We start from the raw sequence: 72089 nt of genomic DNA, 5'->3' as shown, positions 1-72089 counted from the left end.
TAACAGATATGCATATAAGACACTCCCTGTGACAAACAAACCATTTACATCCCCATGGCACGGTTGTGCGGCCTGAAGGCTGGACTAAGCCTGGGTGATCAGTCCAAACAAAGTAAAAAACAACATCCTCTGCAAAAACATCTGTAGGCATCCACAGCAAAGTTGCAAGTCCGACGCCCTTACTTCAACCTCACGCAGGCAGTCGACTGTACCCCCTACACTTCTATCCAGACAGTGTGGGTGCACATGGTCTAACTAGCAATGGTACCGTGCTCACAGTACACTGGTCCCCAGGGTTCCTAAAACATATCATGCAATTTAGATAATAGAAATCACCATTTAAAAAATTAATTCATATATATTTCCTGTTATTCCAAACACCTAGCCCTCGACCACAAAATATAACCCGTCATATAGCCATCATTTAAAACTCGGCTCTCGGCCATCAAATAATAATCTTGGCCCTTGGCCAATCAAATAACACCTTGTCATTGGCCGTTAGTTCAAACTCCTGCATTTTATAAACAGTTCCAGTATTTTCACAAGCATTTCCAGTTTTTCTCAACCAATTCAGTACTTCACAAACAATTCAGTATTTCAAAATCCCAAATCTAGATATACAATAATCCATACAAATTAAATCATTTGCCACACGATTTTCCACATTTTAACAAATCCATATAAACAAACAAGCTTACCACCGTTCATTTTATTCAAAAATACCATACCATATATCCTAGGTTTGTAAAATCCATTTTGAACGGTTGGTTTCCAAAATAGCCATTAAATTCCCAAATGAATAAATAAATAAATAAATTTATATAAACATAACAATTTAATGGATTCAATTTTCATAAAATTACTGACTTAACTTAATCCCCTTACCTGATTCCTGAAAAAACTCAATAACACCCTGGCCTGCGCCCCTGGTGTTCAAAAACCCCTGAATCCTGAAATTCAAATTTCACTATATTATTCGTCATAATTCTTAGAGTAACTTTCCCTAAAATTTCCCTAAGTTTTGAATACCCTAAATAACCTAATAAAAGCCTAAGTTTGAAACTTACCCCCGATTTAGGATTGGTACCCTAAAACTCCAATTCGAAAACTCGCTCCGGCTAGATTGTAGAGAATCCCCCCACGAGTCTCCTGACAATTTCCGTTCGTTAATGGAGCTTATAGTTTGAGAGAAATTGAGGTAAATTTGAGATTTGACCTTACCCTAGGAGATATGCCTATGCTTCTCCTACGATAGATTCGCTCTAGAAGAAATGTAGGTTGCGACAAGCAGAGCCCAACGGTATTTTCGGATTTTTGATCGACCGTATAATGAAGACGAGATGGAGGAAAGTGGGAGAGAGGGGACTAGGGGGACAGAGGCAGCGCCTCTGTCTGCGTTGCTTCTTCCTGAAGGATGAGAATCCTTTAGGATATACTTTATATATATATATATATATATATAATTATATTATATTATTTATTTATTTAATTTTATTATTATTTTATTTTTTTAAAATTTTAATTTAATTAATTTTTTTAATAATATTTTTAAAATTTTTTTTGTAAGAATAATTTTTATTTTTATTTTTGGGATCACTACACTTTAACTCATTCTAACAAGAGATGGAGGATTAAAAAATTTGAATGCAAACAAACTTTGTAAACTTAGTTGATTTTAAATGCTTAGGTGTCTAATTCAAGCATACGAGGTCCAAACCATGTGGGGTCAGTCACGACACGTCCGTCACATTGACCTGGACATGCTGGAGTTGATGGTACCCAAACACTCCTGCCTTATTGAAAATTATGTGCTTAGATGTGAACTTAGTAAACTTAGTTAATTTTAAGCGCTCAGGTGTCCAATTTGGGCATACGGTCCAAATTGAGTGGAGTTAGTCCCGACACATCCATCACATTGAGCTGGACGCACCGGAGTTTACGGTGCCCAAAAACTCCTCTTGGGGAACTTTTTGCGCACTTAGAAGCAAAGTTAGAATACAAACAAACTTAGCAAACTTAGTGGATTTTAGCACTCAGGTGTCCAACTTGAGCATACGAAGTTCAAACCAAGTGGGGTTAGTCCCAACACGTTCGTCACATTGAGTTGGAGATGTCCGACCTGACGGTGCTCAAAAACTTCCTTATTGAAAATTATGCGCTTATAGGCAAACTTAGTAAACTTAGTTGATTTTAAGCACTCAGGTGTCTAATACGGTCATACAAGGTCCAAACTGAGTGGAGTCAGTTTCGACACGTCTGTCACATTGAGCTAAATGTGCTGAAGCTGATGGTATCTAAAAACTTCTCCTTGGGAGCTTTTTGCGCACTTAGAAATAAAGTAAAAATACAAACAAACTTGGCAAACTTAGTAGATTTTAGCACTTAGGTATCCAACTCGGGCATATGAGGTCCAAAATGAGTTAGGTCAGTCCTGACACGTCCGTCGCATCGAACTGGACATGTCAGACCTGACGATGCCCAAAAACTCCTTCCCAAGAGCTTTTTGCCCCATTAGAAGTAAAGTTCGAATGCAAACAAACTTAGCAAACATAGTGGATTTTAGTACTCAAGTGTCCAATTCGGACATACGAGGTCCAAACCAAGTGGGGTCAACTCTAACTGATCAAATTTAGCTATTTAAAATTATATCATTTTTCCTAACTATGTCCGAATGTCCAATCATTTTGTTGTTAAATCATTTTTACTTATAGTATGTACATATATGTTCAAAAATTGTATATTAATTTGTTGTATAATTATTACTTTATAGGGTTTGCGGCTGTTGTAGACACCCTATTTTTGCCCTAGCCAAATAAAACACGGGGTCCCCTCTTATTATTTTCATTATTATTATTATTATTATTATTATTATTATTATTATTTTTCATTAGTATTATTATTATTACTTATTTTTACTTCTATTTTATTATTATTATTATTTATTTTTTTTTCATTATTATTTTTAATTTTTATTATCATTATTATTAGTATTTTTTATTACTATTATTACTATTATTACTATTATTTTATTTATTTATTATTATTATTATTATTATTATTTTTCATTAGTATTATTATTATTACTTTTATTTTTATTTATATTGTTTATTATTATTATTATCATTATTTATTATTTTCATTATTATTGACATTATTTTTAATATTAGTATTTTTACTATTATTATTATTATTTATTTATTACTATTATTTTATTATTATTATTATTTTTACCTTATTATTATTATTATTATTATTATTATTACCATATTAGTAGTTATACTCATCTATATTATTTCCAAAAGAAAAATAAAAAAAATGTGTAATAAAATGCAATAAACCAAAAAGGAAATAGGAAATTAGGGTTTCTAAAATTTTTTTTAAAAAGGGGGTCTCTTTTGGCTTCTGGGGAGGAGGCAGCACAGAAGCCAAGAGGCTAAGGAAATTTTTTCCTTCTTCTCCTCCCCCGGGCAGCACAACAACAGCGCTGCACAAGAGGCAAAAACAGAAAATAAAAAAGCTGACCTTGGTTCTTTGGGCTCCGGCAGATCCTCATTCTCCGGCTCCATAATCCAGAGCCCCGTGAACCACCACCAAAAGCCAGCAACTCCGACCATCCCTCTTTCCATTCTCCCTCTCTCTGTTCTTTCACTCACGGCCTCCATCTCGCCCACCATCGTCTTGCACTGCTCCCCGATCCCCCGACCATCTGCTCCTCTGTTTCCATCTCAATCCCCTCTCTCCCCGCACTCCACGACTCCAGGCCAGCCCCAGCGGCTCTCTAGCAGTAGCAGTTGCAGCTCTGCTCTACGCTCAAGCCTCGAAGAGTTCCCCTGCTCCATGAACCAGCCACCACCAACAGCACTCCAAGCCCTCTCCAGCCGAGGCAGCCATCACTACAGCCGCGGTCCGCCACCATCTCCGCCGACCACACCCGCACGGCAACCCAGCAGCCATCCTCTCTGAGCCCAGCTGCATCTGCTCTGTTCTCCGGCAGCCCCCTTGGCAGTACCTTCCCTGGTAAGTCCCCCTGTGCACACTGTAACACTGTTCGGCCACACACTCACATGCACTCACGCATACACAGCACACACATGTTTATTTTATTTTATTTTATTGTGCATCTTTGTTTATTATATTCTGAAACACTAAAAGGGTTCTTTATTTTTGCAGGCACATATGTACATATATGTATATATAGATATCAATATATGTTTTCTGATTTCTTTTAAATATTAATATCTAAGGATAGGTTTTATGCTTGGGTGGTGTGTGATTTTATGTATGGTTATTTTTAGTACTATGATATGTGTTTCTCAATATTATGCTCATGATATGTTCATTATAGAATTTTCAGTTTTATGATATATTTATATTATCAAAAGGTGTATAAGCAGGTTCTAATATTTAAAGCTTGAATTTTTATCGCATGTGTAAATGAATTTTGATTGTTGTATATTATTGTTAAAGCTATTGTTATCGTCATTTGTATGTATATGGAGTTTTTATGTTTTATTGCCGTTATTAATTTCCATGTATACATGTCCATATTAGGGGTTTATATTGTTTATATTGTTACGAATAATTGTTTATATATATATATATATATATATATATATTTAACTATACGTGTTTCATGATTTAACATTGTTATTACCTGTTGCATATCCTTGTCGTGGTAGTCGTTTAAATTTCTTTTGCGGTACACTAATTTGTTTATCTTCATTATTGTAGGATTTGTCTTTTCATTGCCAAGGTAAGGTTTCAATTGTAATATTTAAATGTGATAATTTATGTTGTCATTTTTTAGTGCGTAATATTTAAGTTGTATGTGTAATATGTATTCTTAGGTTTCGGTTTTTTTATCTTGTTGTGGTTCTTATGTGTAAGATTTTTTTTAATATTATTTTATTCATGCATATATTGTAGGTTAACTTTATAGTATATTATTAGCATTTTAGAATTTTGGTCGAGTTATATATCATGTTAGGAGTTTTAGTAGATTAGTTGTAGTGATATTTTAAAACTATAGTTGTATGTGCATTCTAGAATGTTAGTCATATTAGGTATTTAATAACCTAGGATTTATAAGTAACATCATGTATATAATTTAGCATTTTAGGTAACTTTTAATATAGCATCTTGAGTAATACTATATATTTACTATTATTATAACACTTTTAGTATGTTAACTATTATGGTATGTTTAGTATATATAGTATTATAGTAATCTATTACGTATTATATTATTTGTGGATATTTATTATTATTATCGTAATTATGTGTATTATGGTATGTTTAAGTATTTTTGTTTATAACGTACATGTAGTATTTTAATATTATGATATGCTCATTATCTTAGTCTATATTATATGTTTATATTCTACTATTATTGGTATGTTAGATATTTTAGCTTCTATTATATATGTTAATTAGTACGTATTTTGGTATCCTAATATTCTAGTTTATTACTATTTTATTTATTTATTTAAATTATCATATCTATTATTAAAACCTCCCATACTAATATTTTCCTATAAAACTTTTACGTACAATTTTAAAATGTGGGAGTGTATTTTCTTAAATAATTTTGATTTTAATCCCTATGATTTTATTGCGGGGGTATGAGCCTTCGGGCTTCACGTACCTTAAGCTCTGAGGGAATATATGTATATATTTATTTATTTATTTATTTTTCATGTGTGTTTATTAATTCATAAAAGGAGTATTTTAAAGAATTATTAGATTAACTTAGGGATAATTTCAAATTAATTAGGTACCGTTCGTAAGAACGGGCGCGTAGGGGGTGCTCGTACCTTCCCCTCGCGTAACCGAACTCCCGACCCCAACTCTGGTAATGTAGACCGATTCTACCCCTAACGGGGTAGTAATCATGTGTTCTAACCGCACTAAAGGTTAGTGGCGACTCCGACATTCCAATATTTTTCCATGAAAATTTTAAAATGATTTTTAATTTCGCCGCCCGGGGCACTCGCGCTCTCGGGACGCCGCGACAGCTGTTACAACATCAGGACGATGTCAAGCACTACAATCGGATGCAACTTTTGACTTTTTCTATATCTGCTGTTATCTGAAGAGAATGAATTTTTGTATTTTACTTTGAATTTGTATTTTAATTTTGAATGGTTTATGAATTTTTTAGTAATTCTAGTTTAATATTATGTATGCTAAAATATAATTATAGGTTTTTACAGGTATTAATGAATGAATTTAAAAAATTATTTATTTTAAACTATCAGTGACGGTTTGAAAATGGTCACTAAAAAACTCATTACAAAGTATTACGAAGTATTAGTGACGGTTTTGAAACCATCACTAATTGTAGCACTAGTAAGCATTAGTGACGGTTTGAAAACTGTCACTAGTAGTACCACTTTCAGTGACGATTTTAGAACAGTCACTAATAATTGGTCTTTAGTGACGATTTTTAGTTGAGAAAATATAGAATTTATAGTGATGGTCTTAGGCTTTTAGTGACAGAATAAAACCGCCACTAATATTCCATTATTAGTGACGGTATTAGAATTCATCACTAGTGTAAAAATCTCAAAAATAGATATAAAAGATTAGTCAAATGATTCCCAAAAAAAAATTTTAAAAAAATTAATTAATGAAAAAAATTAAAAAATTAATTAATTAAACAGATTTAAAAAAAATAATTAAAATTAATTTTTATTTTATTAATAAAATTTATTATTAATATTAATTAATTATTATTATTATTATTATTATTATTATTATTATTATTATTATATCCACCCACCTGAAGCTTCATGAAGCTTCAGGTGCTTTCACCCCCCCCTGTTTTTTTTCTTTCTTCTTCTTTCTTTCTTTTCTTTTCTTTTTCTGCTGCAGCGCAGCTCTCTCTCTCTCTCTCTCTCTCTCTCTCTCTCTCTCTCTCTCTCTCTCTCTCTCTCTCATTCTCCCTCCCTCTCTCCTCGATTTCGTGACGGATTTTCACCTGATCGAAAATTCGAAGATACCACTGGACTCCATTCGTCGTTGCCGTCATTTCTATCGGAGTGGATCGGTGGTAGGAGCGGCATAAGCATATTCCTTGAGGTAACCCATTTTCCCCTTTTTCTTTAATTTCTTACAAAATATAAGCTCAATTGACGAACGGACACCACCACAAGAATCTAGGAATGATTCTTTACAAGTCTAGTAAGACGGAATTCTCGTGGGGGTGTCGGGCCAAAATCCCAAATTTAGGGTGCGGGGGTTATTAAGGGGCTTATTTTTAATTAATTAACATTAATTTAGAAATGCTAAAATATTGAGTATTTTGGGTTGAAGTAGGATTTCTGGAATTTAGGGTTCGGGTGAGCGCCGCGGGTGTAATTTTGGGACCCGCAGGCAAAATTTAGAAAATTAAGTGGGCGTTTTAAATAATAGTTTAAATATTAATTTGAGGTATATGGGGCCTAAGGAAGGCTAGATGGGTATAATTTTGGAGAAATAGATTAATTAATTTGGAAAAAATGCAAATTGCAGGAGTTAAATTTCGGGCGCCAAGGGCGTGAAATTTTGGATTATAGCGAGACTCTCAGTAAGTCAAGTAAGGGGAATAAATTATAGCAGTGTTTTAAGAATTATTATTTGAATTAATTTATGAAAATGAGCATATGATATTTTGTCTGAAAATTATTATGATATAAATATCAGATAAACTGTGTGGCATTTGAATGATGTTAAATTGTGGTATTTTGGAGTGTAAAATATAACGATAAGTAATTTCTAAGAAAATATTGAGATGAGAATTACTGATGTGATTAGTGAAAAATAATGTAATATGGTATTATTATATGAGTAGAAATGTTTTGCCTGAAAAATGGGATTTTGTGAATTATTGATATTGGAAAATAATGAAATGTGATATTTATTTGTGAGTGAAAATTATTTGCATGAGAAATGAGTATTTTAGGAAAATGTGAAAAATATATGAAATATGATATATGATATTACGAGATGATAAAATGTGCACAGAAAATGATGAGAATATTTATATTGAACTGAATTGTGATATATTGGAATATAATTTATGAAATGCCAATACCGCATAATGATTGCGGGTATGTGGTGGTAAACCCTGTTGGATGGTTATGATATTCAGCACGGTACTGTTGCGAGTGGTGTTAGTGCAACCACACGGACTCTTGGAGCGAATGGCGTGACAGTCGACTGTGCCATTGTGTAGGGTTGTTGGGCCCCCTGAGTCCGGATCAGGGTATTAGGCCGAACAGTCGTACTACAGACGCGATATGTGATATGATATTTGATCTAACCGGGTCAGCTAACCGCGGTTAGATCCAGCCTTCGGGCCGCACAACCTTGACCATTGGGGGAAGCATGACGTGTATAGAAAGATCCTCAGAGTGGCCATGAGTTACAAACGCGATGTTGGTATTTGATATCGATGATACTCATGAGCTGGAAAGTAAAGTGGAAATGAAAAGTGAAAGAATGATAAAATTGGCTAAAATGAGAAATGAAAGAAAGAATAGAAAATGAGAAATAAAGAATGATAAAATTGAGAAATGGAACAGTGTGAGTTAATAATATAAATAATTAAGGCGAAATGAAACTCTCCGCCTGAGGGCTTATTGAGTAAGGTGAGTGCCCTGATGGGTATCAGATGTAGGCATACCCGGTTGCATAATGTGTTAGGGCAGAGGGAAGCTACCTGTATGGGCGGGTAATCTTCCCTATTCTCAGGAATTTCGGGTGTAAATATGTATTGGAAATCATTGAATTTGATAAATGATTTTAAAGCTTATAAAAACTCGTGTTGTATATCTATATGATTATGTGTATGTGAATATCAGTGTATTTTCTTAGATGAAATGGTGATTTGAAAAGTAAAGTGTATTATAATTGTACTCATTTGGCCACACACTGTAAATAATCTATTCCTTCTTATTGAGATGTGTCTCACCCAAATTATCTAAATTTTTCAGGGGACAGAGATAGGCCAGGTGGTAGAACTCCGTGATCATAGGGAGTTGGGACCCTGAGATACAGGGTGAGTTTTGACTAGGGAGGTGTGGTTCCCTAGGGTTGTATTATTTTTGGGTATGAGATAGTGTTGTATATTTATGTACGTTGATACTCTAGGTATTGTATTTTGATTGATGTGTATATACTGTCTTCCGCTGTTAGGTTGTTTAATAAAATACTTTTTATCCGGTACCCAATGCGGGTCAGGTCGTATGAATGATAGTAGGATTATTGATGTGGCCGATTAATGGATTTATGACATGATTATTTATTTATTATTTAAAAAAAAATTATATGAAAATCGGGGCGTCACAACTAGTACTTATTAGTCACCGCCGTTTTAGCGGCTAATTTGAAAACGTCACTAATAACTTTATTTTTGGTAGTGATTGGTCATCTAGTTCTCGGGTTGAGCAGTCTAATTTACCTAAATGGTTCAAATGAATCAATTGACATAAGTAGATGACATAATTAAATTATTATTTCAAAATTTTTTAAAATATTTGAAAATTAAATAAATAATAGTAATAATTTAGGAAAAATATTAGATAATTATATTGTTCCAAATTCTTTATTACATTTATTTTTTTTATGTGAATTAAATGACTAAATATTTTTTTTTAAAAATAAAATAGAGTTAAAAAATCAACTTGAATCGGTTGGTTGGTCAAACTATGGTTTGTTTTTCTGGGTTTGGTTAAATCTCATATTTAATAACATAGCAAGTTGAATAAATTAGGAAAAAAAAATTGATTAATTGACTCGATGAAAGGTCAACAAAATAATATAAATTTGAGTTTTCTTTATCCATTTAACATTCATATTTTACACATAGAAGAAGTAACATTCAACCTTATAATTTTAACTTATGAAGTATGAATTTTGAAATTTCAATTTATATTTTTATCACTATATTTAATAGGTCTCTTGAATTTGAAAATATTAAACAATGTTTATATGTTTTATATGTGTTTAGAAATTAATTTTTAATAAAAATTAAGTCTAACAAATATTTTGTAAGATTATAATTATTCAGTAACTTTTATGCTTATTTTTTCACATATATATATTTTAAAATTTTTAAAATGATAATATAATTATTTTGTAATGTTTATGTCAATTGGTCGAACCAAGATGGTTGTACTAGTAGACCCCTCAATTAGAGAATGTCTCTTATTTGTTTATTCAGTTTTCAAAACATTATATTGGGCAATTTTCTTAAATTAATTCATTAAATTATTTTATTTTAAAATATCATTTTTCTAAGAGTAAAATTTTCATCTTTTCACTTGAAACTTAATCGTTGACTAATGGTCAACTAGCAAAAAAAGGTTCATTTTGTCAATTGATTTAAATCTTAGATTTTTTTTTTGGTAATTTTCAAATCCTAGGGGGGGGGGGGGGGGGAGGCATCAGAAAAGTCACAAGGTGTTGGTGGATTTTACCCAACTTATTATAGTTAACAAGATTCTTGTCAAAATGTTGAGGAACTAATTTGTTGCTAATTAAATCTCTTTTCCATAATAGCCAATTGGATCCTATGGATGCTAAGCTCTTAGATAAGTGGACTCCCATGATTTTATGACCATTTGCCATAATTGAGTAATGACTTCTAGTTGGTTCCATGACATGTAGTGATCAAAAATGACTTCCGTTCAAAGGAGAGTAATTAAAACTCATAAGAGGGAGATTGTTCAAAATTCCCCTAATGGGTTTTAAGTGGATGATCAATGCTTATATGCATGGATAGTCTCAAGGCCTAAAGCCTTTAAACTTTTGGTTGAGTTAGTGCCCAATCATGTATGTCAAGCATGTGCGAAGCTCTTACAGTTTGTTAGATGTTGCTATTTATGGATAATTTGGTCAATCACCACATTGATATTTAGGGAATTTAGCAGATTCTACCTTATTGTCTTTCCTTATTTATACGAATTCTATTTGCAAAATTTCTCTCTCCTTCATTGTTGATTCTATCACAATTAGTCAATTGGCCCTATCCTTATTAGGCCATTAATATACCTACACTTCAATTTTAAAATCATTTTGTACACGAAAAAAATAATTATCGTTTAAAAATGAAAAATATATTCTAAGAAAAAAAAATTCAACCAAAAATTGATAAAACTATATTTTACAAGTTTATTTTAAATATAAAATGGAGAAACTCAACTTGGTTAAAAAAATAAAATAAAATGAGAGAACATATATAAATATCATATTATTTGAGGTGATGGTGTTGGATTATATTTATATGACTATATTGTATATTTATATAAACTTGCAGTAACACTATCCCTTCAAATAATACGTAAGCAGTATCTTAGCACTACTCCAAATGAGTAAACTATATATGTATTATCCATTTATAAATTCATTTCATATAAATCAAGTCGTAAATCTACGTAGACCTATTTATGCATTGATAGATCATTTAATGATACCCATTTACAAAAAGAAAAGAATATTTATTCATAATTACACAAATCCATAATTTCAATACCTAGACTATATGTTATCTATTCTTAACTAGCGTATAATTTAAGTACATCAATTATTGAAATAGGAAAAAACGAAAAAGACATTCATTTAATTTACAATGAAATTTAATTGTGGAGCTACATATGGACACTAAATATTGAAATGCCCCGTGTACATATTTTATATTTATGGCTGTGTAATTAATATAGCTTCTCTACCTGAGCTGCCTCTGCCACCTTTCCTTAATAACCTTAATTTAGTTTCCTACCAACTTTAGTTCTAATTACAATGGCACTCCTAAAATGTGCAAAGAGATAATCTTCTATCACTATAATGCAATCAAGATGCAAGAAGACTACTCAAAAATGGTGGTGAATGATTCCAAAAAACATCGCATTAATGTTGAAAAAAATAGTTTCTTAGTTTATTCGGTACACAATAACAAATTGGGACAGAAATAATTTTTACAATTAATTTTACACATTACACATGTAATATGTATTTTATTTTGGTATACATCCTTACTGTTGCTGTGATAACCCAAAGAATAATAGTATTTAAATAATGATTAAGAGGATGGAAAATGGAGACAGCAACAGAAGGAGGAAGTCGACTTCGCATTCGTCGACGACATTGCATTTTGGAAAGGATAAATCCCGATTAATTTTTCAGCTCCTCGTCAACGAATACAGGGGACTCGTCGATAAGGGTATAACAGGAGTTCGTCGACGAGGGTTGGAGTTCATCGATGAACTTTCTACAGCACTCGTCGACGAGGTGACGTGGCTCGTCAACAAGGAAATATCGAGAGAGGTTTTGAGCAGTCTGAATTTTGTCGACGAGGAGTGGGTTTCGTCGACGAAATTATTGAAGGACTCATCGACGAGATGACGTGACTCGTCGACGAATCTAGTCCTCTAAATATCCAAAACCCGGATTAAACGTCAAAATTAAGGAAAAATTTCACTCCCTCTAACTCCCTACTGTTTCTCTCTCTTCCCTCTTCGATTCCGGCTTCGTCGCTCGTCGGATCAACGATCTAAAGCCACCACGACGCTCATAGAGAAGTTCTCTGCATATCTACCGGAGCGGATCGTTAGTAGAATTCCGTTGAAATTCATCATTGAATTGAGGTAAGGTTTTTTAAGCTAAATTTAGTCTTACGGTAGTGATAGGAAATGATATACACATGAAAATACTAAAGTTTAGTATTGAGAGTTTTCATTTTCAGGGTATTGATCAGGAAACCCTACGGGTGTTAGACCAGGATATTTTAGGGGCTTTCTCAGTAGTCAAGTAAGGGAATAAACTAAAGCAGTTATTTTTCAACTATTATTTATGAGCAAATTGATTTTCTGAAAAATATGTACGATATTTGAATATTATGGAATAAATGCATATTTTGGAAAATATTGTTGTTTATAGTAATTACGATTTTAGAATGGAATGTATGATTTAATTTAGCATTGTGTGGCATGAGTATTATTTTTCATGAAATGTATTACGTTACGACAATTTTACGAGTAAGCATGTTTTCAAGAATTATGTAATAATGCAGTATATGATGATTTTAAAATATATGATAATTGATTTATTTTCAAAATGATATGTATGAAATGTTCGGCACAAGGCCGTATTTATGAAATGTTCGGCACGAGGCCGTACTTATGAAATGTTCGGCGCGAGGCCGTATATATGGAAGGATTTCGGCGTGAGGCCGTATTTATGAGATGATGAAAAATGTTATATTATCATGTATTATATGTTATCAGAACCCGGATGTTAGTTTAGTTCAGTTTCAAGAGCTCGGTACCGTAGCTATATAGATCAGATATCTATGTTCAAACTTGTGCTAACCACCCCACGAGGGGGTGGGAGATGGATAGTCGATGTGGCTTTTAGTGTAGAGTTGTAGATGTCCACGTGGCAGTCCAGACCAGCGTGTGGCGGGCCCATCGTACTTACAGACATTTTTGACTTTGCAGTGGTCGGCCAACCATTGTCGGGTCCCGCCTTCAGGCTGCACAACCCGTCATGGGGGGTAATTCATGACATCAGCTAGCTATTTATCCTGGGTATGTTTTCAGTATTATTAGATATAACAGACAATTTATGAATGATATAAGTTACTAGAAAAATATGAAAGTATTTGATGATTCAGTATGTTATGACGAATGTTTACAGATATATGAAATATATTGTATATGTATAACTGCATTATATATTCATGTTGCCATGCAACTGTATTTAATTTATTTTCCCTTACTGAGAAGTGTCTCACCCCCGAAACTAATTAATTTTTCAAGAGATCCTGAGAGACCGGCGGGTCGTGGCCGCCCTTGAGCTTCTTGAGTTACCCCACTAGGAGGGTAAGATTTTGTACTAGGATCAGGATTATTTTTTTGTATGATCCTAGGGTTATTTTGATGTTTTGGAGGTTGTATATAAATACTATATTTTGGAAATGTAGTAGACTTTGGTATTATGTAATTAATGGTTTGATGGATGTAATTTATTTTTACTGCTGCTTAGGTTTCCTGTAACGACTCGAATTTAAAATGGAAATTTAAGTAATAAGAGAGAGTGAAATCGAAACAGAAACAGAAGGAGGTCGTAGACTTCATTGACGAACGCTCCGCGTTCGACGACATTGCATTTTTGGAAGGAAAAGAAAAGGGAATGGAAACAAAATAAAATAAAGAAGGAAGCTGCCAAGCTTCGTCGACGAACACAGGGCTTCGTTGACGAGAAAATGCCGAGAGGGGTTTCGGAGCTGACTGAATTTCGTCGACGAGGAGTGGATTTCGTCAACGAAATTTGTGAATAACTCGTCAACGAAGGTCGGGCTCGTCAACGAATTCCACCGCCTATAAATATGAAAAATCTGATTTTTATTTCATATGCAAGCTTCCTCTCCACTCTCTCTCTCTCTCCTCTTCGGCCCTCTCACTCTCTCTCTCTCTCTTCGATTTTGGGCTAGTTTTACGTCGGATCGAAGATTTAAGGCTACCACGATGCTCCTGGTGAAGTTCCCTACAAGTTTGCCGGAGCGGATCGTTGGGGAAATGAAGTTGGAAATCATCTCAAAGTTGAGGTAAGGCTTTTTAAGTCAAATTAGACTTTGTGATAGTTATAAGAATTGATGTACGCATGAAAATACTGATGATTAATACTGGGAGTTTTGAATTTCAGGGTATTGAGTAGGAAATCCTACGGGGATCAGGCTAGGATTTTAGGGGGCTTTCTCAGTAGTCAGGTAAAGGAATAAACTAAAGCAGTAATTTTCCATGAATATTATTATTAATTATGAGCACATTTATTTTCAGAAAAGCCTACGCTATCTTTGTATATTACATATGAAATGTATGATTGGAAAATATTGCTATTGTGATGAAAATGTATATGTATGTATAAGATGCCAGAAATGATGATTTTAAAATATGAAGTAAGACTTAACAGCACATGTGTGGCATGAACATTATTTTTATGTGAAGCGAATCAGGATATGAATGATTTTACGAGCAAAGCATATTTTCAGGTATTTTGAAAAGATGAATTATGCTATATTGAGTTTGATGAATATATGATAAATGAGTTGTTTTCAGAATATAAATACCTGAAACGATTTTGGCACGAGGCCACATGTATGTTATCGGCACGAGGCCGTATTTATGTTTCGGCGCGAGGCCGTATTTACTATGATTTTGGCACGAGGTCATACGTATGATTTCGGCACGAGGCCGTATCTATGTTTCCAGCACGAGGTCATGATGATATTATATATGTTTATGTATTATATGTTATTACATTCAGGATGTTAGTTTAGTTCAGTTCAGGACTCGGTACCGTAGCTATATGTGTAGATCAGATATCTACTTTTCAGATTAGTGCTAATCGTCCCATGAGGGGATGAGAGATGGATAGTCGATGTGGCTTTCAGTAGAGTGTGGACGTCCACCTGACAGTCCGGACCAGGGTGTGACGAGCCCATCATACTTACAGACATATTTGATCTGGCAGTGGTCGGCCAGCCATTGTCGGGTCCCGCCTTCGGGCTGCACAACTCGTCATGGGGGGTAATACGTCACATTAGTTAGCTATTCATTCTGAGTATATTTTCAGTACTACAGTTACAACATATGTTTTTATGTGTGTTATTACGAGTTATAACAGATGTTTATGTATGTTATGATTTATTAACAAATATGAAAGTACATGATCATCCAGTATGATATTATGATTATTTTCAGAGTTATGAAATGTACTGTATATGTATAAGCACTTTAAATGTTCATGTTGCCACACAGCTATATTTAGTTTATTTTCCCTTACTGAAAAGTGTCTCACCCCCAACATTAATTAGCTTTTCAGGAAACCCAGAGAGACCGGCGGGTCAGGGCCGCCGTTGAGTGATTGGTGCTTCCCTACTAGAAGGGTAAGCGTCGAACTAGGACTAGGAGATTTTTGTTGTATGGTCCTAGTGATGTTTTTGACTTTTTGGAGATTGTACATATAAACAGTATATTGATGTTAATAAAAAGCTCCGGTATTATGTTTTATGATTGGATGTTGAGATTTATGTTTACTGTTGCTAGGTTTTCCGCTGTGTTTGATAGATGCCCCCACTACTCATGGGTTCAGGTTGACCATTTCATTTATTATGTGATATTTTATATTAAGAAATTTACGGACGTTACATTTCCGCTGTTTATGTAAGGCTATCCCCGCTACCTACGGGTTCAGGTTGATGTTATGATTATTTATGTTTATTATGAGATAAGTTAAGCAGGTTGTTACAGTTTGGTATCAAAGCCTAGGATACTAGGTTCTGTAGACTCTAGAATGCAGCAGTAATAATACCAGAGTATAGGATAAGGGAATTTGAGGTCTGGTTTTATAGTCTAGATGCTGGATTTCCATGGTGATTTGTGTGATTTTCCTGGAGTGACGATTTCAGGAAAGTCATTGTAAAATATCGTCGAGTTGGGTTTCTAGATTATAGGATTGAACCTTGAATTAAGATCAGGAGTGACTAATTAATTAGGAGAATATATTATATGAGTTGGATGATATGTATAGAGAAGGGGGTTCTGAGTTAAGTTATTTGCTTTTCAGGATGGACCCTGGTGGCAGTAGTGCCCACGCTAGTGGGAGTGAGGGTGTTGGACCCTCAGGTGCTGCAGGTAGTGATTCTGATGCAGTCTTACGCAGCGTAGCACAGCAAGTCATGGACGAGATTGCTAGAAGTTCGAGGGAGTAAGGTGGTCCATCTGTAGGCCACGGTAGCTCGATTAAGAAGTTTATTAAGATGAGTCCTCCAGCTTTTTTAGGAGGAACAGATCCTGCAGTCGCTGAAAACTGGGTGCAGGAGATAGAGAAAATATTTGCAGTGTTGTAGTGTACTAAGGAGCAGAGGGTGCTGTTTGCCACCTACAGACTGACTGGAGAGGCTGAGAGATGCTGGGCGGCAGTGAGATTATTAGAGCAGCAGAGGACTTTACCTGTGGAGATGACGTGGGAGCAGTTTAAAGAAATATTCTTTGACAGGTATTTTCCAGCCTCGTCCAGGGAGGCTAAGATTGAGGAGTTCTTGAATCTGAAGCAGGGACAACTGTCAGTGCAGCAGTACGCGGCGAGGTTCATCGAGCTATCTTGCTTCACCCCGTACATCATTCCAGATGAGGTGAAGAAGGTACGACAGTTTGAAAGAGGCCTGAGAAGAGAAATATACAAGCAAGTATCGATATTGAAGTTACAAAACTTTGCCGAGCTGGTTGATAGGGCCACTATAGCAGAGATTGGAGAGCGGTTGGAGGCTGAGGAGTAGAGACAAAAGAAGAGATCCATACCTTCTGGTTCCCAGCAGGGGATTGGACATGGTCCGTGGAAGAGAGGTGGCTACTATAGAGATCGGAGGCAGGAGACCAAGAATCGCGGTTTTCAGGGTGTACAGCTACCTCCAGTTTGCCCGACTTGTGGGAAGAGGCACCTAGGAGAGTGTCGTGCTGGGCGAGGTGTTTGCTATTGATGTGGGGAGTTAGGGCATGTGATGAGGGATTGTCAGGCTCAGATTGGTGCTGCTTCTGCTCCTAGACCTGCTCGAGGAGGTTACCAAGCGCCACGTGGAGGCCAGTAGAGGAATATGGCCCCATCTAGGGTTTGCTTTGATGCCGAGCAATGTTAAGGCAGTCGGCGACGTGGTGACAGGTACGGTTAGTATGTTTTCATTTAAAGTTATTGCACTTTTTGATTTTGGTGTCACACACTCGTTTGTGTCCTTGGGGTGTGTTAAACTATGTGGAGTTGAAATTCAACCACTAGATGTCGAGTTATTAATGGCTACACCGACCGGGTCAGCGGTGAGATGTAGTAGGGTACTCCGTGGTTGTCCAATTGATGTTTAAGGGAAGATTCTATCCGTTGAGTTGGTGGTGTTGGATATGCACAGGTTTGATATCATCTTCGGTATGGATTGGCTAGTAGCTAATTCTGCTATTATAAACTGTCGTGCTAGAGAAGTGATATTCAGACCTCCAGGGAAACCAGAATTCAGATTTACAAGGTCACAAGTGCAATCCTTACCTCAGATGGTCTCAGTTGTTTAGGCGAGAAGACTGCTCCAGAGTGACTGTTTGGGATTGGTGGCCTTTGTGAAGGAAATGCCATAAAATGAATTGAAACTTATCAATATGCCTGTGGTAAAAGAATTTACAGATGTGTTCCCAGATGAATTAACAGGTTTGCCGCCTGATCGTGAGGTAGATTTCCCTATTGATCTACTTCCAGGTACAACGCCGATCTCTAAAGCACCGTACTGAATGACGCCAGTAGAGTTAGCAGAACTGAAAGATCAGTTGCATGATTTGCTTGATAAGGGCTTCATACGACCTAGTGTATCTCTGTGGAGAGCTCCAACGCTGTTTGTGAAGAAGAATGACGGGTCTATGAGGATGTGTATAAATTACAGAGAGATTAATAAAGTGACTATCAAGAACAAGTATCCGCTACCCCGTATCGATGATTTGTTTAACCAGCTCCAGGGTACATGGGTGTATTCCAAGATCGATCTCAGGTCACGCTACCATCAGGTAAAGGTGAGAGCAGAGGATGTATCGAATACGGTTTTCAGGACCAGATATGGGCATTATGAGTTTCTTGTTATGTCATTTGGTTTGACGAATGCTCCTACGATATTCAGTAAATGTGAATTTTGGCTCGAGAAAAATAGAGAGTACCTATTATAGTTAGAAGTATGAATTAATAGATAACTCAAAAATTCTGTGTTTTAAATGACATAGGTGTGGGTTATTATACAGATACTTTTACATGATATCTTATTTATAATTTTAATTACAGGATATGTTGCGAATAAACTCATATGCCACACACTGGTAATAACATGTTTCTCCTTACTGAGAGGTGTCTCGCCCCGGCATTATAAACATTTTAAGTAACCTAGAGAGACGTGTAGGGCCAGCTCAGAGATAGAGGAGGCGGCTGAGTCGGCATAGTTTTGGGGTGAGTCTCAAGCTGAGTAGTAAAGCCCTTAGTATCTTGAGATTTTTGGGAAATGATGTACATGTGTGTGTGTATATTCATAGGTGGATCAGTAGTACTCTGGTATTGTATATTTTGGGATATGGTTTGGATATATATGTTTTTTGCTACATAGATATTATACAGAGAATGCACAAGATACCACGACACCCATTCTGGGCCGTGATGATGACAGATATCTATATACATGATATCAGAGTTACGATATATAGTTTGACAGCATTTATAAAATAAAATAAAAATGGTTAAAAATTTTGGGTCGTTACACTATATCTGTCACTAATACTCAATTATTAGTGAAGATTCCAAAATCATCACTAATACTGAGTTGAGACAATAGTTATAGTAACTAATTTGTAATCGTCAGTAGGTCATCACTAATAAGCAATAGTGATGGTTTTCTATTATTAGTGATGGTTTCTAGCCATCACTAAAAGTCTTTTTTTTTCGTAGTGGATGTATATGTACATATGTATATGTATTTATGTGGATATGTATGTATATGTATATATGTACGTGTATATTATATATGTGTGTGTATATATTATTAACAGATATATATTATTATGTACATGAATATATATGTATTTATGTCAATATGCATATATTGTATATTTTTAATATGTATGCATTTATATATACTAGTAGGTATGTATTTATATATGGACATATTTGTATATCTATATGAGAGTGTATTTGTACATGTCTAAGTATGTGTGTATGTATGTTTATGTATATGCTTGTGTGTGTTTTAATGTATGTGTTACTATGTAATAACCCTAAAAAGGGTTATAGAAGATTAGTGAAGTGATTTCAAAAAAAAAAAAATTAAAAAAAATTAAAAAAATTAAAAAATAATAATAAATTAATTAACTAATTAATCAATCAGATTTAAAAGAAAAAGAAAAAAAATTAAATTAATTAAAATTTATTTTTTTTATTAATAAAATATATTATTATTAATATTAATTAAATATATTATTATTATTATTATTATTAATAGTTATCCTGAAGCTGAAAGCTTCAGGATTCTTCTTCTTCTTCTTTTTCTTCTTCTTTCTTTCTTTTCTTTTCTTCTCCTACTGCAGCGCAGCTCTGAACTCTCTCTCTCTCTCTCTCTCTCTCTCTCTCTCTCTCTCTCTCCTCTCGTTCTCTCTCCCTCTCTCCTCGATTTCGTGGCAGATTTTTGCCCGATCGAAAATTCGAAGATACCACTGGACTCCATTCGCTGCTACCGTCATTTCTACCGGAGCGGATCGGTGGTAGAAGCAGCATAGGCATATTCCCTGAGGTAAGCTATTTTTCCCTTTTTCTTTAATTTCTTGCAAAATATAAGCCCAATTGACGAATGGACACCACCACGAGAATCTAGGGATGATTTTCTACAAGTCTAGTGGGACGGAATTCTCGTGGGGGTGTCAGCCCAAAACCCCAAATTTGGGGTGCAGGGGTTATTAAGGGGCTTATTTTTAATTAATTAGCATCAATTTAGAAATGCTAAATTGACCGGGGAGGCAAAGTACTGGTGGAGGTCAGTGGGAGTACTGGAGGAGTAGATGTAACGTCCCTCAATTTCTTAACATAAAATATCACATACTAAATAAAATGGTCAACCCGAACCCGTGGGTAGCGGGGACACCTGTCATACACAGCGGAAAACCTAGCAGCAGTACACATAAAATCTCAAACATCCAGTCATAAAATATAATACCAGAGCATTCTATACATCCTCACATACATCAAAATATCTCTAGGGTCAAACACAAAATAATTCTAACCCTAGTACAAAATCTTACCCTCCTCACGGGATAATCTCACTAATCTCAACGGCGGCCTTGACCCGCCGGTCTCTCAGGGACTCCTGAAAAATGTAATAATATTGGGGGTGAGACACTTCTCAGTAAGGGAAAATAAACTAAATACAGCTGTGTGGCAACATGAATATTTAATGCATTTATACGTATATAGTACATTTCATAATTCCATAAACATCATTATATCGTACTGGTTAAACATATATTTTCACATCTGTTAATAATTCATATCATACATAAAATCATTTGTTATAACTGTAGTACTAAAAATAAACACAGGATGAATAGCTAGCTAGTGTCATGTATTACCCCCCATGACGGGTTGTGCAGCCCGAAGGCGGGACCCGACAATGGCTGGCCGACCACTGCCGAATCAAATATGTCTGTAAGTACGATGAGCCCGCCACACCCTGGTCCGGACTGCCAGGTGGACGTCCACACTCTACTGAAAGCCACATCGACTATCCATCTCCCATCCCCTCGTGGGACGGTAGCACTAATAAGGCCTCGTGCCAAAATGAACCCATAGCTACGGTACCGAGCTCCTGGTCTGAACTAAACTAACATCCTGGTTGTGAAAACATATAATACATGATCATACGTAACATCATTACGGCCTCGTGCCGAAAACATAGATACGGCCTCGTGCCGAAAATATAAATACGTGGCCTCGCGCCAATAACATAAATACGGCCTCGTGCCGATAACATAAATACGGCCTCGTGCCGATAACATAAATATATGGCCTCGCGCCAAAAACATAAATACGGCCTCGTGCCGATACATAAATATATAGCCTCGCGCCAAAATTGTTTCAGGTATATATATACTGAAAATATCTCATTTATCACACAATCGTCAAAACCATCACAACATAACTCATATTTTCATAAATGCCTGAAATCATGCTTGGTTTGTAAAATCTTTCACATCATAATACATTTCACATAAAATAATATTCATGCCACACATATGCTGTTAAAAGTCATACTTCATATTCTAAAAACGTGAATTATTTACATCTCATACATACATATACATTTTAATCATCATAGCAGTATTTTTCTCAATCGTACATTTCATGCGTAATACACAATATAACTTATGCTTTTCTGAAAATCAATTTACTCATAATCAATAATAATTTGTATGAAAAATTACTGCTTTAGTTTATTCCCTTACCTGACTATTAAGAACTTCCTTAGGACCCAAAATTTCACGCCCTTGGCGCCCGAAATTTAATTCCTGCAATTTACATTTTTCCCCAAATTAATTAATCTATTTCTCCAAAATAATACTCATCTAGCCTTCCTTAGGCTCCATATACCTCAAATTAATATTTAAACTATTATTTAATATCCCTACTTAATTTTTCAAATTTTGCCTGCGGGTCCCAAAATTATACCCGCGGCGCTCACCCGAACCCTAAATTTCAGAAATCTTACTTCAGCCTCAGATGCTTAATATTTTAGCATTTTTAAATTAATGCTAATTAATTAAAAATAAGCCCCTTAATAATCACCGCACCCCAAATTTGGAGTTTTGGCCCGACACCTCCACGAGAATTCCGTCCCACTAGACTTGTAGAGAATCATCCCTAGATTCTCGTGGTGGTGTCCGTTCGTCAATTGGGCTTATATTTTGCAAGAAATTAAAGAAAAAGGGGAAAATGGCTTACCCCAAGGAATATGCTTATGCCGCTCCTATCACCGATCTGCTTCAGTAGAAACGACGGCAGCAGCGAATGGAGTCCAGTGGTATCTTCGGATTTTCGATCGGGCGAAAATCCGTCACGAAATCGAGGAGAGAGAGAGAGAGAACGTGAGGAGAGAGAGAGAGAGTGAGCTGCGTTGCAGCAACAGAGAAAAAAAAAATAAAGAAGAAGAAGAAGAAGAAGATGATGATGATGTGGGGATGGGATGTTTAAATAAAACATTTCATCCTGAAGCTTTCTGAAGCTTCAGGATGTTACTATTAATAATAATAATAATAATAATAATAATAATAATAATAATAATAATAATATATTTAATTAATATTAATAATAATATATTTTATTAATAAAATAAAAATAAATTTTAAATAATTAATTTTTTTTCTTTTTTTTTTTTTTTAAAAAAAATCTGTTTAATTAATTAATTAATAATTAATATTTTATTTTTTTATTTTATTTTATTTTATTTTCTTTTTTTTGAAATCATTCTATTAATCTTTTATATCTCTTTTTGGGGGGTTTTTACATTCTCCCCTCATAAAAATTTCGTCCTCGAAATTTGTCATTCCCCTATTTCCTTTCTTTAGTGAAAACGCTTCTAAATTTTTTTTTTTTTATTGATTACCCTCACTTATGGCGGAGGAATACCGTGGTTACAATAAGGGCTCTGAGAGATCACAACTATTCAAAATTCTCCCTAAACCATTCACGTTTCAAAACTAAAAACTTTATCTATCTTATGTTACACTATACAAATAAAAACTACAACAATATTCCATTCACTTGACTGGCTCAACTCTAACTCCACTGAATAAGTGTGGATATCTCTGGCGCATCTGATCCTCTAGTTCCCAAGAAGCCTCTTCAATGGCATGGTTGCGCCACAGAACTTTTACCAGTGGAATCTTTTTCGTGCGTAGCTCCTGTTCCTTCCAGTCAAGAATTTGCACTAGCACTTCCTCATAAACTAAAGTATCGCCCAATTCCAGTGCTTCATATCTAATCACATGGGAGGGGTCTGGGACGTATTTCCTCAACATAGAAATGTGGAATACGTCATGGATCCTAAATAGGACCGATGGTAATGCCAAACGATAGGCAACTGGACCCACTCTCTCAAGAATCTCGAATGGTCCAATATACCTAGGGCTCAGCTTACCCTTCCTCCCGAACCTCATAACACCCTTCAGCGGTGCCACCTTCAGGAACACGTGATCTCCTGTGTCAAACTCCAATTCTCGCCGACGAGTATCAGCATAACTCTTCTGCCGGCTCTGCGCTGTCCTAATCCTGTCTCTGATGAGTCTGACTTTATCCTGAGTCTGCTGTATCAACTTTGGCCCCAATACCTGTCTCTCTCCAACCTCATCCCAGTACAACGGGGATCGGCACCTCCTGCCATACAGTGCCTCATACGGTGCCATCCCAATGCTGGCCTGGTAGCTGTTGTTATACGCAAACTCAACCAGTGGCAAATACTGCATCCAACGACCTCCAAAATCCAGCACACATGCTCGTAGCATATCCTCCAAAATCTGTATCGTCCTCTCTGTCTGTCCATCTGTCTGAGGATGAAAAGCTGTGCTGAACAACAACTGAGAACCCATGGTCCCTTGCAGACTTTTCCAAAAACGAGATGTAAACCGTGGGTCTCTATCTGAAACTATGGACACTGGGACGCCGTGGAGTCTAACTATCTCTTGGATGTATAACTCAGCCAATCTGTCCATGGAGTAGCTAACTCTAATCGGCAAAAAGTGGGCAGTCTTCGTCAATCGATCCACCACTACCCAAATAGCGTCCTGTCCATGCAATGCTGGCGGTAATCCTGAGACGAAATCCATTGCTATATGCTCCCACTTCCACTCAGGAATGTGGAGTGGCTGCAACGATCCCGCCGGTCTCTGATGCTCAGCCTTCACTTGCTGGCACGTCAAACACTGACCCACAAACTGAGCTATCTCCCTTTTCATGTTGCTCCACCAGAAGGACTCTCGGAGATCCCTGTACATTTTAGTGCTACCCGGATGTACAGTATATAGGGATCGATGTGCTTCCTCCAGAATGACTTTCTTGATCTCAGGATCGGCAGGAACACATAACCTGGTATGGAACCTCAGGGCTCCATCATCTGAAATGCTGAACTCTAATTCCTGACCATCCTGTACCTTTCCCATAAGCTCTACCAGTTCTGCATCATTCCTCTGAGCTGCTTTAATCCTCTCCTATAGAGTCGGCTGCAAAACCAAGTCAGCAATGAACACCTGGTGATCACCCTCTACCAGCTCCACACCAAGCCTCTCCAAATCCATCTGAATCGGATGCTGAATCTCCCTTGCAGATACAGATGATTCCACTGATTTCCGACTCAAAGCATCAGCAACCACATTAGCCTTTCCTGGGTGGTAGCTAATAGTGCAGTCGTAATCCTTTATTAGCTCCAACCATCTCCTCTGCCTCATATTCAATTCCTTCTGCGTGAAGAAATACTTTAAACTCTTATGGTCAGTAAATATCTCACACCTACCCCCATATAGATAGTGCCTCCAAATCTTCAGCGCGTAAACAATCGCCGCCAACTCCAGATCGTGGGTAGGGTAGTTCTTCTCATATTCTTTCAACTGTCATGAGGCATAGGCTATCACTCTCCCCTGCTGCATCAACACGCATCCGAGCCCTTTATGGAACGCATCGCTGTAAATTACGAACCCCTCTTCTCCTGAAGGAATCGTCAACACAGGCGCAGTGATGAGTCGCTGCTTCAACTCTTGGAAGCTCTGCTCACATTCATCAGACTACTCAAACTTTGCTCCTTTCTTGGTCAATCTGGTCAATGGGCCCGACAATCGAGAAAAGCCCTCAACAAACCTGCGATAGTACCCAGCCAATCCTAGGAAACTCCTGATCTCGTGCACGTTCTTTGGTCGTACCCAGTCAACTACCGCCTCAATCTTACTCGGATCAACAGAAATACCACCCTTGGATACAACGTGTCCAAGGAAGGTAACCTGTTCCAGCCAGAACTCACACTTCTTGAGTTTTGCATATAGCTTCTTCTCTCGCAGCACCTGCAACACTATACTCAAATGCTCCTCATGCTCCTCTGCACTCTTCGAATATACTAGTATATCATCAATAAATACTACCACAAACTGATCCAAATACTGGTGAAAAACCCTGTTCATAAGATCCATAAACACCGCAGGAGCATTCGTCAACCCAAACGGCATAACTAGAAATTCATAGTGACCATACCGTGTTCTAAATGCCGTCTTCAGAACATCTTCCGCCCTGACTTTCACCTGATGGTACCCGGTGCGTAAATCTATCTTCGAAAAGATCTGTGTCCCCTGTAACTGGTCAAACAAATCATCAATACGCGGGAGCGGGTATTTATTCTTGATAGTTACTTTATTGATTTCTCAATAGTCGATGCATAATCTCATCGAGCCATCCTTCTTCCTCATAAACAAAACTGGTGCTCCCTAGGGTGACACACTGGGCCGAATGAACCCCTTATCTAACAGCTCCTGCAACTGCTCTTTCAATTCTTTTAGCTCTGCCGGTGCCATTCTATACGGTGCCTTCGAAATTGGTGCTGTCCCCGGAACCAGATCAATAACGAACTCTACCTCACAATCAGGAGGTAGTCCCGGCAAATCCTCTGGAAACACATCAGGAAAATCTCTCACCACTGGGATATCCTCCACCCTCAATTCCCCTTCTGATACAGCCTTCACATAGGCTAAATATCCGTGACAACCTTCTGATAGCAATCTACACGCCTGAATAGCAGATAATAACTGAGGTGGGGTGCGCACACGTGATCCCACGAATCTGTACTCCTGTCCCTCTAGAGGTCTAAACACTACCACTCTCTGATGGCAATCAATGCTAGCATAGTGGGCAGCTAGCCAATCCATGCCCAAGATTACCTCAAACCCATGCATGTCTAAAATCACCAAATTAGCTAACAAATACCTCCCTAGAATATCCACTAGACAGTCCCTGAGTACCTTCCTACATACCCCTACGGTCCCAGTTGGCGTAGCAACAGACAAACTAATTTCTAACTGCTGAGGCTCAAACCCACACAATTTAACATAATCCCAGGCGATAAATGAATGCGTCGCCCCAGAATCAAACAAAACAGTAGCTTTAAATGACAGTATTGAAACAGTACCTGTCACCACATCTCCTGCCGCCTCAGGATCGCCCGGTGTCAAAGCAAAAACTTTGGCTGGGGCCGTATTCCTCTGCTGGCCTCCTCGTGGTGCCTGGTAACCTCCTCGTGCAGGTCTAGGAACAATACCAATTTGTGTCGGACACTCCCTCATCATATGTCCTGGCTCCCCGCACCTGTAGTAGACACCTCACCCAGCACAACACTCTCCCAGGTGTCTCTTCCCTCAAGATGGGCAAGCGGGAGATGGCTGTGCACACTGGAAACCGCGATTCCCTGTCCTCTGTCTCCGGCCTCTGCTCCTCAGCCTCCAATCGCTCACCAATCTCTGCTATAGTGGCTCGGTCCACTAGTTCAGTAAAATCCTGCAACTTCAGAATCGATACCTGCTTATAAATTTCTCTCCTCAAACCTCTTTCAAACTGTCGTACCTTCTTCACCTCATCTGGAATAATGTACGGGGCGAAGCGAGATAGTTCGATGAACCTCGCCGCGTACTGCTGTACTGACAGCTGTCCCTGCTTCAGATTCAGGAACTCCGTAATCTTAGCCTCCCTAGAAGAGGCTGGAAAATACCTGTCGAAGAATATCTCTCTAAATCGCCCCCAAGTCATCTCTACAGGTATAGTCCTCTGCTGCTCTAACAATCTCACTGCTGACCACCATCTCTCGGCCTCTCCAGTCAATCTGTAGGTGGCGAACAGCACCTTCTGCTCCTCTGAACACTGCAGCACTGCAAAAATTTTCTCCATCTCCTGCACCCAATTCTCAGCGACTGCAGGATCCGTTCCCCCTGAGAAAGCTGGAGGATTCATCTTTATGAACTTCTCGATCGTACAACCGTGGCCTACAGACGGACCACCTTGTTCTCTCGAACTCCTGGCAATTTCTGCCATAACCTGCTGTGCTACGCTGCGTAAGACTGCATCTGAATCACTACCCGCAGCGCCTGAGGGTCCAGCGCCCTCACTCCCACTAGCGTGGGCACTATTTCCACCGTGGTCCATCCTGAAAAGAAGAAATAACTTAACTCAAAACCTCTTTTCCTACGTGTATCCCCCAACTCATATAGTATATTCTCCTAATTAACTTCTCACTCCTAATCTCAATTCAAGGTTCAATCCTGCAACCTAGATACCCGACCCGACGATAGTTTACAATGAATTTCCTGAAATCGTCACCCCAGGAAAATCATACAAACCACCACGGAAGTCCTGCATCTAGACAACAAAACCAGACCTCAAATCCTTTTATCCTATACTCTGGTATTATTACTGCTGCACTCTAGAGTCTACAGAACCTAGTATCCTAGGCTCTGATACCAAATGTAACGTCCCTCAATTTTTTAACATAAAATATCACATACTAAATAAAATGGTCAACCCGAACCCGTGGGTAGCGGGGACACCTGTCATACACAGCGGAAAACCTAGCAGCAGTACACATAAAATCTCAAACATCTAGTCATAAAATATAATACCAGAGCATTCTATACATCCTCACATACATCAAAATATCTCTAGGGTCAAACACAAAATAATTCTAACCCTAGTACAAAATCTTACCCTCCTCACGGGATAATCTCACTAATCTCAACGGCGGCCTTGACCCGCCGGTCTCTCAGGGACTCCTGAAAAATGTAATAATATTGGGGGTGAGACACTTCTCAGTAAGGGAAAATAAACTAAATACAGCTGTGTGGCAACATGAATATTTAATGCATTTATACGTATATAGTACATTTCATAATTCCATAAACATCATTATATCGTACTGGTTAAACATATATTTTCACATCTGTTAATAATTCATATCATACATAAAATCATTTGTTATAACTGTAGTACTAAAAATAAACACAGGATGAATAGCTAGCTAGTGTCATGTATTACCCCCCATGACGGGTTGTGCAGCCCGAAGGCGGGACCCGACAATGGCTGGCCGACCACTGCCGAATCAAATATGTCTGTAAGTACGATGAGCCCGCCACACCCTGGTCCGGACTGCCAGGTGGACGTCCACACTCTACTGAAAGCCACATCGACTATCCATCTCCCATCCCCTCGTGGGACGGTAGCACTAATAAGGCCTCGTGCCAAAATGAACCCATAGCTACGGTACCGAGCTCCTGGTCTGAACTAAACTAACATCCTGGTTGTGAAAACATATAATACATGATCATACGTAACATCATTACGGCCTCGTGCCGAAAACATAGATACGGCCTCGTGCCGAAAATATAAATACGTGGCCTCGCGCCAATAACATAAATACGGCCTCGTGCCGATAACATAAATACGGCCTCGTGCCGATAACATAAATATATGGCCTCGCGCCAAAAACATAAATACGGCCTCGTGCCGATACATAAATATATAGCCTCGCGCCAAAATTGTTTCAGGTATATATATACTGAAAATATCTCATTTATCACACAATCGTCAAAACCATCACAACATAACTCATATTTTCATAAATGCCTGAAATCATGCTTGGTTTGTAAAATCTTTCACATCATAATACATTTCACATAAAATAATATTCATGCCACACATATGCTGTTAAAAGTCATACTTCATATTCTAAAAACGTGAATTATTTACATCTCATACATACATATACATTTTAATCATCATAGCAGTATTTTTCTCAATCGTACATTTCATGCGTAATACACAATATAACTTATGCTTTTCTGAAAATCAATTTACTCATAATCAATAATAATTTGTATGAAAAATTACTGCTTTAGTTTATTCCCTTACCTGACTATTAAGAACTTCCTTAGGACCCAAAATTTCACGCCCTTGGCGCCCGAAATTTAATTCCTGCAATTTACATTTTTCCCCAAATTAATTAATCTATTTCTCCAAAATAATACTCATCTAGCCTTCCTTAGGCTCCATATACCTCAAATTAATATTTAAACTATTATTTAATATCCCTACTTAATTTTTCAAATTTTGCCTGCGGGTCCCAAAATTATACCCGCGGCGCTCACCCGAACCCTAAATTTCAGAAATCTTACTTCAGCCTCAGATGCTTAATATTTTAGCATTTTTAAATTAATGCTAATTAATTAAAAATAAGCCCCTTAATAATCACCGCACCCCAAATTTGGAGTTTTGGCCCGACACCTCCACGAGAATTCCGTCCCACTAGACTTGTAGAGAATCATCCCTAGATTCTCGTGGTGGTGTCCGTTCGTCAATTGGGCTTATATTTTGCAAGAAATTAAAGAAAAAGGGGAAAATGGCTTACCCCAAGGAATATGCTTATGCCGCTCCTATCACCGATCTGCTTCAGTAGAAACGACGGCAGCAGCGAATGGAGTCCAGTGGTATCTTCAGATTTTCGATCGGGCGAAAATCCGTCACGAAATCGAGGAGAGAGAGAGAGAGAACGTGAGGAGAGAGAGAGAGAGTGAGCTGCGTTGCAGCAACAGAGAAAAAAAAAATAAAGAAGAAGAAGAAGAAGAAGATGATGATGATGTGGGGATGGGATGTTTAAATAAAACATTTCATCCTGAAGCTTTCTGAAGCTTCAGGATGTTACTATTAATAATAATAATAATAATAATAATAATAATAATAATAATAATAATAATATATTTAATTAATATTAATAATAATATATTTTATTAATAAAATAAAAATAAATTTTAATTAATTAATTTTTTTTCTTTTTTTTTTAAAAAAAAAAATCTGTTTAATTAATAATTAATATTTTATTTTTTTATTTTATTTTATTTTATTTTCTTTTTTTTGAAATCATTCTATTAATCTTTTATATCTCTTTTTGGGGGTTTTTACAGTAGAGGCCTGACCTTGTAGTGATGACGTGGAGTCGCTTCAGGGAGATTTTCTTCGAGCAGTACTTTCCCGCTACAGTCAAGAGTGCAAAGGCGTCGGAGTTTCTATATTTGACAGAGGGGTCTATGACGGTGCAGCAGTATGCAGCGAGGTTTGTTCAGCTGTCCCGCTTCGCCCCGTATATGGTGCCAGATGAGGAGAGGAAGGCGAGGAAGTTTGAGGAGGGCTTGAGGCAGAACCTATATGAGGAGGTGGTAGGTTTCCGAGCTTCTCAAAGATAGTGGATAGAGCTGCGGTGATTGAGAGCAGCATATAGTGAGGCGCAGCAGCCCAAAGCCAGAGGAAGAGGCTCGCGCCTTCTGATTTTCAGGCAGGGCCCAGTTGTGGGCCATTGAGGAGATATGATACCGGAGGAGGACGACGACAGGGAGGAGGAGAGCGAGCAGTACAAGGTAGACAAATGCTTCCTCCATGTCCCAGATGTTTGAGGAGGCACCCAGGAGAGTGTCGAACGAGAGAGGTGGTCTGTTATCAGCGCCACCAGCCTGGGCATATCGCGAGAAACTATCAGGCACCACCAGCGGTAGCGGCTGCTCCTCGACCATATAGAGGAGGCTACCAGGCACCTTGAGGTGGACAGCAGAGGAATACTGTGCCGGCGCGAGTTTATGCACTAACGCCAGGAGATGCTGAGGCGGCAGGAGATGTGGTGACAGGTACGGTTTCAATATTGTCATTTAAAGCTACCGTTTTGTTTGATTCTGGGGCGACACATTCATTTATCGCTCGGGATTATGTAAAATTGTGTGGATTTGAGCCTCAGCAGTTAGAAATTAGTTTGCCTGTTGCTACACCGACTAGGGCTGTAGGGGTATGTAGAAAGGGATTTAGGGACTGTCCAGTGGATATTTAGGGGAGGTCTTTGTTGGCTAATCTGGTGGTTTTAGACATGCATGGGTTTGAGGTAATCTTGGATATGGATTGGCTAGCTGCCCACTATGCCAGCATTGATTGCCATCAGAGAGTGGTAATATTCAGACCTCTAGAGGGACAGGAGTACATATTCGTGGGATCACGTGTGCGCACCCCACCTCAGTTACTATATGCTATTCAGGCACGTGTATTGTTATCAGAAGGTTGTCAGGGATATTTAGCCTATGTGAAGGCAGTATCAGAAGGGGAGTTGAGGATGAAGGATATCCCGGTGGTGAGGGATTTTCCTAATGTATTCCCCGAGGATTTACCGGGACTACCTCCTGATCGTGAGGTAGAGTTCGTTATTGATCTGGTTTCGAGGACAACGCCGATTTTGAAGGCGCCGTATAGAATGGCACCGGCAGAGCTGAAAGAATTGAAAGAGCAGTTGCAGGAACTGTTAGATAAGGGGTTAATTCGGCCCAGTGTGTCACCCTGGGGAGCACCAGTTTTATTTGTGAGGAAGAAGGATGGCTCGATGAGATTGTGCATCGACTATCGGGAAATAAACAAAGTAACTATCAAGAATAAATACCCGCTACCGCGTATCGATGATTTGTTTAACCAGTTATAGGGGACACAGATCTTTTCAAAGATAGACTTACGCTCCGGGTACCATCAAGTGAAAGTCAGGGTGGAAGATGTTCCGAAAACGGCATTCCAAACACGGTATGGTCACTATGAATTTCTAGTTATGCCGTTTGGGTTGACGAATGCTCCTGCAGTATTTATGGATCTGATGAACGGGGTCTTTCACCAGTACTTGGATCAGTTTGTGGTAGTATTTATTGATGATATACTGGTGTATTCGAAGAGCCTAGAGGAGCATCTGAGTATAGTACTTCAGGTATTGCGAGAAAAGAAGCTTTATGCGAAGCTCAAGAAGTGTGAATTATGGCTGGAACAAGTTACCTTCCTTGGACACGTCATATCCAAGGGTGGTATTTCTGTTGATCCGAGTAAGATTGAGGCGGTAGTAGATTGGGTACGACCAAAGAATGTGCACGAGATCATGAGTTTCCTGGGATTGGCTGGGTACTACCGCAGGTTTGTTGAGGGCTTCTCTAGATTGTCAGGTCCACTTACCCGATTGACCAGGAAGGGAGTAAAGTTTGAGTGGTCTGATGAATGTGAACAGAGCTTCTAGGAATTGAAGCAGCGACTCATCACTGCACCTGTGTTGACTATTCCTTCTAGATAAGAGGGGTTTGTAATTTACAATGATGCGTCCCATAAAGGGCTCGGATGCGTGTTGATGCAGCGAGGGAGAGTGATAGCCTATGCCTCACGACAGTTGAAAGAATATGAGAAGAACTACCCTACCCATGATCTGGAGTTGGCGGCGGTTGTTTACGCGCTGAAGATTTGGAGGCACTATCTATATGGGGGTAGGTGTGAGATATTTACTGATCATAAGAGTTTAAAGTATTTTTTCACGCAGAAGGAATTGAATATGAGGCAGAGGAGATGGCTGGAGCTAATAAAGGATTACGACTGCACTATCAACTACCACCCAGGAAAGGCTAATGTGGTCGCTGATGCTTTGAGTCGAAAATCAGTGGATTCATCTGTATCTGCAGTGGAGATTCAGCATCCGATTCAGATGGATCTGGAGAGGCTCGGTGTGGAGCTGGTAAAGGGCGATCACCAGGCGTTCATTGCTGACTTGGTTTTGCAGCCGACTCTATAGGAGAGGATTAAAGCAGCCCAGAGGAATGATGTAGAATTAGTAGAGCTTATGGGAAAGGTACAGGATGGTCAGGAACCAGAGTTAAGCATTTCAAATGATGGAGCCTTGAGGTTCCACACTAGGTTATGCGTTCCTGCCGATCCTGAGATCAAGAGGGTCATTCTAGAGGAAGCACATCGGTCCCTATATACTGTACATTCGGGTAGCACTAAAATGTACAGGGATCTCCGAGAATCTTTCTAGTGGAGCAACATGAAGAGGGAGATAGCTCAGTTTGTGAATCATTGTTTGACGTGCCAGCAAGTGAAGGCTGAGCACCAGAGACCAGCGAGATCATTGCAGTCACTTCACATTCTTGAGTGGAAGTGGGAGCATATAGCGATGGATTTCGTCTCAGGATTACCGCCAGCATTGCATGGACAGGATGCTATTTGGGTAGTGGTGGATCGATTGACGAAGGCTGCCAACTTTTTGCCGATCAGAGTTAGCTACTCCATGGACAGATTGGCTGAGTTATACATCCAGGAGATAGTTAGACTCCATGGCGTCCCAGTCTCCATAGTTTCAGATAGAGACCCACGGTTCACATCTCATCTTTGGAGGAGTCTGCAAGGGGCTATGGGTTCTGAGTTGTCGTTCAGCACGACTTTTCATCCTTAGACAGATGGACAGACAGAGAGGACGATACAGATTCTGGAGGATATGCTGCGAGCATGTGTGCTAGACTTTAGAGGTCGTTGGATACAGTATTTGCCACTGGTTGAGTTTGCGTATAACAACAGCTACCAGGCCAGTATTGGGATGGCACCATATGAGGCACTGTATGGCAGGAGGTGTCGATCCCCGTTGTACTGGGATGAGGTTGGTGAGAGACAGGTATTGGGGCCAGAGCTAATACAGCAGACTCAGGATAAAGTCAGACTCATCAGAGACAAGATCAGGACAGCACAGAGCCGGCAGAAGAGTTATGCTGATACTCGTCGGCGAGAATTGGAGTTTGACATAGGAGATCACGTATTCCTGAAGGTGGCACCGCTGAAAGGTGTTATGAGGTTCGGGAGGAAGGGTAAGCTGAGCCCTAGGTATATTGGACCATTCGAGATTCTTGAGAGAGTGGGTCCAGTTGCCTATCGTTTTGCATTACCACCGATCCTATCTAGGATCCATGACGTATTCCACGTTTCTATGCTGAGGAAATACGTCCCAGACCCCTCCCATGTGATCAGATATGAGGCACTAGAGTTGGGTGATACTTTAGCTTATGAGGAAGTGCCAGTGCAGATTCTTGACTAGAAGGAACAAGAGCTACGCACAAAGAAGATTCCACTGGTACAAGTTATGTGGCGCAACCATGCCATTGAGGAGGCTTCCTGGGAACTAGAGGATCAGATGCGCCAGAGATATCCGCACTTGTTCAGTGGAGTTAGAGCTGAGCCGGTCAAGTGAATGGAATATTGTTGTAGTTTTCATTTGTATAGTGTAACGTAAGATAAATAGAGTTTTTAGTTTTGAAACGTGAATGGTTTTGGGAGAATTTTGAATAGTTGTAATCTTCCAGAGCCCTTGTTGTAACCACGGTATTCCTCCGCCATAAGTGAGGGTAATCAATAAACATTGAAAGTGTTTTCGCTAAGAAAGGAAAATAGGGGAATGACAAATTTCGAGGACAAAATTTTTATAAGGAGGGGAGAATGTAATAACCTAAAAAAGGGTTATAGCAGATTAGTGAAGTGATTTCAAAAAAAAAAAAAAAAAATTTAAAAATAATAATAAATTAATTAACTAATTAATCAATCAGATTTAAAAGAAAAAGAAAAAGAAAAAAAAATTAAATTAATTAAAATTTATTTTTATTTTTATTAATAAAATATATTATTATTAATATTAATTAAATTTATTATTATTATTATTAATAGTTATCCTGAAGCTTTCAGCTTCAGGATTCTTCTTCTTCTTCTTCTTCTTCTTCTTTCTTTTCTTTTCTTTTCTTCTCCTGCTGCAGCGCAGCTCTGAACTCTCTCTCTCTCTCCTCTCGTTCTCTCTCCCTCTGTCCTCGATTTCGTGGCGGATTTTCGTCCGATCGAAAATCTGAAGATACCACTGGACTCCATTCGCCGCTACCATCATTTCTACTGGAGCGGATCGGTGGTAGGAGCGGCGTAGGCATATTCCCTCGGGTAAGTCATTTTCTCCTTTTTCTTTAATTTCTTGCAAAATATAAGCCCAATTGATGAACGGACACCACCACGAGAATCTAGGGATGATTCTCAACAAGTCTAGTGGGACGAAATTCTCGTGGGGGTGTCGGCCCAAAACTCCAAATTTTGGGTGCAGGGGTTATTAAGGGGCTTATTTTTAATTAATTAGCATTAATTTAGAAATGCTAAAATATTGAGTATTTTGGGTTGAAGTAGGATTTCTAGAATTTAGAGTCCGGGTGAGCACCGCAGGTGTAATTTTGGAACCCGAAGGAAAAATTTAGAAAATTAAGTGGGTGTTTTAAATAATAGTTTAAATATTAATTTGAGCTATATGGGGCCTAAGGAAGGCTAGATGAATATTATTTTGGAGAAATAGATTAATTAATTTGAGAAAAATGTAAATTGCAGGAGTTAAATTTTGGGTGCTAAAGGCGTGAAATTTTGGATTCTAGCGAGACTCTCAGTAAGTCAGGTAAGGGGAATAAATTATAGCAGTGTTTTTAGAATTATTATTTGAATGAATATGTGAAATTGAGCATATGATATTTTGTCCGAAAATTATTATGATATAAATATCAGATAAATTGTGTGGCATTTGAGTAATTGTAAATTGTGATATTTTGGAGTGTAAATTATAATAATGTGTAAATTTTGAGAAAATATTGAAATGAGAATTACTAATCTGATTAGTGAAAAATAATGTAAAATGGTATTATTATATGAGTAGAAATGTTTTACCTAGAAAATGGGATTTTGTGAATTATTGATATTGGAAAATAATGAAATGTGGTATTTATTTGTGAGTGGAAATTATTTGCATGAGAAATTAGTATTTTGGGAAAATGTGAAAAATACATGAAATGTGCACAGAAAATGATAAGAATATTTATATTGAACTGAATTGTGATATACTCGAATATAATTGATAAAATCCCAATACCGCATAATGATTGCGGGTATGTGGTGGTAAACCCTGTTGGATGGTTATGATATTTAGCACGGTACCGTTGCGAGTGGTGTTAGTGCAACCACACGGACTCTTGGAGCGTGTGGCGTGACAGTCGACTGTGCCATTGTGTAGGATTGTTGGGTCCCCTGAGTCCGGATCAGGGTATTAAGCCGGCCAGTCGTATTACAGACGCGATATGTGATATGATATTTGATCTAACCGGGTCGGCCAACCCCGGTTAGATCCAGCCTTCGGGCTGCACAACCTTAACCATGGGGGGAAGCATGGCGTGTATAAAAAGATCCTCAGGGTGGCCATGAGTTACAGACGCGATGTTGGTATTTGATACCGAGGATACCCATGAGCCGGAAAGTAAAGTGGAAATGAAAAGTGAAAGAATGATAAAATTGGCTAAAATTATAAATGAAAGAAAGAATGGAAATTGAGAAATAAAGAATGATAAAATTGAGAAATGAAACAGTGTGAGTTAATAATATAAATAATTAAGGTGAAGTGAAACTCTTCGCCTGAGGGCTTATCGAGTAAGGTGAGTGCCCTGATGGGTATCAGATGTGGCCATATCTGGCTGCATAACATGTTAGGGCAGAGGGAAGCTACCTGTATGAGCGGGTAATCTTCCCTATTCTTAGGAACTTCGCGGGTAAATATGTGTTGGAAATCATTGAATTTGATAAATGATTTTAAAGCTTATAAAAGCTTGTGTTGTATATCTATATGATTATGTGTATGTGAATATCAATGTATTTTCTAAGATGAAATGGTGATTTGAAAAGTAAAGTGTATTATAATTGTACTCATTTGGCCACACACTGTAAATAATTTATTCCTTCTTACTGAGATGTGTCTCACCCAATTTATCTAAATTTTTCAGGGAATAGAGACCGGCCGGGTGATAGTTCTGTGATAGTAGGGAGCTGAGACCCTGATTCACAGGGTGAGCTTTTGGACTAGGGGAGATGTAATTCCCCTAGAGTTGAATAGTAATTTTTAGTATGGGAAGGTAGTGTGAATGTTTGTATGTATGTTGATACTCTGGGTATTGTATTCTGACTGATATGTGTATATTGTCTTCCGCTGTTAGGTTGAATATAATAGGGTACCCAATGCGGGTCGGGTTGTATGAATGGTAGTAGGATTGTTGACATGGCCAATTTGTGGATATTGTGGATTTATGACGTGATTATTTATTTACTATTTTAAAAAAAAATTGTACGAAAATCGGGGCGTCACATACTATGTGTCATTATTAAAAATCTCAAAAAATGAAAAAAAAAAATGTAAAAAAATCTCAAAAATATGAGTTTTTATCCCTTGATTCCCAAAATCTGATTCTAGCTTACATAGTGTCTAAGTATTAATTTATATTGAATTATTATAAAACAATAATAATACCACTTTTATTTGCTAATAATTTATTTTCAATAATTATAGGGGCATTGTTATGCAACAATCAAAATAGTAAGAGCAATTTGGTCTAAAAAGTAGGATTTTGATGGGAATATGATTTTCATGAAACTTACTCATGGTGGGAGGTGAAAATAGGATGCTCATGTTTCATTTCTTTGAGTGGGCAGCGTAAATTGTTGTTTCTTTGCCTTTTGCACTTACATCTTGTATGTATATGTATGTCTAATTAATTGATATATGGGGATAGGATTGCAAATGAATCGAATCAAGTTGAGTTGTCACATGTTCAGGCTCGACTCAAGCTCAAGCTGGATTGAGCTCAAAGATCTAGGCTCAAGCTAGGCTTAAGAACAAAAATATATGTTTGAGCTCGGGCTTAGGCTCAACTCACCCACATCTTAGCACCTCCACCTAATCGTCCCTAATCAACTATCATCCTCTTCTTAATTCAATGTTTGCGCTTCCTTTGTGTTGGCTACAAAGTAATGGAAATTATTAGTTCGTGATTCAATAAATTATACAAAATATTATAATACCACAAATAAAGAGAGCAAAGAGCAAAAAAGAAAGAAATAATCATGATTCAAACCTTAGCGAGCGGTTTCGTGGATAGAGAAATCAAACGGCTAGGAGTGCACTAGTTGGCAACGAACTCAACAAGAGCGAGATAATCAAACTTCACTAAAGTCTCAGGCCCAACTCCATTCTCATTAACATCACAGACTAATCACATTACCTTGTTATGTAGAGCACGACATAATGAAATCCAACATTACCATTTTGTCCATAAATGAAAGCCCCATTCTTGTTAACATCATCACTACATGTCTTGGGTTTCTTGGAATCTAACATAAACCACAGATTTGGAATAAGAAACCAATGTTTGATCAATGGGATGCAAGAGTTGATGGGGACAACAAAGAGCTTGAGCAAGAGCTAAGAGGGAAGGAGTTGCAAGACTACAAGATTTAAGAGGCAAGTGGCAAAGTTGAACATTTAGAGTTTCTAGCTGAATGGTTTTATAAGACTGACTGCAAATAAGTCGAATCGCTCGCAAGCTACTTGATACTCATCAACTAAACAAATTAAGCTTGAACTAGTTCATACTCAATTTGTTAGGCCCGTGAGTCAACTCATTTACTAGCTCGATACTAGGCTCGTAAACTAACTTAATATTAAACTCATGAATAAACTCAATATTAATCTCATTAAATATTTAATTTTAATTTTTTTACTTTAAAATATATTTTTCTCTAATTATATTTATTAATTATCAATTAATTTAATTAGCTTAGTGACTTAGTTCATTTATTTGTCTAAAATAAGTTTCAATCGAATCAAGTTTAGACTCAAGCCTAAGCTTGGGCTCATCTTGTTTATTAATGATAAGCATTAGTCAAGTCAAGTTCAAGTTATATATATACTAAATAAGTTGAGTTCGAACAAAAAGCTTTAACCTTGAGCAACCTAGGCTCTAAGGCTAAACAAACCCGTCTCCCCTAAGCCTAATTGAAGCCTATTAAATGAGCCCATGAACAAGCCTAAGCCGAACTTATTATCAAATCTAACCGAGCATTTAATTGAGGTGCTCAGAAGTCAAGATGAGCAGAGCCTACCTATGTTGAGAATCAGTTCATTTATTAAATGGACTGGAAAATTAGACTTGAGAATCACTCATTTTATATAATAAACAAGTCCAAAGGAGCTATTACTGAACAAATCTCCTAAATCCTTTGATTTGCTTACAACCCCATCCAGGGTATCATGATTTCTTCCAAACATTATTTTTAGTTTTTCTGAACATTTTCTTTTCACAGATGAGCACTTATTACAAGTCTCGCCAATAACTCGAGGATGTTATTCTTACAAACTGCTGGAGAAGGCACCATGTAAACGTAAATGTATTGATGGGCTTGCATTCATTCATAACTTCCTTCATCTGATCCCAGCTGAATCCTGATTAGACTACAGCTTGGAACCAAGAGTTTTGTGATTATCAAAAGACACGATCACCTTTCCGATAACTTTCCTATCTTTAATAGCGGAGAAGGCATGGTTGGCCTGTCAAGAACAAATGACGCAGTAGATCAGATACACAGGTGTGTTTGTGTGTGTGTGTGTATGCATATGTATGTATATAACAATAAACTAGATCAACAACCAAGAATGGTAATTATAGTTATTTCCATTTGCTCATGACAACATGACTTTTGTACTCTTTAATTAACAGATAAATACTCGCTGCAAAAGCAAGTTTCCTTCAGATCATAATATAGACGTCAATTAAAGGAAATTGAACAATAGGAAAAATGACTTCTTTTGGGACCAAAGAAAAAACAAAGAAAGATCAAAATAACACAGGCAGCCATTTTCGCTGTAGGTTTGAAAAACACACCCCATTTAAAACAACTAGCTCTAAAAGCCCAGATCAGAGCCATACACTGAACCCTTTCCTAAGCATAGACCAAGTCAACTTCTTCCCTGTAAAGATAGGACCATTTTTGTTCTGAACCAATACTGCACAAAATAGTGAAACCCACACCCCCACAAAGCCACACCATCTCTACTCCTAGTCCTGGCAAACCCAACTCTCTCCAAAAAAAAACAGCACACTTATTCCAAACTGTCCATGAGGAAGAACAATGCAGGAAAAGATAAGTAGATTTCTAACTGTCAAAATATAGAGATGTTTTGCAACAGATAGTGGCTGTTAACTCTATTATAAGCATGCCAAATAAAAGCCTTAATCATATACAGATGTTTTGGCTTCCAAATACTGCAATGAAGCAGAAAGGACACTTTTCACAAATCAAATGCTCAAATAAATGTTTTTACAAGAATAATCCCTCCATGAATCTAAAACCCCAACCATCCCTCCCGCTGGAAGGTTAGCAACCAGCCAACAAACAGATCAAAGAATACAAACACTATTTAATTTGTATTCTTTGCTCTCTTACACCACAAAAGTATCAATCATCGAGTGTATACTAAATTTCATCCTTTCAAAGTAGGCTCATTTGCATGGGTGTGAGTACAAAAGTCGAGCATGGGTGCATGCCCAAATCTCAAGACATATTTTTCGTTTTTAATTATGATTGTTGACATGTTTGATAGGAGTAAGTATTTGATACCATAATGTTGAACACGGGTACTCAGTGAAGTGAAAGATGAAGATATCAGGCCAACAAACCTAGGCCCAAATAGGCTGCTCCGACTTTGAACCAATGGTCCCCACCCTAGGAGAAAAGAAATACTTTGAAATCCATTCAAAACATGAAGCGAAGTGGTGGAGGATAAGTTTCAGATATTCAAGCTAGGTGGCGGGTAAAAGGTTCCTACTTAGAGCTTAGTCAAATAAGCAACTATCACATTGATTACTTAGATTTCTTAGAAGCATTGGCCAACTAAGTAGAAGGATCTCAGGCCAATCAGCTTGATTACTAGTGTGCACAAGATGCTGACCGAGGTTTTGACAAATAGGTTGGCTAATGTTTTGGGTGACATTGTTTCCAGTAGATTGGGCAAGTTTGTGATGCAGGGGTAGGATGGTAGAAGAAAAATCACAAGATTGGGATTCCAGAACAATTAAAATAACTTCTTTGACTCAAATAACTGCTGAATCCTCAAAATAGTAAAGAAATTACAGCTGTGAATTTCAGTCCAGCAAGTAGTGGCAATTTCTAGGCACAGCAGCAACTTTATCCTCAAGTCATTACCCAAGGCAAGATGATATTTCGCAGAGTAAGAAAACAATCAAAGAAATATCAAGTCCAAGGATGAATTAACCTCTATTTTAAGTTACAAACACCTCAAATCTGCATTGGATCTGTGCAACTACTTGTGCCTTTAGCCGCAATGGACTAATAAGAATCCAGGGTCAAATCCTCAAAACTCAAAGCCCCCAAATCTTCACAACCCTAGAGCTTAGCTCTGCAGAGAAATCTTCTCAAAGACATAAGCAAAAACCTCCTACAGAAGTGGCTGAAGGCTCCTAATCATGTTGTTAACTCTATGAGTCCAATCCGGTTTTGATAATGACAAATCACTTGGTATTTGATTTGTGCATTGAGATTGTGAACAGGAACAATATTTAGCATGCATGGAAGGCTAGAAAGTCATGGAAGCCATGAAGATTAAAGTATATACATCTTGGCACAATCAATGGAACTAAAAGAGTTGAAGAATGAAGATGCAAGCAGCAAGTTCAAGATCGTCATGGGAATGGGTATTTAGAACTGAATGTATTTACATATTTCATATGATTTAATTCGTAACTCAAAATATACCCTAAATTGACCTTAGGAGTCATGCATCTCATGAACATCTTTAGGGAATATTTATGGACTTAAAGATTTTTTAAAAATCCGAAAAATATTTTATAAAAGAGCAAAGAAAGGGAGCAAAAATAGATTTTTGAAACTAAAAAGAAAAATCCAAAAAATGTTCTGTTCAGAAGACCGAACTCCATGACCAGAAGACTGCAGTGTCAACTTTAGAAGACTGAATTGTATGCTCAGTCGTCTGAAGATTCAACTTCAGAAGACCGAAGTTTAAGCTCAGTCATTTGAAGAATTTCTTCAGAAGACCGAAAATTAAGTTCAGTTGTCTGAAGAATTATTGGAGAAACACAGAAACAAGTAGAAGCACACCAAAAGACTGAACCCTGACTTCAGTCGTCTGAACCGGCAACATCAGAAGTCTGAACCCAAACTTCAGACGTCAGACCTTGTGTCCAGGTTAATTTTTTTGAAGTTCTAAAGAACTTCAGTCGTTTGAGCTCTTCACCTCAGTCGTTTAAACCTATGGGAAGATAAAAAATTTTAATCTTTAATGAGAGAACACGCGAGTTATTTCTACATCAAGTTGATCCAATGGTTAGAAATCCTCCTAAGGGCAAGGTTACCTATATAATCAACATCTAAACCCTAGTGCCCCTAAGAGAAACAACCTTTGGCATACGATTGAGCATATTGTACGATTAGCACAACTTGGGAGAACACACTGCTGAAATTATTGCTTGGGATTTTAAGCTTATACTTCAAATCTAAGCTAAGGCTATATTGATCTTCAAAAGGCATTCTAACAATTGTTGTGCATTCAACTTGGTATTGAGGTTTGGTAAATCGATTTGCTTGTTAATATTTATTCTCAAAGAGCTTTTCATTCAAATCGATTTACGTGTTAATATTTATTCTCAAAGAGTTTTTCATATCAAAATCCATTATTGAATATTAGTAGAGAGATTGATCTTGAGTGTGCTTATATTAAATTGTTTTGACAAGATCACTACTTGAGAAAAGTTTTGCCATTGGTTAAACGTTTTTTTATTCAAGTGTGTATTTAGTTAAAGACTCAATATTTTTGATATTACAAAATCACTTGATTAAATATCCTTAGAGTTCATAACTATATATACTATTAAGGGACATTTTCTGAAAAATATTATATTAGGTTTTTGATCTTTGGAACTCATATCATATATATATATTTACATATTACAAAGATCATATTGTGTTTGGATATTTGGAAGAATACATATTGATCTAGATCTTTATAATATTCAAGACAAATTTTTTTAACAAGATCACATTTGGTTTTCGTACATCTAGTAAGTTGAACTAGAACTCAAATTTCTCCAAAGCATTTACTTATATCATTATTTTGGGAGACTTGATAGAAGGGAAATTGTGAAAAGCATATCATTCATATAACGACTACATCGTTACATACATATTGAGCTTTAAGTTTCATCATATGGATATGTGTTAGGTTTTCAATTGTACTCACTAGCTTTGATAGAAGCAATATTGAGTTCTTTTGCAGATTTGAAATTCTATATTATAATCACGGTTCGGGTTGTGAACCGGGTGAGGAGGAAGTTGTACCTCTTGTAAACAGCGGATGTAAGGGAAGCTCTGTCCCGATTAAAGGGGCAGGGATTTAGTGGAATTATTGAGTGGGTTGCTCAAGGCGAGGACGTAGGCCGGGTTGGCTGAACCTCGTAAAAACTGTGTTTGTCTTCTCTCTTCTTTTACTCCTTTTATTTTCCGCAACGCATTTTATTATCTATCTTGCATGTGTGTACGTTGAATAACCCCACACGCACTTGACAATTAATTGGGTAAAAAGAATTCATTGATATAATAATTTAAATTAGTCTCAAACCCCTGCAAGAAATCTGTCAAATATAGAAATAGGAATAAGTGGCAAATAATTTTAAAGGTTTTAAAAATACCCAATTCACCCCCCCCCCCTTTCTCGAGATTACACCTGAATTAACACATGCCAACACCAAGGCTTCCAAGAGAAGCCATTTTGCACACAACCCCCTCTTAAAACCACTTATCTTCCAAAGCCTCCACAAAAAATAACTCCCATTTCAAAAGTACCCCTAAATATCACAAAATGACCCCCAAAATCTAACTTGACCAAAATAAACCCTAAAATTCAGAAATTTTAAAAATACCCCTAGCACCCATAAATAACGCCACTTAATATCAATTGCAGTCCTGCATCAGTTTGGTTCGCAACATCAAGGATGCCCCCATGGAATGCCCAAAAATCCTATGCCAAAGAATAAAATGTGTCCCCCATGGGAATATTTTTGTCTTGCTCGTAGTACAGGACACCTAGGAATCTACCCAAGATGCCCATGTGACATAGGACCTTACATCATCACAAAAACAAGGGATAAACCTTAATAATCCCAGCTTAATCATGCTATTGCGCAATAACTAAAATCTATTACAATATATATATATATATATATATATATATATTTATAGGCCTAATATGCTTGGGAATCAAGCAAATAAGAAAACCTACTAAAGCTAAAACATTACTTTCCTAGTATCTAAATACGTAAAATCTTTTATTTTATTTCATTTTTTTATAACAAAGGAAGAGATATCATTGATAAGAGAAGAGTTTACATAAAGGTGAAAAAGACTTCTCCCTTCAAAATTCTGGAATAATCAATAAACTAATAAAACAAAAAACTGGAAAAATCCAAAATCAGAGCAAAAGTTTCCTCCATTCTCGCTGAATCATTGGGAAACTAACTCCCTTAAAGCAACTGAAGCCAACACACCATAAAGAGGCCTAGTAATGAACCTTCTCCCAAACCATCTGCTAATTCAATTTTCTCCCTGAAAATATATGAGCATCATGCTCCAACCATAATTCCCACAACAATGCAAAAATGTGGCATTTCCAGAGTGCAGCCCTCTCCTTCATTCTTCCCAACACCTCAAAAGAAATAGATAACAATTCCTCCACTAATGCCAGGCAAGCCCAAGATTCTCCCATCACACCAAATAATTTATTCCAGATTCTCCAAGCATAATCACAGTGTACAGATGAGGTGCCGTTTCAAAATTAAAAAACAGAGCACACAAACATCTGGAGGTAAGGCCTTCAAAGGTCTCCAGATCTGCAACAGGTTATTAGTATTGATGTTATTAAGCACAATAAGCCAAATGAAAGCCAATTTTTGGGCACCTTTGGCCTTCCAAATAAATGGACATAGGGGGAAAAAAAGAATTGAAACCAGTCAAAAACTCAAAAAATGATTTACAAGAATACACCCCAACATGATCCAAAGCCCAAGACCAATCCCTCCCTAGCTGAAGAAAGATGCCAATTGTTCGGTAACAGAAACATGGAGGAAAGTTCCAACAGCTCTTCATCATTGAGAGATCTTCTGAAATGAAAGTTCCAACAAACCAGAGGGCTACCCAAGTCAACCACAAAGAAGCAAATCATGCTATTCTACCCTGAACTCAAATGAAAAAGATGAAAAGATGTGACTAAAATATCATTCCCCAAACATGGATTTTCAATAGCAAATCTGAAAACCTGTCCCCACCACATATTTAATGCGAGGAGTAAATAAGGGAAAAATCTGAGAAATTGACCTCCTTGGGCTCTTTGATGAACTTCACAAACTAACATTGGTATCCCACCCACTCTCACCCAACCCATACTTCTCATCACTCTATGCCAAATGGAATAATCTTCTAGGGTAAAAGGACATAACCATTAGGACATCAATTTTCCAGACTCTGCCCTCCCTTCGATTTAGACTTGCAAACCTCTTCCCACCTTACTAAATGATCCCTAAAACCCCCAACTCTAGACCACAAGAAATCTCTCACAATTTTCTCAATCTTATTAGCAATCCCCTCTAGAATCCAGAAAATAGGGAAAAAGTATAACAGGATACTTGATAGGCTGGCATGGATAAGGGTGATTCTACCCCCAAAAGGAAAAAAGTGCCCATTTCCAACTGTCAAGCCTCTTGGCCACTCCCTCCACTATAGTATTCTGAAACTCTGCACAGTTAGGATTACCCCTCAAAAGGACCCCTAAACAAGTCAAAGGCCACTCTAAAAGACCACAGCCCACAACATAAGATTGCTACGTAACTCATTCAACTGGCACATTAGTATATGCTAAACCACTTTTCCCCTATATTTATTTTAAGCCTCAATACCGTCTCAAAGACTTTTGAGGATACCCAAAATACAACTGAAGGAAGGGTTATAATCTTATTAAAATAAAATAGTATCATCTGCAAACTAAAGATAAGAGACCACCACACCCTCTCTCCCTAGTTCCGATCCTCTCACCAACCCTCTATCCATAGCTTATGAACCATTCTACTCAACACATAAGCTACTAAAACAAACATAAAGGGGGTATGTGGATCACTTTGTATAATACCTCTTGAAGCCCTAAACCAAGACTCAAGTTCCCCATTATTAAGAACCACACATTAGACAAACAACACCCTAACCATATGCTCCAACACTCATCAAAACCCTATCTCAAAAAAATTTTATCCAAAAAACTCCAGTTAACTCTATCAGAGGCCTTCTCAAAACTCTAATTTAAAAATGAAACCCCATTTCTTCCTGTTAAGAATATCCTCCACCTCGTTAGCCACCAAAATAGCATCCACCATTTGTCTACCCCTCACAAAAGTACTGTGAGATGCAGAAATAGTCTTATCAATCACTGCATTCAACCTATTAGCTAGAACTTTGGTGATGATCTTATAAATACTAGAGAGTAGACCAATAGGTCTGTAGTCCTCTACCTTAAAGGATCTGGATTTCTTAGGCACAAAGGTTTTAAAAGTAGAATTAATGCTCTTGCTTAGGATCCCGTTCCCATAGAATTCAGCGAAAACTTTAAGCAAGTGATCCTTAATAATATCCCAGCTCTTAAAGTCATCCTTAATTATATCCTAGCAATCTTGAAAGAAAGTCAAATTAAAACCATCTGGACCCAGAGCCTTATCCCTTTCCATCCTGAAAACTACCCCCTCACCTCTTTCTCATCAAAAGGTCTCCCTATCCACAGCATCTAATCTCTAGAAATGGGACTCCACTCTAACCCCTCAACCATCGGTCTATAAGCCGCCTCCTCAGAATAAGGATGTTCAAAAAAACCAAAGATCTCGGAAGCAATCCCACTAGGATCATTAATAATTCTTCCTCTCCACACCTGCAGCTCTTTGATCATTTTTCCTCATCTTTCCATTAGCAAGCCTATAGAAGAAGACAGTATGGCAACCACCTTCTCTAACCCATTAAAATTTAGTTTTTTTCCTCCAGCTCCTTAATCCTTAAAAATCGCCTCTTCTAGTTCATTTTTTAGAGAGATCCTTCTTGCCTCCTCACTCCAAGAGATTAGTCTCCTCCCCCTTTCTATACAAAGATTCCAACTCACCTAAGATGCTGGATTTTCTAACTCTAACATCACCAAACACCTTGTTATTCCAAGGTTTCAACCTCTCCTTCGAACGTTTCAACTTCTTCATAAACCTAAAACCTTCCCAACCCCTCCCTATTATCTCTTCCCAAGAGCTTCTCACTAATGGTTTAAGAAGCATGATCCAGCCACATATTCTTAAACCTAAAAGGAGTGGGACCCCAAGATGCCCTACTAGGTTCCAACAAAATAAGGAAGTGATCAGAAGTAGATCTCAGAAGAATAGTCTGAGAAGAGGTTAGAGGGTTTGTCCTCCCAATCATTACAAAATAGGATTCTATCCAATCTACTAGCCACCGCCCTAGCGCCCCCCCCCCCCCCCCTCTCCTTCTGGAAACAAACCAAGTGAGAGTAAGTAGCATGCTCAAAGGAAGATCACTCAAGAATAAACAGGTCAAATAGCTGCATACTAGCAGCAACTCTAGTCCCCTTCTCTTCTTCGCCAAAAATAGAGCATTAAAATCTCAACCCATTAACCACCTAGGGGAACAAAACCCAAACACATAATAAAGCTCATCCCAAAAAGTAAAGTTGTCAAAATGACAATGCTAATGTGGATCGGTGGTTCAACTCCAAAAGGTAAACGAAGGAATGAATAAATTCGTGGTAAGGCTATGCTTAGCACATTTAGATGACAAGATAAGGGAGGAAATTGTCCTAGATTGTGGAGAGTGGTGGAAAAAGATCCATGTAGCAACCCCACCTAGTGGGACTTATGGCTTGGTTGCTATTGTCACAAAAAAGTAAGGGGAATTTTTGTGTCAAGAAGCCTAACAATGGGGACATTTTGGACCAATAATAATTTATGTTTGTGGGAATCAAAGATAACCTAGGGATAGGGGCTTGGTGCATGGTCTTTTTGTTGCTCAATATGAGATTATTGTTTCTCATTTGCATTTCACTAATTATACTAATACAACCTAAAAGAAACCCAAGCATTAAACTCAGCACCATCTTATGTAAAACCAAAAAATGAAAAGACATCAAGGGATTAATGGAAAAAAGGTAATGCCCGTTAATTAAAGCGGGAGGTTAGCAAATCAATCTTTACTCTTTCGTAAAATATCTGAAATGTAACCCCTACAATCCATTAGCAGGGAAATCAATAGGGAGGTATCCCGAATGCCTATAAAGGGGACCCCCTAAGGAAGGTAAGGCATATCATCTCATTCTCACTTACTCCTTCACTGTTGCGATCATATAATCCTTCCAAATTCCATAACTTAGGCATTGAAGTAATCCCCAGGAGTACACTCCGAGTCCTCCAAGCCATTTTTTTCTCATTCTTGGAAAGGTAATAGAAGTTGTGATTAATCCAAATTCTCCTTGACAAAATTTGGAAGCAACAGTTGGCGCCGTCTATGGGAAACTTGGAAGGATTTATTTCTCTCAATCATGGCTGCATCATGCAATTATGAGTCCAAACCTATTGTTGGGGATCAATCGCTTTAATCGGTTCACTCCCCACTACTAGACAATTCGTCATAAATTGTGCCTTTAGACCAACTTCTAGTCTTCCAAAGGAGGGTGGAATACATGTTTAGCATGGTCTTACAACAACAACAACAACTAAAAATATATATATTCCTGTAGAACATGGCTCAAGGCCTGTTCAGGCAAAAATGACACCTAAATGTAAGGCAGTGGTATCACATGAAACTACCTTAAAATTTTCAAAAACAACAAAGAAAGTAGGAATCAATGATTTGGGAATTAATGAGCAATGGTCCCAAGATTTGTAAGAAAAACTCAAGAAAATTGATCAACTAGAAAAGCTAGTAAAAGAAGTTCGCAGCCAAACCTTAATATGGGAAATCTCAGCTCGATCTTTTGATCCCCCCCTTACCAAGGAAATAATGGAGATCCCTTTGCCCAGTAAATTCAAGATGCCCAACATAGAAGGATATGATGGATTGTCAGATCCCCTAGACCACCTTGACACCTTCAGAATGTTAATGCAATTGCAAGGTGTTACTGATGCCATTATGTGCGGAGAATTTGCAGCAACCCTAAAAGGGAATGCTAGAACATGGTATCAAACAATGAAGCCCGGCTTGGTTGGGTATTTCTCTGAGAGAGAACAGCAATTTGTGGGGAATTTCGTCAGCAACTGAAAAATGAGTCTTGTTCAAGGAGACGAAGAGACGCTGAAAGAGTCCATGCGCGTTTTATAAATGCAACTTTGGAGATCCGAAACTTGGACCACGAAGTAACAATAGCCGCCTTGATAACGACTCTACAACCTTGTGACTTCATGAATTCCATATGGAAGAAACACCCGACTAATATGGGAGAGGTAATGGCGCGAGCCCAAAAATATATCAACCTGAAGGAGGTTATCACCGCAAAAATAAGCATATTAGATTTGAAGAAAAACATATTAGAGACGTTGATGAAATCATCGAGGGAGGAGTAAGGAAATATACCTCTAGTAAGGACTTCCCTTAAGTATGGAGAATAAGAGAAGAACAAAGAGACTATTTATAGGAGAAAGAGAGGTGGCATGGACCATAAGGCTTCATGAGATGCTAATCATGCTGGAAAAATCTACCCAAAATACACGCACTACTCGGCAAAAAATTGGCCTATTAGAAGAGCACCGCTCATAAGACCCAAAAATATCCATTTGATGAGCACTACTCGTGAGACAATAATAGACGGACACTGCTTAATAAAAAATTGGCTCATCTGATGAGCAATGCTCATGAGGCAATAAAAGACATGCATTGATCAACAAAAAATTAGTAATCAGATGAGCACCACTCATGAGTCCCAAAAATGTCCATATAATGAGCAACACTCATGAGGCAATAAGAGACGTGCATTGATCGGTAAAAAATTGGTTCATCTGATAAGCACCACTCATGAGGCCTAAAAATGCTCATCTGATGAACACCACTCATAAGGCCCAAAAATGTCCATCGATCAGCATTACTTATAAGGAAATAATAGATGGGCACCACTCAACAAAAAATTGGTACATCTAATGAACATCGCTCATGAGGCCCAAAATGTCCATCTAATAAGCACGACTCATAAGGTAATAAGAGACAGGCATTGCTTGGTAAAAAATGGGCTCATAAGGCCTAAAAATTCCCATTTGATGAGTACCACTCATAAAGCAATAAGAAACAAACACTACTCAAGCCGCTCAATAAAGAATTGGCCCATGTGATAAACACCGCTTATGAGGCCCAAAGATGCCCATCTGATGACTCAATCTGAATCTCATGACAAATAAAAGGACTTATAGTAAATGAAATATACTCTCGAGCCAAAAAGGTAACTCGAAGATTTGAAAGTAAAGGGGTAGCAGATATAACCTAAAAGAGACCCAAGCATTAAACTCGACATCATATTATGTAAGATCAAAAATGAAAATACACTAAGGGGCTAAAGGAAAAGAGGTAACGTCCGTTAATTAAATCAGGGGGTTAGCACATCAATCTTTATTGCCTAGTAACATATCCAGAATGTAACCCATACAATCCATTAGTAGGGAAATCAATAGGGAGGTATCCCAAATGCCAATAAAAAGGACCCCCCCCCCCCCCCGCCCTAAGGAAGGTAAGACATATCATCTCATTCTCACTCACTCCTTTACTGTTGCGATCATATAACCCTTCCAAAGTCCTCCGAGCCATTTTTCTCTCATTATTGGCAAGTGATCAAAGTTGTGATTAATCCAAAGTCTCCCAGACAAATTTTGCCAGCAACATATACAATATTTTTTTTTTCTTGTTTGTGGATGAAACCATTTTTTTGTTTTTTGACAGATTGTAGTATGTCATTCTTTTCAATCATCCTTGCTCTTCTACAAATTTTTGAGAGCTTTATGAAATAAGATTGTGTAAGGTGTTGTTGCAACTACTTTAGCCATATGATCCTTCTATTATGATCCTACTTTGAAACCTCAATTCAACGCTTTTTTTTTAATAGAATCAGAGCTTACTCTAATCATCACAGAATTTTACTCTCCAGTCATGAATCATGCTAGAGCCTGCTCTTGTCATCATAAACCTCAAAATTTCTTTGGTAGCTGGGGATATAAAATTCCATAATTTTGGATCAGATAGGAATGGAATTATAATTTAATTTTGCAAAGTTAGAACACTTTCTTTTATGCACTAAGATCAGACATTTATTTAAAAATATTACGTGATACTTAGCTTTTTTATAGTTCAATGAATATTTCTGTCAATATTATATAATGTAATTTACATAGACGCTTCCCAGACACTTCCTTTTTGTATAACTAAGGAAATTTATTAGATAGAGTAAGAACGTACAATAAGCAGAATGGGCATCTCCTTAAAAAATCTGGGAAACCTCAGGGAGAACAAAATAAGAAAACGAAAAGATAAAAAAGAACAGGCCAAAGAAATCAGCACATCCTAAGAAGTTAATAGAGAAAGCCAATCCCATTGAATACCTGAGAAGCATATCCCCTTGAAATTACCATTACTCACGCACCACAGAGAAGCCAAAAAATGAATGTTCTCCCACACCAACAAAAATGTTAATTTCTTCCCTGAAAATACTGCAAAATACTTTTCCTTCCTTCTTCCTACCAAACCCAACAAAATATATTGCCAAAAACTCCTCCACTGTCCCTGGACAAACCCAACTTTCTCCAAAATAACTGAATAACTTGTCTCAAACCTTCCATGCAAAATGTCAATGCAAGAAACTATGCGGAGCTGATTCTGAGCAGTTGAAACAAAGCACACATATATCTAGAGAGAGAACCTTTAAAGGCCTCCTAATCTATAGCACATTATTAGTATTTATCCTATTAAACACGAACAACCAAATAAAAGCTTTGATATTAGGGGGAATTTTGGCCTTCCAAATAGAAAGAGGGTAATAGACCCCCGAGGAATCCAAGAGCCAAGATCGGCTATCAGCTTTTCAGGATACCCGACAATTATTCAACAGGGCCAAAAAATGGTCACTCATTTGTTTCCCTATTGTTCAAGGATCTCCTAAAATGAAAATTCCAAGACGGTAAAGGACCCTTCAGATCAACAAGGAAAAAGGAAATGGAATCATTTTGTGCTAAGCTCAATCAAAATAGGCGAGAAAAAGCGGTGGACAAGACAACCCCAACCAAAGGCCCTTCCAAAAACGAATTTTACACCCCTTACTCAACACAAATTTAGTATTTAACCTTTGATTCTTCCGCAACTCCCTGCTTTCCTACACCTGCACCTGCTTTTACCCTAGCTTCTTGCAACTATGCAGCAGCCCAAAATCTGCATGCATGTATTTTATGGCTACAGCTAGCTTTCATACATTCAAGCGTTGCCTAGATTTGCCATGTCCTCGACATAATCGGACATTGAGGTGCCTTGTCCTCTGACCAAGTCAAACCACCAGCAATCTGGATTTCTGACTAGAAAGGAAATTGAAAAAATAATTCTTGTGCACTATCACACGATCACTCAAAAAAAGGGGGGGGGGGAATCAAATCTTTATTTTGGTTCTACAAGATTCAAATTCGCATTATCTTTTCCTCTGTATATATAGGTCCTACATTTTTTGCCTTTACATACAAAAATCAGATCAAGAAAGAACCTTTGGATCTAATCTAATACAAGCATGCATGCACCATGAATATTTGTTAAATTAAAGAATGTTTGGAGCTCCTCACCTCTGACAAGCTGTAGGAATGAGAAATCTGGATAGTAATCAAGCCTTTTGTTAACCAGTTGAATAGCTCCCTAACAGAATCTTCAAGTACAGCGGGTCGGTGTATTTTGTAGCTACCCCAGTATAGTCCATGCACTGTCCAGTTCTAAAAAACAACATATGTGCGGGGAATTTAGAAATATAATACACAAAAATTAGAGAAGATTTAAAATATGACATGAAAAAATCATTTTTAAATAGTGAAATTTGTTAGGGAATAATCATTTGCCTTCCACAACCCATTTCCGGAATCAGCAGCAGTGGGACATTAAATGATGAACGAACACCATAAATGGCAGATCCAAAAACCAGATTAGGGACTGATTTGTATATGAAAATGCTTAGAATTAGTAGTTTCAATATCATCAAATCATTTCATTTAGTGACACTACATATTATTTTTGTTATTTACTTTTTCGATTGAAAATAGAGAGGTTTTACTAGCATAAGAAATCCTACCTAGAAGATAAAAACAAAAAATGAAAAATTTCAAAACCACATTGCCTGCCAATCATGATGTAAATCTGAAAAAAGAGACTCTACTGAAGCAGCCTGTTGCAAAAGCCTACAACAAGATACAGTGAGACATCCTCTTTTTCCATGAATATACATGCATTCCCCTCCACCCATAACCCCCACAAAACAGCAAAAATTTTGCATCTCCACAGAGCTGATCTATCTTTACCCTTTCCAAAACTAGAAAATGCAATACCAAGTATCCCTCCGTTGACTCTGGACAAGCCAGCTCTCTCAAAATAAGCCAAAAATATTCTCAATTAAAAGGAGCAATGGAAGAACAGATGAAAGACAAATTTTGAGCTATCAAAACATCAAAAACATGTGTCAGGATATAAAGCCTTAAAAGGCCTCCCCTACCCTGAAACAAATTGTTAGTGTTAATTCTATTAAGAATGACTAACCAAATAAAAGCATTAACCACAAAGCGGGAAGGACATTTTTAATACCATTATCTGCAATGTTGCATCATTTTCCTTTTTATAATTGTATTGTGGTATTCCTTTATTAGTTCATATCCTATTACATTGCAAGTCAAACCATCACGAACCAAGCTTGTTCAAAGCATTATGCTTGCCTATAACTACTTGTCTTTTATGTGCATGGAATGGATAACCATCATATAAATAGTAGTAGGTTTTATTCTTTGAGTAGGATAATTCCTCGGTAAAAAAGGGGAGTATGGCTCCTTTATTAGTTTGATGTTTCCAAAGCTAGAATAGCATAAAAAACTCTTTAAGGGAGGGTGAGTGTTCATCAATTCACTAGCTATTGTAAATGTATTTAGCAAACTTGCTTCCCTTGCTAAACACATGTTGCCAATGTACATGCAAGTGTATGAATTCATTGCTTTATGGTTTACCACGTGACTAGTGTTTGTATACGTGCATGTTACTGCTTCCGCTTACTTTTACTCAATGGTTATGAGTTTGTTCATGTGGCAGAACCACTATATACTTTTGGACTAGTTTAGTGCCCTATAACTCATGCATCATGGTCCTTCAAAATGTGTGAAGTGTTCGGCCCATGATAGCTGGTATCGGAGCGTAGTTAATTGCTTTATGATTTGGTTGCCTTTGGATTGTGAGATTGTGTGAAGCATCGGCAAGAAAACCATACTGCGCACTAATACTGAGAGAATTTATGCGATAGAAGCGCATGCTAAGACAACCAACAATGCAGCCTAAAGATGGCCTAAGTTTCAAAATGTGCTAGTCTATTGAAGGGATTCAAAAAACTCTAGCAAAGTTCCATTAAGGACTTGACACAAGGTTTCTATGGTATAGTAGAAGCGTTACAACACCAGATGCGTGAGCTTAATTCCCAATTGAACCTAATAGTTTGTGCTATTACCAATTCTATTGTGGTAGAGCATAGGAGAAACAAGGGTGGCAGAACTCAAAGCATATGGGGGTACCTATGATGCTAAGGAGTTGGAGAACTTTTGATTTAGCATGGATGAATAATTTTGTGTGGACTAACTTAGAGGGAGTAAAGTATCCATTGCAACTATGTACTTGACTAGTGATGCTAAGCTATAGGAGCGTACCAACTACCCAGTACAATAAGATTCAAAAGGACAGTGCGTAATTGATAGTTGGGTCGACTTAAAGAGAGAACTCGAGACCAATTCTTTCCTAAGAATGTGAAGTACAATGCTAATGCTTAGTGAAAACTACAAGATCTTATGCACACTAGCATAGTAAGGATGTATGTGAGACAATTCTCTACTTTGATGTTAGATATCTAAGACATGTAAGAGAAAGATAAGATGTTTTATTTCCTTGCATGTTGCAAGCTATTGCGAAGAAAGGGGATGATGAGAAGCTCCTCCTAGCCACGCAACTCAAGAAGGGATTGAGAAGGAGTGATCCAACATATCTTGCTTTTCCAGTGGGGGATAAAGATGTAGGACAAGAGTGAATGTCTACTACCATCCAAGATGTGTTGGAAGAGCACAAAATTGTGATGCTAGATAAACTATCATACATCTTGCCTTCATGACAAGGTGTAGAGCACAAGATCGAGTTGTCACCAAAGGTAAAGCCTCTTGCTAAAAGGTCATATGTTGAATGGCACCTCCAAATTTAGCAAAGTTGAGGAGGCAACTTGATAAGTTATTGAAAACAAGTTATATATGTCCTTCCAAAGTACCATTTGGAGCAATGTTTTGTTTTAGAGGAAACACGATGGGAGCATGTACATGCGTGTGGACTATGACGTGCTCAAGCTGAAGACTACTTGCATGACATGGTATAGGGCATAAAAATTCTTGGTGATTCCTTGATGGTTGACATATGTGCTAACGACTTTTTGCACACTTATGAATAAGGTGTCATGAATACCTCAACAAGTTTGCCATGGTGTACCATGACAATATAGTTGTCCATAGTTCTACTTTGGTAGAACATTAAAAGCATCTCAAGAAGGTGTTCAACCTTTATTTGAAGAGCTTAGGAGACCCCCAATGGCTCTAGGGTTCTTCTCTGACACTTAAGTTGGAGTTGGAATGGAACGTATGTAAATGTGACCATAACCCTTAAAGTGACCCTTATCTTCTCTACTTAAACGCCCTATTGGGCTTATATACCCCTTTGGAATTTATGCCATTATAAGGGTTTATAAGTTACTTTTATGTTATCCATTTAGTTTTTGGACACCAAGTCTCCCTCATTAAATGGCCTTCAAGCCATCGTGGGGTATATGAAAAAATAGATTGGAGGGTTCTGTTGTTGACTATATGGTTGCTTTTGTGAAATATGGAAGGGTTATGAAGGTTCTAAGAAGGGCAACAACGACCTGAGTATTTTTCAACAATGGCTGAGTATTCTAATCCTTGGACTGGTTTCTAGGTTGCAGAAGTGTGGTTGATCCTCCTATACTGACTATAGAATGGCTAGGTTTAGAGTTTGGTTTGGTAGTGGTGGTACAATTTAGGTTGGATCTTGCTTTGATACCATGTTGAAATTTGGGGCAAAACTAAAGACCTCACAACAAAAGCAAGGGCTAGGGAATGTGCATTGTAGGAAGCACAAGCATGAAGTACGTGAGAATGAATATTAGCAAGAGATGGCAACTCTGTGCTACCAAGCATTTGTGGTAGGGTTGTCTCAAACTTGAGTTTCAAACCCACTAGGACCTGAAATTTTGTCATCTACTCCCACTACTTTTGCATCTCATGATAACCAATGTTTATGGGTTGCATGATAGTAAATTCCTTACAGATGCTCTTCGTATTTGCAAAGCACTATGTTCACTCATGTTTCCTTGTTGTAACTGAAAACTAGGAATAAATCCATGCAATCTAAGGTTCCATAAAGTTCCATAATAGGGAGGCAATCAATGCATCCTCTGAAATCCATACTTCTTCTCTTATGTTGTCACTAGGCCCAAATTGAAATAAGTAATTTACCTAAGCTTATCAAATAGAGCTTGATAGAATTAGACCACTGCACATAATTCTTCATCCAACTTCTTGATTGTTATCTACAACAATCATAAAGGAAACATAACTTTGGGATTACTTTTGCTTTTGTGTGTGGGAAATGCCTTTGTCTATAATGATCTCCCATTTTTTCGTTTATCTAATCGCCATGATTCCCTTATTTTCGCTTGTCTTCTTCTATAAGGAGAGAAACGTTTATGGAATTCCATTTTGGGAGAAATCTTAATGAGAGAGAGATTAATGAGCTGGGCCTTTCAATGAGGCTGCTCGATTCTTTTCATACTCGTTTGTGGATTGACAAAAGGGTTTAGAGCTTAGACACTTATGGGAAATTTTCTTGTTTGACTCGTAATCCTATTGCGGATAAATTTGCTTTGTATCCATTGATTTGGAAATATGAAGCTCTATTTTTCAATTGGACTGCAGTACTTGAAAGAATTAATGCCAATGACTTGCTTTAGAAGAGAAGACCCAATAGAGCCTTATCAACAAATATTCGTGTCCTTTGCTTAAGTGGAGAGACTTGTGTATATTTGTTTCTTCATTGTGCTAACGTGCTGGCTATTTCGAATAAATTATTTGGTATATTTGGCAAGAACTGGGTTTGTCCATCCACATTGAAGGTGTTTTGTATCTTCCCATTTAGAGGCTTTGGTAAAGGAAATGATAGGGAAAGCTTTATGGAGATGCTCTATTATGGCTATTATTTGGTGTGTTTGGATGGAAAAGAATGCTAGAATTTCGCAGGAGTGGCTATGTCCTAGTTGACTCTATTGCATTGAGTTTGGTTTTGGGCTTAGACTGTGAGATTTGTAATTATTTACTTCTTATGTAAAGGGAGGATTTTATTTGCCATGTTCTTTCTTTTTTGTTTTATTCTTCTTGTACATTTTGCCCTCTCTAAGAAAATTTCTTTGTTTATAAAAACTAAAATTAAAAAAAAATGATTGATTTTTCCAAATTTGAAGGGGTTCTTCAGATTCTAAACGGCCCTACTATCCTTTTATTTGGCGGCGACTACGCACTTAGGGTTTAGGTTGGATCTTGCTCTAGCACCATGTTGAATTGGAAGACCTAATCACATTGATAGGTGTCTCCATCTATTTAAAATGTATGTTAAGTACATAAAATGACCATAATACCCTTAGTCCCTTACTAACTCACACTTACTAACATAGCAATAAAACATGGTAATAATGCTTAATGGCCAAAATAACCATTAGAATTTGGTTGAAGCTCTATTCTCTTACTCTATAGAGCTTTAAACAACTTTATTTGATTGGATCCTTGTTAATTTCAAAACCAATCAACCCACAAAATTGCAGATATTAAGCCAGTGTCATGGTCCTAGTTCGTACTTCACTAGTTACTTGTTCATTTTTTTCCCAGCCTAGTTACAAGGATTGCTAGGGTTTTTGGGAAGCACACAACCCCCTACCCGGTGCACCAAACATGTTGGCACTAGAAATCAGCCTCGATCTTTGTGCCTACAGACCCTTAATGATTGCCTACAACTAAGGAAAATAAAAGGTGAGCTCCAGAGACCCACGGTGGCCTCCAAGGGCCTTCTCCAATGCTAAGTCAGAGTTGGCACATGCTAAGCTAGAGTTGGTGTAATTGGAAGCATAGTCCTTAAAAGTGCCCCTCACCTTCTCTTGGTGTGTATATTTTATAGACACTCCCAAGGGGTTAAATGCCCCATTTGGAGGTTATATGCTCCATTGGGGTCATATGTAAGGGGCTTTATATCATTTACCCCTTTGTATTCTCCATATAATTTTGGGTACACAAATGGTCTCCCTTACTAAATAGCCTTCAAGTTACTGTGGAGAATAGCACATTTTTTACCCCATTAGCTGAATGGATAGTTAAAGTTGTTAGATGTTGCTCTTGCACCACGCACCCTAAGAAAAAAGAGCATCTTTCCAACCAACTAGGTAGAAACCTTAATAATAATAGGGTAAGCAAAAATTCATAGTTTGATGATAACCACCCAACGAGACACTAAAATAAAAATAAGTTATATATCACTGCAAAATAATGTGACTTGCTAAAGATGCAAATTCTTAAATCACAATACTTATAGATAAGCATTTGGTTAGTATGGTTAATTTAGTTACATTTCATTTTCAAAATAAACAAAAAATTTTACTAAAAAATACTGTTAATTAAACAAACCAAAAATTTTCACCACTTACGATGGCTAATTCAAATAACAGAAGTACAAAAAAAAAAAAACAACATTTTAGAAGTATGCCTAGGAAGGGAAGTGAGGAGCACAGAATAATTGGGCCTTCGATGCACAGCCACATGCTAGTAGATTTATTTTTTTTGGTCCCACATCAAAGTTTGAACTTAGGGAAGATGGAATGAGAGCGAAAAACAATTGTTGCACAAAAACAACCTTCAGAGTTGCAACAATGCAATCCTCTTTTTATGTAGAAGGAAAGGAATAATTATTTGGTTATGTAGCACTACAGTCAATATCTCAATCTTGTCTAGAGGGAAGAATGAGTGCATGCTTACACACACTTGTGTGCATATGCATGCATGCACACGTGGGTGTGTGTGTGTGTGTGTGTGTGTGCGCGTGTGTGTGTGAGAGAGAGTGAGAGAGAGAATCTAATGGGTTACTTAAACCATAACATTCAATTGAAAACCATTTTCACCTCAGATTAGAAACATTGCTAGTTGAAACTTGACAATGCACTTTTTTTTTTTTTGGGGATATCACCGGGTGTCCTAGGCTTATGCACTAAACTAATCCCATGCCTACGCCAGCCGTGCCCTTCACCAACACGTAGGAGGTAAATCGCGGATATGCGTTGCAAACGGCAGGATTCAAACTCTAGACTTCACCTGTGTCAAGGCCTTCTATTGCCTATCCTTACCACCTAAGCTTATGCCCGGGGGCACTTGACAATGAACTTTTGACTACAGGAAGTATTGGATCTAAGCTTTATACTCTTTGATGTAAACTCTATATACTCTTTGACGTAAACTCTATACTCTTTGATGTAAATTGCAAGGTTTATGGAGACTACTCTCCGGTCTCCATAGAGTACTTGTAGTAACCCGACCCCGAAAAAGAAAAAAAAAAGATATTTTGGAGAAGATATTTTGAAAAGAGATATTTTTAGATATTTATATATAAATATCTTGGAGGAGATATTTATTTAGATTACTTAAGGGCTAAGTAAGGATTTATTCTATAAATTCTCTTATCCTCTCTCATTCTCTCTCTCTCTTTCTCTCTCATTTTCTCTCTCTCAAGGATTTATTCTATAAATTCTCTTATCCTCTCTCATTCTCTCATTCTCTCATTCTCTCTCTCTCTCTCTCTCTCTCTCTCTCTCTCTCTCTCTAAGATCCTTCGCCGTTCATCATCCGTTTCCAAAAACGAAGGGTACTGCGTGGATCAGAAGAGGAAACTCTACACTTTTAGTGGATCGGATCGTCGTTTCGGAGAGTTTCGGGTTTTCCCAAGAATCGAGGTAGGAATCTGATCCTAATTTTGATTGGATATTTGGATAGCAGTAGAAAACATAGTAAGGTTATGTTCTGTGGTTTTAGGTTTTCGGGATCTCGAGTTGTCGTTTTGGACCGTTTTCGTAGGAAGTTTCATTTCGTATATAAGGTAAGGGGAACTTGATTACAACAACTATTTTGGAAAACTAAACCGCTAAAAAACTAGTTTATGTTATTATGTATGATTTAAATGCTTATTTGTGAAATTCTACCAAGTAGAAATGCCGATTTGACAATTTTACGGTTTTTTGTAAAAACGAGGATTTTGATGTGTGATCTCCAAATTTTACAAACATCTTTATTTGTGTTTATACTATAGTAGCAGAGGCTCGATTCCTTTATTTATTTAGTTAAACTATGTATATTGAATTTCTATCATTTAGCGGGTTTTTGTATTAAACTTGTGTGATATATGTTGAAATGGAAATGAATGTATTTTCTATACTACTGATATAGAATATGGGAATGAAATTCCAATTTGTTATACTGACAATGTGATAAACAGAGGCTGGTGATACACCGAGCCGCATCAGTAAACAAAGAGGGGTAAACTGAGTGGAAAGACGCCAGTTTGAACCTGATGGAATTATTTCTATACTATTAATATAGATTATGGGAGATAAAATCATATTTGTATAAATTGAATTTATGATACACGGAACCACAGCTTGAGAGTCCCGGGAGGGTTGAAAAATACTTTCTTTGCAGGGTGAAATGAAACCACTGTCATATGATACGGCACGATATCGTAGCTAGATGTACACGTGCAACCACACGTACTAAATGATGTGGGTACCAAGATGGTCGGCTAGCAGGGTGAAACCATTGGCTGATATTGGGCCAATGGAGGCAGTCGGATCGTATGTAGGTACTCGGCAGTGTCTGCACGAACAGGGCATTGGATGAGTACCAGTGCACAACCCGAGCCACGGGGTAAAACTGGTTATAGGGATATTTTGCTGTTGGTCATCTGATAAATCATTAAATAGTCGAAAGACAAATGTGGGAATTTTGTAATATGAATAATGATATGCCTGATGCATTACTGTATTGAAAATATTTGATTTATATTCCAGATGTTGAATGAAAATATGCATGTATGCAGTCACACACTGTTGTAACTCCTTCTTCCTTACTGAGAGGTGTCTCACCCTATCTTACAACCTTTGTTTTCAGGTCGTCCGTGCGTCAGTCCTAGTAGATAAAGGGACTGGGGTGGTTATTTTGGTTAGCTTACGTAAGCATCTAAATTTTGTACTAAACTCGATGAAAGTCCTCTTTGGAGGGTTGTAATATAACGATTACTCTAAGTCCGAATGTATGTAAATTATGGATGTATTAGTGAACTCTGGTATAAGGCTAGTAGTAATCCCAATGGATGTTTATGTTTTTCCGCGACATTTACATCATGATTATGTATGATCTACACTCGTATGTCCCTGTTTAGGGCCGGTTGTTTCCATATCTTGAACATGTATAGGTATTTGATGTATGTGAGTGACACCTGAGTCCGTGTAAAGGGCCGGGTCGTTACAGTACTGATTTTTTTTCCTTGTACAGTCTCTTCTTGTACCCCCCCCCCCCTCTCTGAGATAATAAAGTTTCTTATTTTTTTCCAAATAAGAAGCACTAGATGTTATAAAGTCTTGATTTGACAAGTATCCAAGTCTACGATTATTAGAGCTTTAGATGTTATTTCATTAGAAATCTTAAAAAGATCATCAAACGATGATATTGTGTCTTCAAGTGCAAATTAATAGAGCATGTGTCTAAGTCTAAGATTATTAGAGTCTTAGATGTTATTTAGTTAGAGACATGGTTTTAAATAACGGCTGCGACCGTTACTTAACGCCGTCAAGTAACAGTTTTTTGAATTACTGATACCATTACACACCGAGAAAATTGGTGAGAAGAAAAATCACGACTGTAGTAGCCGTTACGGACCGCGACCGTTACATAAAGGCCGCTACAGCTGTTACGTAACCGCTACAAGACTGCTACACTAAAAAAATTATTTTATTTTACTTTTTCTTCTCACTTTTTCCCTTTCTTTCATAAATCATTCTCAATATATCATGTGGCGAGAGGGGGAAAAGATTATAATGAGGATGACAATGATACAAAATTTACTATTTCTTTGAATACTCACAAGAGATGCATTAATCAACAATTTGAAAATACTAACTTGTTAAGAAAATATAAGTAATGTGATATTTATGTATATTTTTCAACTTCAACCTTCTTTCTTTTCTAGCTATTTTATATTTATATTATTCTTATGTCTTATGTGTCTAATTGATTAATAGAGTGTATAATGTATTTTTTTTATTAATTAATTTAGCAAACATAAGAATTTATCACAGATAAGAACAATGAGAAGTATAAATACGCACACACACGTAATTTTTCTATCAATTGTGGTTTAAAACAAATGTAAATTTGTTGCCCTTACCAAATAACTTAGTTACTCGAACTAAAGGATCCAAAATATACTAAAACTCATTCTAAGAAGGGTTAAACGCTTAAAACATGCAATTACGCTAATATGCACAAGGTTGTGCGTGGTTCAAAAAAATTCACGGCCATTACACCCACTTCCCGTTATGTAACATTCGCTACTCCCACTTCCCGTTACACCCGTTACCGTTATTGTTATGCTGCCCGTTATCGCGATTTAAAACCATGGCTAGAGATTTGAAAATATTATCAGAAAATAATAGTGTCTTAAGTGCAAACTAATATAGCCATATTTAATGGCCATGTTTGTTCAAATATTGTTTATGTTTACTTCTCTTTACACATTCTTACAGAATTCTTTCAGAATTTAACCATAAAAAATAAATAATCCATAAATCAGGTTAAATAAGATCAAGACATGGCTTGGACTTCAATGCTAGTTCAAAACAATCACCACATTTACCTTAACAAGGGCAATATTTGCAGGGATAACAGGAACCTCTCCACTAGCAAATCCTATGACCAATATGTGGGCGCCCCAATTTAAAAGCTTCATGGCTTCTTTAGTAAGCTTCCCTCCAACCGGATCATACAAAACGTCAACTCCTTTGAGCTTTCTTGTCTTCAGGAACTCTTTCACACTATCTGTGATATTACCTTTGCTCAAATCAACTATATGATCAACTCCCAATGACTTCAAAAACTGTACCTTTTCTGCTCCCCTGACAAAGAACGATCCAAGCATAATTTTTCATCCACAAAATTGAAAAGATGAGAACACACAGAACATAACAACGTAAAGATCATTTTAAACTGCCTCGGGGAGTTTTGATGAGTACCTAGCAACAGCAATTACAGTGGCGCCACAAACCTTTCCAATCTGCACAGCTGATAGTCCCACGCCTCCAGCTGCACCCAGCACGAGCAATACCTATAATAATTATCATACCGCGACCCATACACAGCCACAAAACACATTTAGAGGTGAGGCGTAGAGGAGAAGAAGACGGAGAACAAAAAAGAAGTGGTGAGATGATACCTGACCACAGGTGAGGTGAGCTCTATGAACGAGGGCCACATGCGATGTTCCAAATGCAACAGGGAGTGCGGCGGCAGCTTTGAGATCACATCCATCCGGCACTTTAAGCCTGTACCAAAATTTCTCAGCAAATGGATCAAACTAACTAGCAAAGAAAAAAAGAGACGTCCTAATTAAGTTCCTGCTTTCTAGTTAGGTTTTTTTTAATATAAAAAATTGTTTTCTTCACAAAGGCGAAAGGATGGGATGAGGATCTTACAATTGGGTCTCATCAGTAACAATAAATTCAGCGAAGGAGCCAACGGAGGCGACGGAACAAACGCGATCGCCCACTCTGAATTTAGAAACGCGGGGTCCGATAGATTCCACGACGCCAGAGTAATCGGAGCCAGGGATGAAAGGAAAAGGAGGCTTCTCCTGGTATTGGCCAAGTATCTGCAGGTAGTTGGCATAGTTCAAGCTCGTAGCTTTTACCTGAACTCTAACGGCAGTGGGAGAATTGAGTTGGGGGATGGGGTGATTGGTATGGACGGCGATTGGTGCATTTCCTTCGGAGTTCAGTGGCAGTGTCGGATCACCCAATTTTCTGCATACCAGAGCCTCCATTGCCGTGACGACTAGCACGAGGAGGAGGAGGATATTCTGAACCAGACGCTCGATCGTCTTCACACCCCAAATTTAAAACAGGTGAAATACCTACGTAAAAGAGGACAATAATTTCAAAAATTTTAGAACCTCCCCTTTTTTTTTATTTTTTTTTTTATTTTTATTAATCGGTAAAGGTGAAGATAAATGTATTCATCAAAAGGCGTATGTACAAAATATACTGGGCATACCCAGACTATAAAAGGAAAGTATAGTCCCATCATTGCAAAGTTTCGTGGGAGATATCTTCTTGCCTTCAACTTCCATATATTCCGAAAATACCAAATGAAATAAACCATAGCGGTCAAGCACACCTTATTTCCAATTGATTGAATTCATGTGCCTTTTGCTTCCTTATAGGGCCATTTCAGAGTAGCTTTCAAAGTATACATTGATCTGGTTATACCCAACCAACCCTTAATTCGATCCCACACTTCCTTAATAAAGCTGCATTTAAAAAAGAAGTGGTTATTGGGTTCTATCTTTGCGTTGCACAGCACACATTGCAGATCCACACCATCTCCTTGGATTTTATCATTTGTAAGTAGCTTCCATTTGATTCTCATCCATAAGGTAAAAGCATGTGTCGGAATACTTCCACATTTCCACACCTCTTTATGCCAATGAACTGCTCTCCCTTTATTCCTCCAAAAATTGTAAGCATGTTGTGTTGAAAGTTGATCATCTACCACCCACTATTTTAACAAACTTTTAGCATCCCTACAATTTCCACATTTCTCTACAATATGGTTATTTAGCTCCACCAATTTTTTGAATAAGGGAGAATCATCATTTTTGGGAACTGCTTCCCAAAAATTTGAGTCTCCTAAGTAGATTTGATGAAACCATTTTGAGCACAATGAATCCTTCTTGCTTTGGATCGAGTGAGTAAGGCTTTATTCCAAGCAATTAAATCAAACACTCCTAAGCCACCTTCAATTTTAGGAAGACATAATTCTCTCCAAGCAACTAGGGGTTTCTTCCTTCCACCCCATAGAAAAGTTATGCAAAGTCTCACTACATAATCCACAACAAATTTAGGAATTGGGAAGATTGCTAGCCAAAAACATTCTACCCCCCCTAAATAACAGAATTTATGAGCTCTAGATTCCTTGCATAAGATATAGTATGATTTGGCCAGCCACTGAGGAGATCAAAGATCATGTTAATTAAAGGAGCATAGTGCATATTATTAAGCCTTGATGTAGCTAGGGGAATCCCTAGATATCTGAATGGAAAGTTTCCCTCCTGGAAATCTGTTAATCTTCTGATTTGTTTCAATTCCAGGAATTTAATTCCAGCATGCGGTATATTGGATTTCAAATTATTTGCAGTCAACCCTAAACATTTCGAAAACCTCTCAATGTAGTCCAACGGCAACTTAACTGAGCACGAATCACCCCTTGAAAACAATATTGGATCATTAGCAAAAGCAAGGTGAGAAATTTTCAACTGCTCACACCTTGGGTGAAATATGAATCTTTTATTACTTTCAAGACCCTTGAGGAGCCTAGAAAGGTATTCCATTCCAATCACAAACAACAAATGAGAGATGGGATCTCCTTGTCGTAGACCTTTCCTTCCTTCAAAGAAGCCATGATAGCCACCATTTACAGAGAGAGAGTAGGTGGGGGAGGAAACACACTGCATAACCCAATTCACCATAGCCCCAAGGAACTTCAGGTTTTCAACAAACATATAGGAGAGACCCTCTTCCTTGCATACTTCCTTACAAGCTTTTGTACTAAGTAAATATTTTCCACCATACTACGCTATTTGACAAAGGCAGATTGAACTGGATCTATAATTTCTTCCAGGCAAAGCTTGATTCTTCCCGCAATCACCTTAGCAATTACCTTGTACATCATATTGCAGCAAGATATAGGTTAATACTCTTGAACAGTATCAGCATGCTTTGATTTTGGAATCAGGGCAATGATTGTATGATTGATCTGCCTCAACAATTTACCTGTCTCAAAAAAGTCTTTAACAGCAAGGGAGAATTCCTTCCCAACAATATTCCAAGATTTTTTGAAGAAACAAGCTGAGTACCCATCAGGACCTGGGGACTTCATATCACCAATGTTGAACACAGCAGATTTGATCTCCTCATCTAAAACAGGCAAAGTCATTTGAGTAGCCTGACTGTCATTAAGAACCTTTCCTCTAGAAATAGTCCTCGGGTCAATAGATTTAGTTGGAACCTCCTTTCCCAGAAGCTCCATATAGAACCCCAAGAATTCCTCCACTACTTGTTGTTGGGAGACTATTGGAGCCCCATTACATTTTTTAACTGCAACAATATAGTTTCTGGACACATTTCTCCTCATTAAGGCATGAAAGAAAGTTGTACCTTTGTCACATTCTTTAAGGTATTTTGCCTTTGCTATCTGAGCAAAGAACATTCTGCTTGCCTCTATAGTTCTGCTTGCCTCTCTTTTCTTCTTTGCCAGTCTACCTTGCAGATCCACATTCCCAAGAGAGTCATGAAGCATTTGTTGTAATTCCAATACCTCCTCCATATCAATCTCTGCTCTTGTAGAGATATGTGAGAAATGCAAGGAGTTCAAATTATTCAAAGGATGTTTCAGAGCCAGGAATTTATTTATAAATCTAAACTAAAGGTGAACTTGAATTTCGACCTCCCATCCCCTCTTAACAACGTCCTGGAAATCACTGTGATACACCCACATATTAAAGAACTTAAATGGCCTTATACCAGTGTTCTCTTCCTCAAATAACGACACATTACATGAGGAATGATCGAAGAGCGGTCCAGGGAACTGAAATTCAATATGTGTTGAGTACCCAGAAAGAAGCCAGTAAGTATTTACCACTGCTTTGTCAAGTTTACACCAAGTAGTCCCATTCAACCATGTAAGGAAACTTCCAGAGGAGTTTAAGTGTAAGAACTTGAACCATGATATGTGGGTTTAATTAAATAAGAGAGGGATAAATTGGTAATTGAGCAGGCTTCGTCGACGAAGCCAGAGTTTGTTGACGAAGGTCAGGTGCTGCTCATCAACGAAATTCAGAGGCTCATCAACGAGGAGAAGCCTAGGGGTTTCGGGAAACCGATAATATCAGGTTTGTCAACAAGGTCATTATCTCATTGACGAGTTGTCTATATGGCCTCGTCGACGAGGACGCCATTCGTGGACGAGAAGTGGCCGGGTCAAAGGGCTATAAATAGATATTTTCATTACTTCCAAGTTAAGAAACCTAAAAAATCTCTCTCTCTCTCTCTCTCTCTCTCTCTCTCTCTCTCTCTCTCTCTCTCTCTCTCTCTCTCTCTCTCTCTCTCTTTATAGAACTCAAAGGGCATGCCCCCTCAGTAGATTTCTTCACCGTACGTCGCTGGAATCAACAATCCGACGTTACCACGAGGATCAGTGCAGAATTCTCTTCAAGTTTTTTGGATCGAATCTTCATTCTGGGAATTTTTGGGTTTTGATGTAAAATCGAGATAAGGCTCGATTTTCATTTCCGTTCCAATAGTTTTGTAGAGAACGGAGTCATTAGTATATTTTGTACTGTGGATTGTAGGTTTTGGAACTCAGTTCGCTGTTTAGGGACCTTGGAGTTTGGGATTTGCCATTTGAGGAAAAGGTAAGGGGATTCAGTTTATGTCGGTTATTTTCAAAATCAGACTGGGTAGAACTGTGGTTCACGTTCTTGTGTGCAATTTGGTTACTCATTTGGGAAGGATCTAACGGGTAAAATTATAGGTTTTTCATGTTACAATTTTAGGAGAAAGGGGGTATTAGGTTGCATCCATGGTTTTGTTGGAAAATCGTATGTATATTGTGATTTATATTTTGTAATAGGGATGATCGTGTCTTGACTTGATTTAAACTATAAATGTTTGAAAAACATGATTTTCGGATTACCAAATGGGTGTGATTTGTTTGGTTATATGAGCATGCATGGTTGTGTTTTATTAGAATGCAATTGGAACTAAGTTTTGAGTTGTTCCAGGTATTGAAGAGTGTCTGTCTCTATATCCAAGGGCGTATGAAATCGTTGAGTCATGTTTGGCAAGAGTGTCTGGCTCTATATCTAAGGATGTGAGCCTTACCGGCTGACCACCGAAGGGTATGGATCCACCAGTATGTACCAGTAAGATGCCCTGGGAGCCTGGGATTCGCCATGTGCCAGGGATGCTGTGTAATGCGGGCCGGCTACGGGCCGAAGGGTGTGACGACACCAGGTTGCACTATTTTGTGAAAGTACTGGAATTGCATTTAACTATGTATGTTTGCTATCATGATAACACTCAAATGCCACACTCTGATATAACATGTATCTTCCTTACTGAGAGGTGTCTCACCCGTGCTGTACGTACATATTTTTCAAGTCTTTCGGGTAACCGGAGCTAGCTTCTTGGTGTAGGAAGCGTAGTGGTCAGTGTGCTGCGGGAAGTACCTGGGTAAGTCCTAAGGTTGTGCTCTGTGATCTTTTGGGGATTTTGGCTGCCACCCGGGATTTTGATGTATTTTGTGGAGTTTGACTCCTTTGTATAGACTTTGGTATGGTACTGTCTATGTATAGAAAGACCTTTTTTCACTGTGTATATGTGTATATGAATGTGTATAGGGTGCCTGTGAACCCCACGAGGTCGGACCCTCATTCTTCGTACTGTATCTTTAGGTGATTTGTTTGATACAGAGATGAATTAGATTGTTATTTCACCCCTGGGTCCCATTTCCGGGTTCAGGGCGTGACAGCTTGGTATGAGAGCTAACCAAGTTGTTAGGTCTTGTAGACTTGGTTAGGCATAGTTGTGTGTACATATTAGAGTATAGGAGGTGGAAAATGGGCAGAGTTGGTTTAGGGATGTTTTGTTACTAAACTGGGACTTGTTGGCGGTGTTCTATATTTTTCCTGGAATGACGATTTTAGTAAAATCTCGGCAAACCATTGATGACTTTCGTGTCGGTGTGATTAGAGAGACCTGGACCTGACAGGTGGTAGTTAACATGATTAGAGTTAAATAATTGTGTTAATTGTACGTGTTATAGGAGTTTTGATAGAACTCTTTTGTGTTTTCAGAATGGAGCCCAAGGATAATGACCTAGGAAGTGGCTCCGAAGAGACGGCAAGTGATGGGTCTCTGTTAGTGCCTCGCAGTTTGACGAAGCAGGTCTTACGGGAGATCGGGCGGAGTGTCAGGAGACACGAACGTTCTCCTACACCTGCAGGGTGCACCATTGAGAGGTTCACACGCATGCATCCTCCGATGTTCTTAGGGGGACATGACCCGATGATAGCAGAGGACTGGGTCGAGAAAATTAAGAGGATTTTGGAGGTCCTACACTGCACGGACAAGCAGAGAGTCTTCTATGCTACCTTTCAGTTGTCAGGGGAGGTAGGGTTTATATTATTATTGTAGTGATCCGAAGAATAATATTATTTAAATAATAATGAGGGAGAGAAATGGAAACAGGAACAGAAGGAGGCAGTAAGCTTTCGCCAGCGACATTGCATTTCGTGGATAATAATAATTTCAAGGAATTGCTAGGACTCGTCGACGAAGGCAAGATTTCATCGACGAGAAACTACTGAGCGAAGAATGGGCTGCTCTGAATTTCGTCGACGAATACAGGGTTTCGTCGACGAATTTAATGAAGGACTCATCGACGAGGTGACGTGTCTCGTCGATGAATCTGGCCCTATAAGTAGTGAAAATTTGGATTTTTATCACATTTTCACAACGCTCTCTCTCTCTCTCTCTCTCCTACGAACTCTCTCCCTTCTCTCTTCGATTTTGGCCCCGTCAGTTGCCGAATCGACGATCCGAAGCCACCACGACGCTCTTAGCGAAGTTCTCTGCAAATCTGCCGGAGCGGTTCGTTGGTGAAACGAAGTTGGATTTCATCCAAAATTCAGGGTAAGGCCTTTTAGTCCGTTTTTGGCCTTATGACAGTTATAGGAAATGATATAGACAAATAAATACTAATATTTTGTTCTGACAAACGTTGTTTTCAGGGTGTTATGTAGGGGGCCCTACAGGTGTTAGGCCAGTACACCATAGGGGCTTTCCAATAGTCTAATAAGGGAAATATGTTATGCTGGGTATTTTTTTAAAATATTATATAGTTTATTAAATTATGAAAATTATGTATTAAAGTATGGTGTGGCTTGAAAATATGAATATAGTACGGAGATATATTTTATGAATTTCAGTATTATGATTTTATGAATTTCAGTACCATGATTATATGAATTCTAGTACCATGATTATACGAATTTCAGTACCATGATTATACGAATTTCAGTACCATGATTATACGAATTTCAGTATTATGATTATGCAATTCCCAGTGTTATGAATATACAATTCTCAATATTATGACGTATGAACTTCAGTACAGTTTATGTAGTATCATGGTTATTACGATTATTTCAGAATCATGGTAAATCAGATAGCTGTATATAGAAATATATTATATAGTATCAGACTCTGTTGGACTATGCAGTTACAGAGTACGGTACCGTTACTACAGATATTATGTTATGTTATGAGTGCAACCACCTATTTAGATAATACGTGGTAGTAGGTTGATCACCTAGGCCCTTGACGTGGATAGGCTCCCCATCAGATATGGGTTGAGGTGGGCAGATCAGACCAATGGAGTATAATGATTTACCCTGGTCGACCAGCCAGTGTAGATCCTGCCTACGGGCCGCACAACCCTATCATGATAAGTTAAATCATGACACACAGTTATCCACAGGGAAAGTTTTCACTTACTATTACGTATGTACAGATTTACAGAAACAAGGAACATACTTATATACACTAGAAGTATTTTGAATAGTAACTTACAATACTGTTATGTTAAGCAACATGGAAAGTGTGGTGTATTTTATTACTTGTACTGTACTTACGTATCCAGTTATACATGATTATATGAAAACAGATTTTCATAATACTCTAACTCATTTGCCACACACGAGTAATAGCATATTTCGTCTTACTGAGCATTGGCTCATCCCAGTGTTGAATCATTTTTCAAGTGATCCAGGTGGGCGAGCAGACCAGGCTCGCAGATAGAGGGGCTTCAGTAGTGCCTTGTCAGTGAAGTGAGTATTGGGGAGGATTTTTTTGTATATCCCAACATAGTTGAGAGTATTTTGGGAAACAGATATATGTGTATATATTCGGAAATCTG

At 37.8% G+C, this 72089-nt stretch overlaps 2 protein-coding genes and 1 long non-coding RNA gene across 3 annotated transcripts; all 3 read right to left on the bottom strand.

Moving 5' to 3' along the window:
- Positions 1 to 20735: 20735 nt before the first annotated feature.
- Positions 20736 to 22728, bottom strand: LOC131167877 (uncharacterized). Its single transcript, XR_009140168.1, has 3 exons — positions 22543 to 22728; positions 22047 to 22109; positions 20736 to 20911 (listed from the first exon to the last, which is right to left on the bottom strand). It is a non-coding gene; the product is annotated as an uncharacterized LOC131167877 (long non-coding RNA).
- A 16751-nt stretch (positions 22729 to 39479) lies between these two features.
- Positions 39480 to 65224, bottom strand: LOC131167876 (uncharacterized). Its single transcript, XM_058126906.1, has 7 exons — positions 65106 to 65224; positions 64529 to 64965; positions 64270 to 64378; positions 64070 to 64161; positions 63694 to 63952; positions 53247 to 53390; positions 39480 to 39877 (listed from the first exon to the last, which is right to left on the bottom strand). Exons 2-7 carry the CDS (start codon positions 64873 to 64875, stop codon positions 39782 to 39784), a joined length of 1047 nt encoding a protein of 348 aa, XP_057982889.1. The 5' UTR covers positions 64876 to 64965; positions 65106 to 65224; the 3' UTR covers positions 39480 to 39781.
- A 1576-nt stretch (positions 65225 to 66800) lies between these two features.
- Positions 66801 to 67436, bottom strand: LOC131167491 (uncharacterized). The gene has a single exon (XM_058126295.1). It carries the CDS (start codon positions 67434 to 67436, stop codon positions 66801 to 66803), a length of 636 nt encoding a protein of 211 aa, XP_057982278.1.
- Positions 67437 to 72089: the final 4653 nt, after the last annotated feature.

Source organism: Malania oleifera, chromosome 11 (genome assembly GCF_029873635.1).
Source record: "Malania oleifera isolate guangnan ecotype guangnan chromosome 11, ASM2987363v1, whole genome shotgun sequence".
NCBI classification, from domain to species: Eukaryota; Viridiplantae; Streptophyta; class Magnoliopsida; order Santalales; family Ximeniaceae; genus Malania; species Malania oleifera.
The sequence above is the reverse complement of the archived record's forward strand: the minus strand, read 5'-3'. Positions and strand labels throughout refer to the sequence as shown.

Coding starts and splice junctions, on each gene's coding strand:
- LOC131167491 (XM_058126295.1), bottom strand. CDS start 67,436: ATGGAGGAGGTATTGGAATTACAACAAATGCTTCATGACTCTCTTGGG.
- LOC131167876 (XM_058126906.1), bottom strand. CDS start 64,875: ATGGAGGCTCTGGTATGCAGAAAATTGGGTGATCCGACACTGCCACTG. Junction 64,379..64,528: donor GTTACTGATGAGACCCAATT/GTAAGATCCTCA, acceptor ATTTTGGTACAG/GCTTAAAGTGCCGGATGGAT. Junction 39,878..53,246: donor ATTCCTACAGCTTGTCAGAG/GTGAGGAGCTCC, acceptor TGTTCTTGACAG/GCCAACCATGCCTTCTCCGC.